This window comes from Lygodium microphyllum, chromosome 29 (genome assembly GCF_053477565.2).
Source record: "Lygodium microphyllum isolate KBCC chromosome 29, Lygodium_microphyllum_v1.1.10, whole genome shotgun sequence".
Lineage (NCBI taxonomy): Eukaryota > Viridiplantae > Streptophyta > Polypodiopsida > Schizaeales > Lygodiaceae > Lygodium > Lygodium microphyllum.
Genome location: NC_141163.1, coordinates 49,459,507 through 49,531,595, shown reverse-complemented (window position 1 = coordinate 49,531,595; position 72,089 = coordinate 49,459,507). Strand labels below are relative to the sequence as shown.

Sequence of the window (72,089 nt, the reverse complement as noted above, 5' to 3'; positions counted from 1 at the left end):
TTCTGCTAGCCTGCTAGTCGACTATTCTAGGAGTCCTTGCTAGTGTGAGGCAGTTAGAGAAGCCTACCAAACTATAAAGAAGAGAAAAATATGAATATCCTTGAAAAATAAAACAACACAGAGGTGTGTAAAAAGGGTTCTAATCCCTTAAAAAGAAAAGAAAATTAAAAAAAATTTAAGAGCAATTGATTATCACCTTATGAAGGGCTTGGTAGGTTCTTGGTCATGAACCTTGGGGCCGATGCCTTGTCTTCCTTGGGGTAGCAGCTAGCCAAAATAAAGTGATAAGGAAGGTTGGAGCAAAAATAAAAGTGAGCAAAAAAAAAAGGATTAAGTGCCGCCTCGCGAGAGCTTGGTAGATTCTTGGGTATTGAGTCGCGACTTGAGGCCGATGCCCTCTTCCCCTTGGGTCACTCTACGTTCAACTCCCTCCTTTTTATATACCTGAGTATGGAAGCCTTGAAAATAAAATGTGTCAAAAGAAAATACATGATGACTAGGCTATAAGAGCCCTTGTCTAGTAGAAATTCCTAGTCTAGTTGTCCTAAGTTAGGTAGGTAGTTCAGGCCAGCACTAGGATGACCTCTTTGATCGTTTTTTTTTCCAGTCTATGTTGGAGCAGTTGGCTAGCGACTTGCTTTGGATCTCTGTTACATCATCCTGGGCCTATCCCTTGTGGATTTTCATGCCTTGATTTTGTCAGGGGGTAGGGTGAGAGTTGTTCTTGTGCTTTCTTGAGTATATTTTTTGTGGCAGCTCGATGCTTTTTATGGTTGTTGTTTGTGCAAATCAATTCATGGGATTTGAGGGCCTAGTCACTCTATCCTGTGGTCGCCAATGAGAGAAAATTTTTAGAGTTCGTTTTGAAGTGAAAAAGAGTTTGGGAGGCCATAGAATACCAAATTTGCATGCAAAATGAAATGGTTGCAGATCGATGAGCTGGAGTTTTTCTAGATCGAGTTTGATGCCAGGAACCCAATGCAAGTCTCAATCTCTTATTTGACCCCCCATTTAATTCCCGCAAGGTTTGGCATTATGAAGTAGCTATGTGATCCAAGAGCCAAAAAGTGCATGACGGAGGCTAGGTTTATATATTTTGATGTTGTATGAAGCTAGCCGGCTAGACAGATCTCTAATCCGAGCTCATTTGCCCCACCAAATCGGAAAAAGTCACTTTGCCAAAGTGTGAACACAAGGACGTGAACTAGGTTTTTTGTGTTTAAAGTCTAATGAGCTTGGTTTAGTGGAAAATTGAAAAGCCACCATTTTTCATGAAAAGTGGGGGGAACCATTTTTTTGGCGCCCCCAAAATGATTTAAAAATCCCATTTTCAGCCCAATAGAGATGCAAGGAATGCACTCATGGCAGCAACTTCCTCAATTTCCTCACTCTCCATCGTGAAAAATGGATCAAAAATTGAAACATTCTATGAACAGATCTATTCATCCTTAGTTCAGTGCTATCTCTATGTTAAAGTGGATTTTTATTGCCTTTCAAAAAAGAAAAATATATGGAAAATACAGCTTAAACCTAGCAAACGAATGCATAACTCTAAAAAATGGTAGGGAGAAGGGGGTTGATGAGTGTTTAAAATATGCTAAATTTTGATGTTTTATGATGCATGTCATATAGGGTACATTGTTTTCTAAAATTAAAAGGGGTCTAGTAGCACGAGAAGGCTCAGTACTAACCCTAAGCAACGAAGCAATCACGTATTAGAAGAAAAGCATGAAAAGAATTGTGTTTGGACTTTCATGATGATGATTGCTAATGAATAAACTTGTTTGAGCATGGTAGTCATACACAATTGCATTGCACACACCATGTAGTATCATATCATGGATGCATAGCACATGTTTGTATGAGCAATGACTTGCGTTGAGATTGCGAGGTACCCCAAGTTGTAGGGTTAGAGATTCAGTTCTTTGGGAAATACTCGATGAGGATTATGCATTATCTCCTGGATCAATTTATTAAAAGAGTGGAGCTTGTTTTTAATGTGTTTTATGTGTTCACGATGCATCTTGGGGCCAATCCCCGAGGTGTAGGAGAGCCGTAGTGGTGTATAACACCAATATGTTTAGGGACTCTCTTTGAGAGGAGTGGTGGGAAGAATTATTTGTTGGACTACAAAATCATACAAATACAAAGTTCTTAGACGCTCCTGGCCGTAGGCCATGTGGGGTGGTTTGATGTGAGTAGTAGAGGCCCGATTAGTGCCATAGAGCCAATTTCAGGCCTGTTTTAGGTCTCGACCTAGGGAAACAATAATAAGTAGTTTAATAAACAAGTACAGCACTGAACGGCACCACCATGACCACAGTACATCAAATTGTGGCATTGTCAACTCCCACATCTAGTGCAATTATAGCTCATAGTTAGTGCAAAAGGTAGACTGTACTATATCCAACCTCTAAAAACCATTCCAACTCAACAATGAACCTTAATTTCATCAATATAGCAATTCATGGCCATTATTACTAAATAATTAACATCAGCTTAGTCAACTGTATTATTGATAGCCATAACTATTTCAATGCATTTTAAAGCAAAGCATCAGTCCACTCATCCTAGTGAGATCATCTCAAAAACAATTCATGACATCAAGGCATCTACTGCTCATGATGGACTCAACATTCAATGATAATCAAACTTGTGAGATCTAGCTCATAAGGTGGCCATTACATCATCAGTAAATGTTGCATCATCTCAACACAAAAGCTTACAAAGCTTATGCCCTATCAATTGATTTGCAAGGCCAACCTCTCCACGATAATCACATTGTGACGTTATCTACCCCTTTTCACTCTTCACAATATTAAGGTCTCGAAACTTGATACCACCTACCCTTTTGTGGCCCACACACCTACTATCCATTAAAGCTATCTACCACCATAAATTCTCACTAACCCTATCCTAAGATTCATTTTTCTAACCAACATTTCCTATGGAGTTTCTTCCCTAATTCTAAGGCTTATCATTAATATCATATGTTTCCACCTTCCTTTTGAGCCTTATATGCATCTATACACAAACCTTATCTCCCATCGTATGCTCACACTTAATGCTTATCCACCTCTCCACACATATGTTGTTGCTTCTTTCCAATATGCATGCTTGTCATATCTTAATATCCCCTTTCCCTTGCCACATACATCTAGCTCCCCACCCTTGCCACATACATCTAGCTCCCCACCTTTCTCAAACAACATACAATAGCCAACCAAAAATCCAATCTCTATTGATCACATTGTTGTTTCTCATCTCATAGCTCTCATTGCCACATGTTTACTCTCTCCTCTTTTATTCAACTCTGAATATTCTCCCTTATCTTAAGTCTTTCTCTCATTTCATCCTTATATATCATCACTAGAAATTTCTATCACATCATGAACACATATGTTCCATCCTTGCTATTAAGAAACACAGATCTTGAGCAAGGTTAGCTATGGAGGTCAAAAATCATAGACAAGAAGCATGATAAATAAGACTAGATAAGACTCTTAGTCAAGTGAATTAGGTTCTAAGATTAATTAACTCTGACTTATATTCTCCCTTATCTAAAGTCTTTCTCTCATTTTATCCTTATATATCATCACTAGAAATTTCTATCACATCATGAACACATATCTTCCATCCTTGCTATTAAGAAACACAGATCTTGAGCAAGGTTAGCTATGGAGGTCAAATATCATAGACAAGAAGCATGATAAATAAGACTAGATAAGACTCTTAGTCAAGTGAATTAGGTTCTAAGATTAATTAACACTTATAAACACAATCTTGAGTAGACAAATACATAGGCTAAAAGTACATAGTACAATAGCATTGCATTCAAATGATTGTTGTACACTCTTTTACAATTGCAATATGGTACCACTTTTCCCTCATTGTGCCTATGGGATACAAAGGCAGATCTTCTAGACTATTGCATGTTCCTTGCCTTATTGCTCTATACAAAGAAGCTATCATAGGAGCATGATTACATATTTCTCAATACTTGTATCCTTGTTAAGTCCATTGTTCACTCTCTCCTATCACAAGTAATGGACTACATAGAAATTCTTTGATGGACAACCCTAATCCTCTATTAGATAAAGGCCCCTCATACCATCCTCTCTCTCATGACTCTTCCGTTTTGTGTTCTCATGCTCTCAACTCATCCAACCAAGCATGTCCTTGCTCTCTCGATCACTTTCAATACTACAATGATTGTCATCCGTGTGAGTCTCTCCTTTTGAATCTTGAAATAGAAGGCTCTATCATAATCTCAATTAGAACAACAATTGAAGAAAGGGATGCCCTTCGTACCATACATCTCAAGCTTGGCCCACGAGGCATTGTCTTTGGCCTCTCTATTCGGATCATGTAATTCAAGACATTTGGATGGTAATTTAGTGGCAAAATGATAGCAAAACCTTGTCACTCTCTTAGTTTGACAATGTTGATACTCCTACTATTCCTCATCAACTCTTATTGGATATTTCTATTAAAAGTCAATGTCACACTCTCATTAGGTATATCACTTTCACTTCTCTTACATGTCTGAGTATTGTCTTATTTCCTTACATTTGTCACTCCACGTCTACTCACAATCTAACTCTACTTTAATCTCAATTTCATATCTTTGTCCTTATTTTCCACTCTCTCTATATGCTCAATGGGCCTCATCTTCTTATTTCACACACACACACTCCACTTCAACTATGTGCCATGATCTCTTAACCAAACACAATTACAAACACTCCTAGCTTCCCCCTACATGTTCAAGATTCTCACAATGTTTCCAAGTTCATATCAAAATCCTATCTCCTTGGGTTCCTCATTATCACATTACTACTCAATGTGCAATCCTAAATCTGTACACATGACCTTATCTTACTGTCACATTCCATCCACATTATGTTTATTTATCTCTTGTCACCCTAAATCTATCAAATCATCATTTGTTTCTATCCTACCTTGTCCAACCATCCACATAGTTACCTTCCTCCTACAATCATATTGCTCTAATTGTATATCAAAATCTCAATCATCATTATGCCTCACATGGTAACAACCTCATTAACAATCACAAGTACTCTATCTTCCAATGTTTTCTCATTCTCATTATGAAATGGTCTACCAATTGACTTACCCAAATCATCATCTACAAATTGTGTCTTTCTCAAATCGGCCAACTATCTTGGCCTTCCAAAGGAGGGGATAGAAATGAATAAACTACAAAGAAACACATGAGCACATTTGCACAAACTACTTTGTATGGAAAAAAGAGCATATTGACAGTGAGTGTGCTATTACTAAAGATGTTATGCCCAACTCTTATATTCCTCTCAAAGATAATATGCTTGAAATTCCTCATCAATCACTTGCTATTTATTAGCAACCTTTCAAATATCAAGTCACAAGAACCTTATCAATCTCTCTCTTACTATGGTATCTAGTCACATTGGGATCGTCTCTCCATCTGCAAACATGCTATCACTCCTATCACAATATGATTGGATTTGTCCATTTGGGTAATAGCCTATCATTAGAGATAGTTGGTATTGGCAATGCCAGCTATAGTTTTGGCTTAGGTATCACATTCACTCTTCATGATATACATCATGTATCGGCTCTCACAAAAAGCCTTATCTCTACCGGCACTTTGGATTATGCAAGTTATGTTGTTTCTTTTGGTGATTCCTTATGGAAGATTATCCATAGGAATCTTATCATTACATGTGGTGCTAAGTCCAATACTCTCTATCGCTTCTTGTATCTAGGTCATTTGACCATGTTTTGGGAATGGTGGATGTAGTTCCATATTTATCTCTTTGCTATTATCACCTTGGGCACATGTCCTTGAAAGGAATGTAAATGCTTACCCATTTGCAATATCTTCCATCCCTCAACTATAAGTGTTTTTAGTCTTGTGATCATTGTTCATATTGTACATAGACGTGGAATATGCATAAAAGAGTTTGATATGACACACATGGGTGAGCCTTTAGCTCTTATTCATTTAGATGTATGTGATCCCATGCCATGAAGGTGTTAGGTGGTGCTGCGAAGTATTTTGTTATCTTAATTGATGACTATACACATAAGGTCTGGGTATATCCTACTAAGTAGAAATCAAAAGCCTTGGCTACATTTCAGCATTGGCTTACTTTGATTGAGAACCAGATATAGGTTGAAATGCCTAACGTCAAATAATGGGGTGAGTATGTCTCTAAAGCCTTGAGGATTTTTGTGATGAAAGGGGTATCACGCATTAGATGAATACCTCGTGCATCCCACCCCAAAATGGTATGGGCTGAGCATATGAATAGGACAATTCAGAGCGAGCTCATAATATGCTTAGCTAGGTAGGCTACCATAGCATTTTTGGACTGAGTAAATTATTACTTTCATACACTTAATTGATCAGTCCCCGTGTACTGCTCTTGACTATCAAGTTGTAGAAGAGGTATGGTCTAGAAAACCTCCTTCATATGCTCATTTGTGCATCTTTGGCTAAGATGTTTCCAAGGACAAGTGCAATAAACTAGACCCTAAGTCTGGGAAAGGTATCTCTCTTGGTTATGGAGATGAAGTGAGATGGGCTATTGTCTATGGGATCTGCAGTCTCAAAAGGTTATCCACATCCATGATGTTGTTTTCCATGAGAAGAAAATGCATACACAACATGAACATGTCATTGAGGTATACATAGTGATCTTTCAAGAGGAGCCTCTTGTTATGGTACAGCCAGCTTGATAGCCTTTGTAGTAGTTGTTGATGCTACAATGGCCCAAGTTCCTGATGCTCCACAAGATGTATAGGCCCCACAACCTGTCTGTTTTGAGACTATCTACTAGAGATAGCATGAGTAGTTTGGGCACTCTATGGATTATGTTATGGTGACACATGCTAGTGAGCCTCTTACTTATGATCAAGCCATGCGCAGAGGTGATAGTCACTCTTGGGAGAGGCCCATGCAGTCTGAATAAGACTCACAACAAAAAAAAAAACATACATGGGATCTGGTTCATTTGCCTAGTGGAAAGCATGCTTTGCCATGCAAGTGGGTGTACAAGTTGAAAAGTACCCTCGGATGCCCCAAGCCAGCATATAAGGCTAGATTGGTTACTAAGGGTTTCAAGCAAGAGCATGGTGTGGACTTTGATGAAGTCTTTGAAGTATTTCTCATGTTATAAAGATGACTACCCTATGCTTGGTACTAGCTTTAGTTGCTCAGTTTGACTTGGATCTTTATCAGATGGTTGTCAAGATGGCTTTTCTTCATGGGGACTTACATGATGAGATTTACATGGAGCAGCCTAAGGGCTTTGCAGAACCTGGTAGGGTCCACCTAATGTGTAGATTGAGAAAGATTCTTTATGACCCTAAGCAAGTACCTAGGAAATGGTACTTGATATTTTTATGCATTCACATGGATATTCCTATAGTAGTGATATAGATTGGTGTTCATACAGAAGAGGGCTTGTGGTGGTAGCCTTATGATTTTTATACTCTACATGAATGATATGTTGATTGCTGGGAGTGCTCATGATGAGCTGGATATCTTGAAAGGTCAGCTCAAGAAGAGCTTAGAGATGAAGCATATGGGATTGGGTCTCATATTCTTGGGATGCACATAACGCATGATTACTCTAAGGGGCTCCTTTACTTATCACAAAAGGAGTACATCCAAAAGGTCCTTGACTGGTTTTATCTACAAGATATTAAGCATGTTGGATGTCCTTTGCCTTCTCATGTAAAGGTTAGTCAGGCCAATTGTCTATAGCTTGTTGTCTATAGTCTAATTAGCAAAAGGCTGAGATGTCCAAGATCCCTCATGTATCTACAATGGATAGTTTGATGTATGCTATGATAGCCACTTGCCCTGACATAGCATTTGCAATGGGAGTTGTGGCATGCTATATGACTACACCTAGCAGATGGAATTGGGATGCCATCAAGGTTATTATGAGGTACCTGAAGGGCACAATAGTTATATGCATCTGTTATGGTAGCTAGGATATAGGATTCATGGGATACACTAACTCTGGTTATGCAAGACATGTGGATACAAAGTCCACCTCTAGCTATGTCTTCACCTTTGCTGGAGAAGTTGTGTCTTGGATGTCTAGGGCACAAACCTATACACTGCAAGTGGTGGACACCCATGACTGCTGTCACTTCATTTGTTATTATTTTAGTAACATTTTAATAAAAGGAATGTCGGTCACACATTGTGATTATTGGAGTTTCCATATCCTCTCTCTCTCTCTCTCTCTCTCTCTCTCTCTCTCTCTCTCTCTCTCTCTCTCTCTCTCTCTCTCTCTCTCTCTCTCTCTCTCTCTCTCTCTCTCTCTCTCTCTCTCTCTCTCTCTCTCTCTCTCTCTCTCTCCACTTCCACCATAGCTCTTGCTTTTGCTCCATGCTTCCACTTCAAGGCTCATTCCCTTCATTTACCCACTCGTGGTGATCTATTCTTGCACTTGTGAAAAACACCTTCCTCTCTAGAAATTCATTAACCAAGGATGCACATATCTACTTTCAATGCACACCCTTCTCATCATTCACTTGAGAATGTATCAAACTAGCCTTATGGTAGTGATGAGCATGCTAAGCTCAACGTCTACTACATTTTGGAAGGTCCTCCACCTAGACATGTGCAGATTCTTTCAAATAATCATCAATAAGCGGAATATTGGAGTGTCCATTAGTATATAAGGAGAAGAAGCATCTTTCCACTCAGTTTGACTTGTGTGCAATCTAGTATCCCTACATCACTAATACCTTTCAACCCATCACCTTACTTAGGTTGCAATAGCACAACTTTCTATACAAAAAGCCACTATCTTCACAACATATACAGAAATCCCAAAAGCTAGTGGATCCATGTTACTAAGCACACAATAAATTATCTTCCCGATTTGCAGTCGTTACTACTCCACAATCATCTACCTTCCTTGAAGCGCATAGACTTTCACCTTCATCTACAAATACTGCCTCCTCAAATCTACTGGTGCAAACCCTAGAACCCAACTCCTCTAGTCATAGTTTCCAACTGCCATATACATAGCATGACCTCTGTAGAAGCATGAGCCATATATCTATAGTTGTCTCTCCTTCATGTATTTGAGGGTGTTAGCTTGCTAGCCTTCTAGGCTTCCCTATATGTATAAGTGTTAGCATATGCTAAACACAACAGGCTTCTCATGACGATTGTGTCTCCCAATATCATAGGTTAGTTTATCATTAGTTTCCTTGCATCTGTGTTTGCTCCAATCATTGGTTTCCTGTTAGCATTGCAAGGTCTTCTTCTATTTCAAGCAATCATTCATCTCATGCAATCTCCTCATAACCATGAGAAATATCAAAGTTGATTTTCCCTCTACTATCAATTACTTCTTCATTATTAATATCCATGAATCCCTATAAGGAGAACACTACCCTTCCCTTCTTTAATTTTAGCCTCCATAATCATGCTACAACCACCCCCTCTATTAGTAAAATAGTGTTTCCATTTCTTGTTAGCACCATGCACAAAAGCTTCCCTCAAAACCATGAAACATCTAACTTAATGTGAGGATGATAGCACTCCTCCACAATATGTCATTCCCCTCCTAGACACACTTTCACCACCACACAAAGGCATAGCTTGACCATAAATATGGTAATGATTTTTTTCTCTTCCCCATCCAAAATTCCCTCAAATTCAAGGCAACCCAAAAACATATTTTTGTTTCACCCCTCCCATAATAGCCACCTTTACTTAGCTTTCTTTTCTCCCCAAAAGCATGGGGCTTATTCCCCCAATTATTCAGATCCTTCGTTAATAATCCATTATCATGATGGATATAAAAACTTCAAGTTTATGACTTGACAAAGTTTGAGTGAGAACAACAGAGTTCATCTAGTGTCCTCACAATTATTAGACATGGCAACCATCCCAACATCACCAAATACCTTTACTCTGCTTGTAACCCAATGTTTCTTTTTATATGAAAGTTGATGCATTTAAGAACATGAGCACTCCTCTCAAGTCTTTAGTGTGCTATAGTTGCGATCACATGTAGCAAAATTCATTGCGGTTGCATTTCTCCATGTGCTACCATCTCAATATTCATATTGTCTATCTCTGTAATGTCAATGCCTCCATGCATTAATGATGAATGCAATGGGTTTGACTTCAAATTGATTATCATCTTTAGCTTCTAATTAACTACTCATGAAAAACATATTTACAAGCTACTAGACATAGCAAATCAAAACATATGACTAATGATGGTGACTTTGGCTTCACAAAAAGTTGACGCATGAGCATTCTCTTAGGTTTTCCACAAGTAGATGTGTAGCATCACGACACCACTAGTGAGTAGCAGGAAGTAGGGAGATCTACTAAGAAGTAGTTTGAGAGCCCTATGGTACCTCAAGAAGAAAGAGTGGAGGTTGAAATTTCAATTTGAAATGAATTCCATTATGAAGAATTTGATTTTGAAGTTAGTTTCTTTGCCAAAGGAAAAAAATATTTTGCCATCCAAGTGCATCTATAAGTTGAAGGTTATAAATGATGTTAAACCAAATTACAATGCAAGATTAGTGGCCAAATGCAAAAGATGTGAAATTGTTGCAATATCAAAGTGAGAGCAAGAGAAAGTGTGCACAGGAGGGAGAGAGAGCTCAAGTATAAGAAGAAGATCTTGCTTAATGATTTGTTTACAAGTACATAGGAGGAAGAAGAAAGTGTGCACAGGAGGGAGAGAGAGCTCAAGCATAAGAAGAAGATCTTGCTTAATGATTTGTTTACAAGTACAATTGGTACACTCTCCTATGTTTTGGAGACAAAGTTGGCCTCTAATTCTTTTAGTACTTCATGGATGGTAGGACATTTACTAGTAATATGCCTTATCTTCTTACATTTGTTGAACATCATTTTTTCAGTATATTTTTTCTAACAATTGCTAGCAAGATGTCTCTTTTTGTTGCAAAAGGAGCATTTAGTGGATACAGTATGAACCAAGAGTTGGTCACGAGCTGTTGAAGTGGATGCTTGATTATTGCTACCTTCTTTTTTATTTCTTTTCTCCTCATCTAAACAAGATTGGATAGTGTTTTCCAAGGTTGGATTAGGGATATTTGTAAAAGTAGTTACAAGGGTTGGGAATACCTTCTTTATAGCTTTCAAGAGAATTGCAATGACTATGGATAATCTTTCTATCTTCTAGATCCCAAAGGAAATAACCCATCTTGCCATTCTATTCATAGCCATAAAATATTCATTTAGTGGATTTTGGCCTTAACTTGTTATGATTGTCCTTTGGTACATGCATATAAGCTTCGCGGGAGCTAAATATTGATAATCATAAGAGAGCTTCTTACCCAACCATGCCCCTTCAAGAATGCTACCATCCAAAGTAGTATTAGGTGACCTACTTATTAAATGTACAAAAATTACCATAGCCTCAAACCCAAAATTATTGGAGTAAGACCCCAGCATTAGATAGCATACTCAGTATCCTTTCATTTATAATCCTATTCATATGCTCTACAATATCATTTTTTATAGGATTACTAGGTGCAATGAGTTCCTTTTTAATTCCTTGTGCTTTATAAAAATGTATGGCATATTCTCTGCCATTACTAGTTCTTAGACACTTGTCTCTTGCCAAACTACTTTTTTATAAGTGGTGAAAATTGTTGAAAACAAGACAAAGTGTCATTTTTCCTACCCATACCAAAAGTCCACAACTTTTTAGTTGCATCCTCAATGAATGTGATAAATTAGGATGCCTCAACTATAGACTTTATAGGCATAGGCCCACATATATTGTTGTGCACTAAGTCAACTTGTGTCTCAATCTTTTTTCTATTCAAATGATTCTTATGAGATGAATATGTATGCTTTCCATATATACAATGCTCACAAACAAAAAGATTAGGAAAATCAAGAGAAAAAAGTAATCCAAATGAGATAGCATTTCCATTTCTTTTCTAGATATGTGTCCTAAAGTGATGATGCCACAAAGATACATTTGGTTGCTTGATTACTACAATTATAGGATTTTTGACAAAAGATATATGAAGGGGATACAAAGTGCTACATTTGGCTCCTTTAGCAAAACAAATGATCCCTTGTGGACTTTCCATGACTCACTTGCAAAAGGAGTAAAGCATCCCAAGTCGCCCAACTAACCAATAGATATCAAGCTCTTAGTAAGTAAAGTACATGGTGCACATTCCAAAGAGTAAAGTGTTGAAACATGGATCTAGAACATGGCGATGCGAAAGCTATGGAGGTTGAAAGATAAAGACCAAATTCATGAAGACATAGACAAAGACAAGACCAACTATCACACAAGTGAATTAGGTTCCAAGATTGAGACTTGGACTCATAAACACAATCTTGTGTGTGGACAATGACACAAACACTTTACTAGAAAGAAAAGAGTACTATCATTACTTTAAAAAAAGAAAGCAAGTACAATGATTTATAGGAAAGTCTAGGCAGCACATCCTCCTACTGTACTTATGGGATTCTTGTCATGAGCCCTCACTGCTCTATCCAAAGAGACTGAAGTAGGTGTGATTACAAACATCTCAACACCCCTCCTCAATCACAATCAAAAGTGCAAAATGTGTAGAGGCTTTAGTGAGCACCACCTGCAAAGTGTGGGCATACCACGGACATGGTAAACACCAGAGGTTGTCGTAGAAAAGGCTAAGTGTGGGTACCATAAACATGGTGGACATCCAGAGGCTGTAATAAGGGTCGCACAAAGTGTACAAAGGCTATAGTACAAGGCTACATGAGGAGTTTACAAGCTTATGTCAGAAGCATTTAGGGCTAGGCTATACAAGGCTAAAAAAGTCTATCAGAATAGGAGTAGAAGGATTGATTAGGCTTGTCCTTCTCCTAGTGGTCTTCTTCTTCTTCTTCTTCTTCTTCTTCTTCTTCCTTTGTTCCATGGTCTTCTTCTTCTTTAACACCAACAAGATAGGCCTTTTGAGACCTCTTCCTAGCATGACAGAATTTCTCCGTGTGCTCAACCTTTTGTAGAAGTCAAATACCAACTGCTCTTTCTTGCCCTTGTACCTATTGCCAACATACAACATTTGTTCATCTTTAGATATGCTTGGTTCTTCCTTTGACTTTATCTTCTTTTCCTCCTCTAGCAAAGAAGCTTTAATGTCAACCAATTTAGGATTTGGCATGTTGATTAAAGTGGTTGAAACATTGTCATAATCAAGATGCAAACTTTTTAGCAAGACACCAATACAAATATATTCATCCATTTTCAGATTTATTCCTACAAGCTAGGTTAGGGGACTTTCCATGTAATTCAAATGGGATACCGTCGATGTATGAGACTTCATATCAAATCGAAAAATTCAATCAGTAAACCATACTTAGACGACTTTGACTGTGCACAAAACAAAGTATCCAATCTGTCCCAAGTGTCATGGGATGTGTCATAAGCATCCACATGATGGATGTAGCTGACATCCAACTCCAATTTGATGATGGCATGTGCTTTTTCATCAAATTTCTACCAGGTAGTTGCTAGGGTAGCATCCCGACGCTTCTTCTCTTGTCCATTAGTGATGGCCCAAAGGCCCTTCTTCATTAGGATGAGCTTGATGCCGGTTTGCCAAGTGTGAAACCCAACTCCTTTGAAGCGAGCTATTGGAGTGTATTTTCCCAAGTTGGATGGCTAGAGCAATAACAAATCAGCTCCAAAAATCTCAACTTTTGAGCAGCAAAAGAGTTGGTTGTCACAAGACACAAGTGTTAAGAGCACTAGATGAGTGTCAATGGACACTATGTCTGTATCTTCTTCCTTGAGTCTTTCAAATCTATAAAATCCTTCAAGATCTTCCAAATCTCAAATCTTCCTCTCCTTGCTTTGATGTTGGGACTTCAAATCAGAGTGGCCTTGGCCTGGTTTAAGTGGCAAGAGAGAGAAAATGAAGAAATACTTGAGCTTTAGCTCAATAGGCTATGGAATCTCTACAATTAGGATTCTGACCTGACTGGTTTTTGATTCAGTGCAGCTCGTATATGCAACTATAGCATGAATGGTTTGGTGGAGAGTAAGCTTACAAGGTAGGCTTCAATTTCCCTAAGACCACAAGGTAGATCTCTGTGTCGTGTGGTGTTGGTCGCGTCGACTGTACAACCACGACATGGAGCAAGTCTGACAACGATGTCAAATTTTCAAAATGCTAGACATGAAGATCAGTAATTTCATACTATAATGTGGTACAGGGAAGCATCTAAGCAGGGGAACAGATCCTTAGAAGAAGGCAAGTTAAGATATGGCTTCTGGAGAGAGATCCAAGTACTCCAAGTGAGCAGGGTCCTGTCTGGCTATGGCAGCCATTAAAGCTTCACTGAAGAGGTAGAGTGAGAATGGAGCTGGAAGTGAAGTCATGAGTTGACCAGAAGTGAAGATGAGCTAAGCTAAGCTAGGCCACTTAGCTTTGATAACATGTTGAAACATGGATCTAGAATATGGCAATGCAAAAGCTATGGAGGTTGAAAGATGAAGACCAAACTCATGAAGACATAGACAAAGACAAGACCAACTATCACACAAGTGAATTAGGTTCCAAGATTGAGACTTGGACTCATAAGCATAATCTTATGTGTGGACAATGACATAGACACTTTACTGGAAAGAAAAGAGTACTATTATTACTTTAAAAAAGGAAGCAAGTACAATGCTTTATAGGAAAGTCTAGGCAACACATCCTTCTACTGTGCTTATGGGATTCTTGTCCTGAGCCCTCACTGCTCCATCCAAAGAGACAAAAGTAGGTGTGATTGCAAACATCTCAACATAAAGGTAGATCCATTTTAAAAAACAAGCTACATATCACTTGTACCAACTATGTTACATATAGTCCTTACCAAGATAAAATAATCCACATCTGTTGTTACTGTCATATGAACAAAACCACGCCTTATGAGGAGTCATATAAAAGGATGAAATGTTAACCTCGGTACAAAGAAAGAAAAAAAGAAATTAAAAAGATCCAGGGTGAAGTGGAAAAAGGCAACTCAATCAAAGAAATAGGAGGAAAAAAGGCCAAGTGCAAGGGCAACCTTAAAAGTTCAAGGCAAGCGCAAAAGAGGAAAGGTGCATTTTAAATATAAAAGCACACTCTAAATCTTTGTAAAAGAGTGCCATGCTCCCTTCTGTGCAATTTGTAAATGTAGATGGGCATGGGTGAAGGAAAATGTAAATAAGAAGGGAATAGGGAAAGAGGACCTAGGCTAAAATGTAGATGGGCATGGGTGAAGGAAAATGTAAATAAGAAAGGAATAGGGAAAGAGGACGTAGGCTAAAATGGATGGTCATGTAAAAAAGGAATGGGTGCCCAAAAGGGATTAGGGCTTGTATTAAGAAAAAAAGTGAATGGAGAAGCTCATTCTTGTGTGTGGCCAAAACTAGCTCCCCCTCCTCCTCTTCTTCTTGCTTGCTTGAGCTTGTGCTTGAGAGAGGGAGTGTGAGGAAGCAAGGGAGTGAGTGTGTGAGGGTGGGGTACCGTGGTGGAGAAGCTCTCCATATTCTCCTCTCTTCTTCTTCTCTTCTCTTGTCTCACATGTGGCAATGGAGCATGGAGATTGGAGCTTGGAGCTTGAGGATGGAGCTTGCACCTTGGATTGTGGAGCTACCGAATGGGAGGAGGCAACTCAATTGAGCAGCATAAAGTTAAGCTCACTACACTCGTAGGTGTGAGAACACTTACGTCTATGTGTGTGTGAGGTAGCCACTACACTTGTCCAATGTATCAAACACCTTGATCAGAGTTCTCTACAGGAAGTTATCTCAAATTTACTACAACAAGGTCATGTAGTAGACAACATTTTATCCATTGTTGCTTGTAGCCTTCATTTTCTTAGAGAATATGGGTCAAGATTTAAATTTTATCATTCCCCAATCATACCCATATATCATACATGATCAATGACCCTTTATACATCGATAATTACCCCTTATTCCATTAGATAACCCTTGTAATACCTGCAGCAGAGTAATACTCTAGTCTACCCCCACCCTATGTTTTGTAATAAGTGCCCAACTTGTTTTTTAGGACAAAAACCTTTGGGTGTGGATAGAATGTAAGAGAGGGAAAAATAAAATAATGAGGATAAAATACCAGCTACACTGGCCAGTATAAAAGGTGTAAGGGACTTGATTTTTGGATCATCATTATTATAATACAAGTCTCCTTCATCTTCTCTCTTTCTTAGCTTTCATGGTTGCCTTCTCTCTCTTTCTATCTTTCTCTCTCCTCGTCACTCTCTTTCTCTCTTTTCTACACCTCATCTTCTCTCTCTCTTCTATAGTCTCTCTCTTCTCTTTCTCCCTCTCTAATCCACTCCTTCACAATTAGTCAAGCCAATTGTCTACAGTCTAATGAGCAGAAGGCCGAGATGGCCAAGATCCCTTATGCATCCACAGTAGTGGGCTATTTGATGTATGCCATGATAGCCACTTGTCCTAATATAGCATTTGTCATGGGAGTTGTGGCACATTATATGGCTATACCTGGTAGATGGCATTAAAATGTTGTCAAGGGTATCATGAGGTACTTGAAGAGCATAATAGTTATGTGCATGTGTTATGGTGGCCAAGATATAGGAGTCATGGGATACATTGACTCTAATTATGTAGGACATGTATATAGTAGGAAGTCCACCTCTGATTATGTCTTTACCTTTGCTAGAGGTGTTGTTTCTTAGATGTCTAGGGTGCAAAAATGTATGGCCCTATCTACTACAAAATCAAAGTATTTGCAGCCCCACTGAGGCTTACAAGGAGGCTTTCTAGTTAGGCCATGACCTTGGTATTACTGATGTGGCCCCTACACTACATTCAAATTCTATGAGTTCTATGTAGTTGACCAAGAATATGGTCTTCCATGTGAAGACGAAGCACATTGAGATGTGTTACCACTTTATTTAAGAGGTCATTGAGGACAAGTCCATCGAGGTTGTCAAGATCTCAATTGATCAAAATTCTGCAAATTTTCTCAGAAAGTTGATGGGGTGTTGGATGAGATGGTGTCTTTCCTCATCCTATTATACTTATGTACATTTGTACTTTGTCTCTTTTTTTCCTTATTCTCTCCTCACTAGGGGCACATGTGCCTTTAAGTGGGAGATTATTAGGGGTAAAGGTGCCTATGCCTAGCCACCCGTGTATTAGTTACACTGGCAATACCCATACACCTGTACACTACAAGTGACAAGTGCCCATCATTATCACTTCATTCTTTATTCTTTCAGTGACATTTTAATAAAGGGAAGGCTGGTCACACATTGCAACTGTTGGAGTTTCCACATCTCCTCTCTCTCTCTCTCTCTCTCTCTCTCTCTCTCTCCCCTTCCACCATAGCTCTTGCTTTCACTCCATGCTTCCACTTCAAGGCTCACCTCCCTTCACTCCTAGGTGCCTAGGTTATTAGCTTTTGGCTTTTGTCTACTCAATTAATCCCTAGATTATTTTTCTCATGCAATCAAAATCAATTGCTTTGTATGTAGATTAGTAGGATTTAAATATATGTCAAGGTAACTAACCTTGTCCACATGCACCTTATCCTCATTGTCTCGATCTTATTTTATCTTATCTATCTAATTCTTGTCTATTCTTATCATCTTCACCTACTCTTATATTCTTCAGCATCACCTCTCCTTAAGAGAGAGAGAGATATTCGTCCTCTATCATTATTGCTATCTTTGTATCATCTTATCTCCTCTCTCTACCTACATATCCCTTTGGTCCTTTGCCATATTAAGGTCTAAACCCTTTCTCTCTCACCCTCATTTGTGGCCCACCCATCCATTACCCATTAAAGTGATCTTCCATACACAATCCATTTAATTCTAACTTAACCTTATCCTCAAATAATCTTTTTCCTAGCCACACATACTTTTCATCCTCAAACCAACCTCAGTTTCTTTGCCTTCAGATATTGAGCTATCCATACCACATATTGTAGGAGCTTCTTGCTCAATCGGCAAGACCCACGGACCGCTTATTGTTTCAAGCATTTCAAGCAAATTGCAATGGCTACCTCTCACACAGATAGCCATAAATGCTCTCACACCTACGAGTGTAGTGAGCTTAACTTCATGCTCGATAGAGTTGCCTCCTCCCAAAAGCTCTCTGATAGCTCCACAATCTAAGGTGCAAGCTCAAGCAAGCTCCATCCTCAAGCTCCAAGCTCCAATCTCCATGCTCCATTGCCACATGTGAGACAAGAGCAGAGAAGAGAAGAGAAGAAGAAGAGAGGAGAATATGGAGAGCTTCTCCACCATGGTTCCTCACCCTCACACACTCACTCCCTCACGCTTCCTCACTCTCCCTCTCTCAAGTACAAGCTAAAGCAAGCAAGAGGAGGAGGAGGAAAGGTAGTTTTGGCCATACATAAGAATGAGCTTCTCCATTCACTTTTTATCTTTTATACAAGCCCTAATCCCTTTTGGGCACCCATCCCTTTTTTACATGACCGGCCATTTTAGCCTAGGTCCTCTTTCCCTATTCCCTTCCTATTTACATTTTTCTTACCCATGCCCGTCTACATTTATAAATTGCACAAAATGGAGCCTGGTGCTCTTTTACAAAGATTTAGAGTGTACTTTTATATTTAAAATATGCCTTTCCTCTTTTGCACTTGCCTTGAACTTTTAAGGTTGCCCTTGCACTTATCCTTTTTTCCTCCTATTTCTTCGATTGAATTGCATTTTTCCACTTCGCCTTGCATCTTTTTAATTTTCTTTTTGCTTTCTTTGTACTAAGGTTAACATTGCCCCCCTTCCAGCCTAGTGCCATGGCACTTGCGAGCACTTGTTGATGACGGCTCAGTTGGTTGAAGGGTTGCCATGTGGGTCAGTGATGGGGCTTCATGGAGATTGGATGGGGAGGATAAGTATCATGAAATAGATGTGAGATTGTGGAGGCTGAGAGTAGATTGAGTAGGTATGGCGAGGCCTCCGAAATAGATGGTTGATTCGGATTGTCGAATGTACCTGAAAAGAAAAAGAAAGTGCACTACCTGGGGGATGTGCCTACCTCACCATGTAGTGCGGGGTGTATGTGCCTATGAAATTGGGAGATGGGTCCGAACCTTAGAGAAGCCTGTGGTATTTTTCCATACTTGAGGACCCAATTTGTGTATAAGGGGAGGTGATGTGGGTGTGACTTAGGGAGACAAGTCTAACCGTACGTGAGTGCAAAAGTCCCTAGGTGTGTCTTTCCATTAATGTGCCCTAAGTGTGAAGTGGAGGGATAGGGAGGGCTAGGGGTTTAGGCATAGAGCTGGCCACCGGACCGAGGCCACCGGATGCACCTAACTTGAGAACCCCTAAGTGCTATGTTTGTGGCACTTTGATGTAACATGAGAATCTCTTTGTCCCTTTCTTTTTGCTTTGTGTGGGTCTTTTCTTTGTTTTTTCTTCTTATTTTTTGAGATACATTGGGAGGGAAGACACTAGACATCATCTTGATGCTCTTCAATAGTTACATTTCGAGGGGGCCTAAGAGATTTGCGAAGGGAATACATGGCTTTGCATGTAGCCCTTTTTGTTAATCCTTACATTGAGAGGGGTAATAGAGAGGAAAGGATGATTACATTTTGAGAACCTGCTATCACTCATATCTTCGAAAAGGCTCATGCAAAAAGCTGGCAAGAGAGCAACCTTTAACATTAGGTGGGTCATTGCACAGTTGTCTATCCCTACATTGATATCAAAATAGAGGGGTGACAGGCACTCTTCTTGGGCTACTGGTTTTTGTTTTAGTAGAATTCGCAAGAGGCGGAGGTAATTACAAGTGGTTAAAAAAGTGGGGTCGGGGCACGCCGTGAACTCATCTAAAAAGCGGGTAACGGAAGGTCGGAGGTCTTGTTCTCCAAAAGTTATGCATTCTTCAAGAGTGGTGGCATTAACATTGTAGATCGAAGGGAAGTCATACCTTTGCAACTCCAAGCTTCGGAACTTTTGAAGCTTCTCTGCACCCAATCCCTTTGTGAAAATGTCAGCTATCTGATCCTGTGTGCTGACATATAACAAGTCAATCTCTCCTGCAAGTACCTTCTCTCTCACAAAGTGGTAGTGCACCTCAATGTGTTTTGCCCTAGCATGGAACACTGGATTCCTAGCTAATTGTATGCTGCTCATGTTGTCACAATGAATGACAACTGGACCATCTCCCTACACATTCGAATTTGCAGTCATACCACCTCACATACTGCCATAGCAGCACCTCTATACTCACCCTCTCTACTAGATAAAGCAACTGTAGGTTGCTTTTTGCTACTCCATGTAACTGATGCACTACCAAGGGAAAACATGAATCCACTAGTAGATCTTCTGTCTGACATGCTACTAGCCAAATCTGCATCTGTATATCCAAAGACCTGTACGTCCTTACCTACCTCATAAAAAATTCCATAATGTAAAGTGGACTTCACATATCTCAATATATGTCTAACTGCATCCAAATGAGGCTTTATAGACATCTGCATAAATTGATTGACAAGGCCAACAACATAGCTCAAGTCTGGCCTTGTGATATTCATGTAAATCAAACTCCCTACTATCCTCCTGAACATAGTAGGGTCTTCTATCTCATCCCCAAAGTCGGCACTCAACTTCACATTTTGCTCCAATGGTACTGAAAGAGGCTTACATGCTATCATACCATACTTGGATAACATATCCAAGCCATACTGCCTTTGGGATTGCCATATACCATCATCACATCTGATCACCTCAATATCAAGAAAGTATCTCAGCTCACCCAAATCTTTCATCTCAAACTTCTTCTTCGAAAAGTCCTTAACTTCAGCAATCCCATTGTCACTGTCACCTATAATAATCAAGTCATCCACATAGATGACTATGATGACCAAACCTACATCTCCCTTTCTCACATAAAGTGAGTGATCATCATCAGAAATACAAAATCCAATATTGACAAGATACTCTCCAATCTTGTCAGACCATGCTCTAGGTGCTTGCTTCAGCCCATAGAGTGTCTTCTTTAACCTGCACACATATGTGGGATGCTCTAAATCCTCACAACCTGTTGGCTGCTCCATATACACTTCTTCTTGCAATTCACCATGCAAGAAGGCATTCTTAACATCCATTTGCTGCAAAATCTAACCTTTGACTACTGCCAAGGCAATCACACATCTAATAGTTGCCATCCTAGCAACTGGACTGAATGTCTCTTCATAATCTATGCCATATGTTTGAGCATAGCCTTTTGCAACCAACCTAGCTTTATACCTGCTAACTGAACCATCTGCATTATGCTTGACTTTGTAAACCCACTTACAGCCAATAGCTTTCTTATCCTTAGGTAAGGGTACCAAATCCCAAGTCTTATTGGCTTCTAATGCAGCCATCTCCTCATCCATTGCTGCATCCCAATGAGCATGACCAACAGCATCCTCAAAACAAGTGGGCTCAATATCCTCAACTAGTTTCACCATATAAGCATAATAGTGAGCTACATAACCTTCAAAACCAAATCTTTTAACAAGGTATCTAACCCTGCTAGATCTGCGTACCACCGGATCACTCACTGGAGCCTTTACATTACTATGAGCTCTCTATACTCCTAGTGTCCTGACTGAAGGAATACCAAGCTCGTCATCCAAACTCTCTGAACCACTAGAATCTCCGTCAAATCCCAAATGATTGGTAGATGCATCATTACCATCTAGCACTTTCTTCTTTCCTTTGTCCTTCCCTACAACACTTGTAGATCCACCTGAAGATGTGGGGCTACTCCTTAGTCTCCCAGACCAAGGGCTCACCGTAGGTATAGTACGAGATGATGTTTCTAGTCCATTAAGACTCTGTGATTCTTGTTTTTCTTTCTACACATAGCTGTCTTGATCATTATCATCATTTAATACATCACCATCAGGTGCATACTAGCTGCCCATCTCATCAAAGATAACATCCCTACTCACTTTGAACTCACCTGTGTGACAGGGTTATAACAGCAATACCCTTTCTGCTCTAAAGAGTATCCAATAAAAATACATTTTTCTACCTTTGGATCAAGCTTCTTCCGTAGCTCATCTGGTACATGAACATATGCAACACATCCAAATACCTTCAAGTGCGATACATCGGGCTTCTTGCCAGTAAAGCATTCTTCAGGAGTCATCCCATGAACTGTAGCTGTGGGGGTTCTATTCATAATATAGATAGCAGTATGGACAGCCTCAGACCAAAAATATTTGGGCATATTCTTTTCAGCCATTAATTCCCGTGCGACTTCTGCAATATGCCTATTTTTTCTTTCTGCAACCCCATTTTGCTGTGGGGTATACATGCAAGTAAATTGCCTCTTTATCCCATGAGTCCTCAAGAAGCCACTAAACTCATTAGAGAGGTACTCTCCCCCTCCATCTGATCTCAAGCACTTCACTTTTAAGCATGTTTCTGTTTTAATAGCTACCTTAAAAGATTTGAAGTGCTCAAACACATCACTCTTTTCCTTCATGAAGTATACCCATAACTTCCTTGAGCAGTCATCAATAAATGTGACAAAGTGTTTGTTGCCACCAAGAGATACATTCTGTGTAGGCCCCCAAACATCTGTATGCACTACATCAAGTATTTTTCTACTCACTTATTTGTCATGCTAGAAGGGTTGTCTTGCATGCTTACCAAACTAGCATGCTTTACAAACTTTATGCAATTCTGCAACTCTAAAAGAAGGCAACCTTGTAACTAATCCTCTGGATTGCATCAATTTCAACCTTTGCACATTTGCATGTCCAATACGTTTATGCCATATTTCAATGTCTGCAACTACTCCTTTTCCTTTAGCATACATAGCAGCATCCATTGCAGGAATTCTAGCATTTTAAGTGAACATTCGGCCAACTCTACTTTTTTTTGCGACCAACCTGCACTTATCATTAAAGTCTTCTACAAAACAACCTTTTGTATTGAAACGGACCTGCAACCCCTGCTCTACCATTTGGCCAACAAACACTAGATTCTTTGTGATTGATGGCACATGTAATACATCTATCAGCCTCTTTGTCTAGCCATCATACAAGGACAAGGGAACCTTTCCAATGTGTGAAATTGGGTGGCATGAAGCATCACCATCTGCACATAACCTGGATTTTGTAAGTCCTACATCTCTCCAAACCATTCAACATGACTGGTCATATGATTAGATGCACCTAAATCGGCATACCATACATCGTCATGTGTCCCCTTTCTTATAACTGCATTCATCATATGCTGCATAATAAACAGGTGCTCATTTTTGTCTTCATTCTGTCATGAAGACGATGCATAGTTTCCTTGCTGCAATTTACACTGCGAATATCATCCTTCTTAGCATAATAATTGGCTACAATATGACCTATTTTGTGACAATAATGGCAAATGATAGCAAAATTTTCAAAACCTCTATTCTGCCATCCACCTCGTCCTCTAGAGCTCCCCCTGCCTCTAAAGTTTCCTCGGCCTCCTAAAACCTGTATTTCACCAAATTGTTGATTGAACCTATTTTGTTGGTTATCGCCAGCACGTCCCATACCACAGCCTCTCAAAGAGGATCTACCACGTCCCCTTCCTGAACTTGAGTAAAATGCTTGAACTTGTTTACCATTTTTTTCAAATGAGTCACCCTGCATATTGATCTCTTCAGTAATCATGAGAGAGATTAGCTCATCAAAATCTAGAAATGGCTTACGTACGTATACTAAAGTAACAAATGATTTCTATGCCTTCTCATTATTAAGGCCACTCAAAGTGGAAACATACATTTTCCCTTTCTTCAAGGCATTCAACTCTTGCTTGAGTTGAATCTTTCGCGCCTTTGTATTTACTGAAAACATGTTCTCAAAAATTGTCCAAGCTGCATGTGAAGTTTCTGCATTCCTGATATGTCCCAACATCGTATTATCAATGATTACAGATAACCAGTACATCACCTTTTTGTCTTTCGCATTCCATGCTTTTAATTCATCTGTAGTCGAAGGGATGCCCAGCTTTGGCTCCTTTTCTTCACCTGAAACAAACTCATAAAGGCCCTTTCCAATGAGGAAGTTCATCACACGGAACTTCCATGAAGGTTAGTTGTTCTTGTTAAGCTTCTCAATAATGGGATTTCCACTGTTCTCTGCCATTATCACAAACAAGGATACAACACAGCAAGCTAGTCTTTTGCAATCTTTCACAACACGTGCACAATAATATACCAAGTAACCTTTTTCACTAATTGCTCAATAGTGCATGTAATCTGCAACCTATTTGCAAACAACCCTTATGTTTGCTTCCTGAAAATACCTCAAAAATTACAGATTCAAAATCTGTAACCTGTGCACCCACTTTCGGTCAATACAGCCGAAATCACAATGTACCCTGAAATTGTTGTTCGCAACCTTGCGGCTCTAAAATGGGGCCTGAAATGGCCTCAGACACCCAAAACAACCACGAGAAAGCCCTAAATGGCTAATCTGCAAAATACACAATGCTCTGCTTGCACACCAAATCTCACAGCAATCTGAGATTTTCACTCTACCCTGCTTCCGGTGCCTCCACAGGAACTAACCAAGAGAGATAGTGGAAGAATGGGAGAGCTTCTTACCCGTTGCTTGCTTGCTCGAACCTTGCTTCTTCTCCTTCACTTCAACCTTCAAAATCAACCTCTCTCAGTGGCGCGTCTCTGATACCATGTCAAGAATTGTGTGGTGAGGGACTTTGCTTGAGCTGTTATGCCAAACACACACTATATACACAAGAGGAAGCTCACTCAAGAACACAAGAAGAGAGATCGAGGCCAAAATGTTTTCTTGCTAATTTTTTCTTCTTCTTCCATACACACTATACAATGTACACAAAGTATAGATAAGATACAACATAAAGGAAAGTGGCATTCTAGGTCAAACAGTGCATCACCGACTACACTAATCGACTAGTGTTATATCTTTGCCAGCTATAGGTAGGTGTAACAAACTAAATATAATAAGTGATAAGTTAGTGACCATGTGAGTGTCATAATGACCATCAACATGCTACGTGTAGACATGCGGACCCATCTAGCCAGACGGTCCATCATCAATGTCCGCACGTGTTGAGCTTGCCATCTCAACAAAGCTTGGGTTCTTGGGGCGTGCTGTTGGAGCCCATATTTTAGGGCTCTCCTTAAGACCTCCAGCTTCTTCTATAGCCCTTCCATAGGATCATCATCCTCGGCTTGAGTTACATGAAGTATTGTATTGAGGAAGGTGTGTTGTTGGACCTCTAGCCTTGCCTTCCCTACTTTGGCCCTTGCTTCTACCATGATTCTCCTACTTTTTGCTAGGGCAAGGTGTTCAGTTAGGTCCTTAACTCTTCCAAGGTTCCTCTCTTCCTAAGCCTCAACCTTCTCCTCCATCTTGCCTTGACTCAGCTGTAGCTCTTGTGATAGTGTTGTCACCACCTCTTCTTGTTCTTTCCATATTGACAGCATATTTTCCTTGTCATGTTTGTGGCAATTCAACTCTTCTTTTAGTCGTTCATACTCTTGGATGATCCCAATGAGCTAGTTCTCTACCTCCAACAACTTTTTAGTTGACTCCATGTCCCTCTGGGACTTAACCTCTTTTGCAGTTCCTTCAGTAATCATTCATTTTTCCTCCTCTCCTTCTAGAACTCTGCATGGGCTTGTGTCTTTATCCTCTTCAGCTCCTTGGTGAGCTCCTCTCCTAGGTTTTCTAATTGTTCAAATTGCTCCTCCATATCCTTTCCCCCCTATATGAGGGTTGAGAAGTTTGTTTCTAACCCCATTTCTCCCTTTATCTTTTCCATTTGTAGCTCTTTTGCACTTTCATCTTCCTTCTCCACCTCCATTTTCTTCCTTGCTTCTAATTCCTTCTTTAGGTCATTCACTTGCCTCTGATAGATGGTTATCTGCTTTCTCTTCTCTAGTTGATAGGCAACCAATGCATCCTTTTCCACCTCCAATTATGCCACTGTGGCCTTCATGTCTTCCTTCATCTTTTGAAGTTGGCCTAGGAGCTCCTGCACCACATACAGCTTGAGTTTTCCTTTTGCACCTTGGCTCGATGTGACTAAGCCCTCATTCCCTTCCCCACTAATGGTTCTCTCACTCAAGGCCTCTTGTTGTTGCTGGACTTGGGGTGGAGCTTCCCTCTTTTTGAATGATTGCACATGCGATCTATGGGCTAGTGAACACTCAAGGGTTTCTTCTACCACTTCATGTCTTTTCAAGTCCCCAACGGCCTCCTGGATGATGGCGGTGAGCACACCTCCAAAACCTATGTTGGAGGCTTTAGCTACTAGCAGGTTGGAGGTTTTGGATTGAGGGGCACACGTGCCGCTCGTAGTCTTGGGCAACCAAATATAGTTGTTGCCTTCGTAGTAGTCTTGAGCACGCAATAAGTCTTTGGGTATCTATCACGACTTAACCATTTGTCTGCTTTGATAGCGCCAGCTTTGCCTCCTAGGAATAGGACATGAGGTTCCATGGTTATGGGTTCATGTGGTTTGGCTTTTAGGCAGCTGTGGTTGTCATTTGGGCACCCATTTGAGCTACTACTCAGTGGTCTTGGATTTGTCTCCTTTTAGGTTACAAGCGGTTTGTCTTGGTAGGGCGAGACAAGTCACGACCCCCCTTCTTAGACCTTACACTAGGTTCCTCTATTAATGGCATTGCAAGCTTTGATGGAGCTGCACTGCCCTTGCTGAAAGCTATCACTATCCAAACATTGCAATGGCAAGGTGAATGAGCTATGAGTCATAGTCGACATTGTAGTGTGCTTGTTTTTTGATTGCGCATTCTAGCAGTGATTCCTTACCAACGGCCTTGGTGTTAGGCATCACATAGAAGATCATAAGTAGGGTTTCAATCTCAATAGAGACCATTATTTTGCATTTTCCCAACAGTGAGTAGGACTGTCCCCCAAATGGATTGAGTTTATCATTAGTAGGCTATAGTTGGGGCTCACCAATGAGGGTCCAATGAGCATGGGTAAGAATTTTAAAGTCAGATCCCTCATCAATAAGTGCCTCAAAGACATGTGTCTTTTGGGCAGTCACTAATATGCGTAGGTAGGTAGGTTATGCCATTTCTTCATCCTCATTCTCTATCTTAGTGATGGTGGCTACTCTTATGATTACAGGGGGTTTGAGCATTGGAGGCTCATGCAATGGATGCATTGGAGGGTAGCACTTCTTAAGGTGACTGCCATTGAAGAAGCTTATGCCCCCTCCTTCTAGGGTCTCGAGCTCTATGTTGCCAGCTCAACTAATTTTGCAGATCCTGAAAGGCCCCAATCCTCTGAACTTCATCTTCTGCTTATGGCCCTATACCTTTGTACAATAGCACTAGGTCACCTTGCTCAAAGTCATGTTGTTTGACATGTTTGTTAAACCAGCTCTTACATCTTTCCTTTTCGCAAATTAGTGCATGGGTAGCCAGGAGTCCCATCTCTGAAAGGCATTCTAGCTCTACAAGCATTCTGTCCATGCCTCCTTTCCATCCCATCTCTCTTGTACTACCACTCTCAAGCTTGGAATGAAACACTCCACTGGCAAGATCACTTTGGTCCCATAGGTAAGCTTGAATGTTGTTTTCCATACACGGCCATCTTGTAGGTTGTTTTATAGGCCCATAGTGCTTCCATGAGTTTATTGTCTCAGCTGGGCTACATTACACTACTCAAAGACTACACGAAGTTTATCTAGTTGTTCCCTCCAATTTGAGTGAACACATAGATTGTCAACAAACACCTCTGATTCTTGCCTGAGCATGCTTTGAAGATGGTATACATGAGGAGGCATTGAAAGGTACCTGGTACATTCGTCAGCCCAAATGGATGACTATATAGCAAAGATACCCCATTCCATTGTGAAAACTACTTATGCCTATCGTCAAGGTGCACATGCACCTAATTATAACCTAAGAAGCCATCTAGGAAACTGTAGGCCTCTCTTTCTACTACTCTCTTGAGCATGTGCTCAGTATAGGGTAGTGGATAGTTATCTCTCTCTGTCATAGCATTGACTCTTTTATAAATTACGCACACTCGATTTTTTTTGTTCTTCTTCAAGACAATCATTATGGGTGATACCTAGTCTATGTGCTCAATTTTGTAGATCAATCTAGCCTTTAACAGCTTATCTATCTCCTCCTTGACAACGTGTGTGTGCTTTGGATTCATCGGGTATGGCTGATGCTTAACGGGTGTTGCATCAGGAGTCATCAAGATGTTATGGGTTACGACCCTCAAATTGACTCCTTTTGAGTTCATTTAAGGACCAAGTGAATACATCTATGTACTCTCACAGGAGACTAATGAGATCAGCCTCCTCTTGCTCAATCAAGTCATTAGCTATGAACATGGGTCGAGGCTTTTTCCCTTCCCCTACCAAGTTGGCTTCCTTAACCTTAGCAAGCCCTTCAATAAGTTCATTTGCTTGTCCTTGCCTCTTAGCTCCTAACAAGATCATAACCTTGTCGCCCTTTTTGAACTTCGTGAAGCACTTAGGTAGGTCTTAGGACTTCCGTTTTTCTTTGACTTCCAATCCCCTTGGCTGCATGTTAGGTAGACTAGGAGATCCCCTTTGGTGTGTTTAGCCTAGGTGGTCAAGGAATTTTCAAGTCACTCTCAAAGCTCACTTTCAACTCGGAGTCAAACTCACAACCTTCACTAGAAGAAGGAGTTTTCCCTAGTGGTTGCAACTCTGAGGCCGATTTTGTTCTAATGATTGGTGCGGCACTTGGTTGAACTAATCCAACTTGCTCGTAATCTATCACCCCTAGGTGGTCCGTTGCATTTTGTTCTGAAGTCTCCTCTTTCGATCCTAAAAACTTTGGCTTTCCATGGCTTGGAGTCTACTCGTATCTATTCAATCACTTAGCCATCCACGTCATACTCTATTGTGTCAGCTTCTTCCTCACTTTTCTCATTTGTGGAGTAGTAATCTTCATACTCATCATCCAAATCGTTATCTTCTAACTGCTCATCGTCTCCTGGTCTTTTAGCCTCAACCCTCTTCTCATCCCCATGATCAATGCCCAATTGTACATCAGGTTCAAGTTGTGCACTTTGGTCCACTACCACTTTGCCTTGTCCATGAGATCCTTGAGAGGTTTGAGATTAGCAGCAGGGTTACCTACGAGCCCTCTCATCAAGTATTCAAGGGTCCTCCAGAGTTTGAGTATGTAAGATGGAATGTGGAAAGGCACAAGTGTTGGTTGTCTACTAGGGCTCTTAGCCATCATGCAAAGTGGTACCGATGGTGAGGTCTTATCCTTTGGCAGTTGTGATGTTGTGGCTTTATGGGACTCGTTGGCTATCCTTGCAACTTGCTTATAATCCTCTTCTCTGAGAATGACAAGTCGATGGTGGCTAGCACATGCATCCAATCCCGCTCGTCCTCATGAGATATACTTCATTAGTGGCCTATAAGAATTCCTAATATGTGATTCTCCTTTCAAGATAGCGGAGATGGCTTCTAGATTGACCGGCGTGGTTTTCTAGGTATCCATCTCAACTCTTACCGCCTTCACTTTGTTGCCCAAGAACATGAGACTGTTGCCCTAATCTTCTATCACTCATATGTTTCTCATCCAAGGTCGGCCTAACAGGATGTCATAGTACACTCCCTTCATGACTATGAAGTTTACTAAGAACTAGACTTCCGCTATCTTCAAGGTCCAATCTTTCAGCACCGCAAATGGCCTAACTTTCATTCCATTGGAAGCATGATGTTAAACCTCATGTTCTCCATAAGTGGGTTACCCCAAGCCAACAAGACTGCATGGCTGAGTACACTAACTCCTACTCCCATATCTACAATTCCCTTCCTTGTAGCATCTCCTAATGCATGTATAGGCAAGACTACGTGCATCTCTGTGCCTTTCCAAAAAAGGCATTTATGTGCAAAGACTTAGGCACTGAGTTCAAGGTTAATCTTGGTATGTGTGTTACTACATCGTGGTCAGGCAAGTCGGTCACTCCAAGCTCGTCATGTTGTTCTACTCACTGCTTCAACCCTTGCCATAGCATCGGGTTCTGCCAGCAACTCTCCCAGAGGTAGGGTCACAAGGGGCGATGATATCAATGTTGTGAGAAAGTTGTCAACTGCATGCTTTTCGTTAGTCTCTATATTGTTTTGTCAATGATCTTGGGTAGTCTACCTACGTGTGGCGTCTAGGCTCTATCTATGCGGTGCTACGTGGGGTGCGGGTGCATCTCTTGATCTTAACTGAGTTGGCAAAACTAGCATGCTCATGCTAGAGAGTTCATAGATCTTGTCTTCAATAATGGGTTCTGCCTCCTTTAGGTACGCTTGGGCTTCTCTCACCCACTCCTTGACCTTATCAACCATTTCTAATTGATGCCTCACATCGGGATATTCTCTAATCTTGGCACTTCCCTTTTCTACTGTCTAAGGAGAAGTTGTCTCTTCTTCTATATTCGTGACTTGCTTCCCCTTTGATAACATGGTAGCATTGTCCGTCTTAAGCATAATCTTCGTCTCTCTCGTACTTTACGTAAGTGCCTTAACTCGTTTAACAAAAATAAGTGCTTCAACATAAACATTTCTTTGGTTCTTGAATCTCATTTTTAACTATGAATAGTTGTTTGTATTTATGTATGTTTGATTTTATATTTTAAAAATAAAAAATAGTTAAAATGCTTTAAAATTATTTAAAAATGATATAGATAAATTTTTATAAAATATTTGGTTGAACAATTATGAAATCTAGTATTTTTATAATGAAGTATATACTCTTGAAAGTATTTGTAGTTTTTTTAGAAATTTTGAAAGATGTTTAATATATCTTAAAAATTAAAAATAGTTATTTTCGATGAAAATTATAGTATTTATTGATAAAGCTAAAAAAATTAAGATATTTTATGAAAAAATTGAGAATATAGTTTTGGATGTTTTATGAAATTTTCTTGGGGTTAGAAAAAAATAAAATTAATTTGATATTATTACGTTGAAACATTATTAATATAAAATATGGTGTTTTTAATTGTATGCAAATTAAGAGTATTGACAAAGTATTAAGTTATACCATATGGAACAAGAGAAATATTTTTTAAAGAAAAGGACATTAGAGTTTATGGGTTTGTGGAATGTTAGTTGATTTGTTTTGAATGTTTATCGATTAATAAATAATAAAGAAATGTATTATATAAAAGAAGAGACGATATAATTTAAAAGGAATTTAAATGGAGATGTGTAGATAGATCCATTGGATCTATGTTGCTTTGAGACAAATTCCCCAAGGGATAAACACCCTAGGTTTAGTATTTTAGTGTCCAGTGTGTAGAGACATAGCCGTGAAGATTTAAGAGATGAAGTGTAAGATTAAGCAAGCTTACTGAGTTCTAGATATTAAATTAGTTGGACTACTATGAATGAGTGTCATAACTATTGAGGAAGGCTACATAAATCATAATAATTAGTTACCTATATCACCTATTCAGTGTAACAACTCGCAGGAGTTGGCTTGAAAACTCGATTAAAAGTGGCTTGGTCTTTGGCCAGTCGTTTTTTGGTGCATTTGCCAAGAGCCAAGTGCACTCGAATGGGTGATTGATCTCATTAGGATATTTAAATCCTATGTATTTATGAGTGAACATGAGGTCTCTTTCCTAAGGGACTATTTTTCAAATTTGCCCCAAGATTGCCAAAGGAAAATATTAGATTGGGCAAGAGACACAGACTTAGTAGAGGGGACAATTAACTATAGACATAGAACAATTATCTTCCTGGAGTTGGGGCTATAACGATTGCACGCAAACCATAGTTTTATTAGTAGCACATTTTGGGCTAATAGATGCAATAGAAATAAATACAATCAGTGTATCGTACCACTTCAATTGGTATTATCGTAACACTTATCAAACTTTTAGAAGGGTGGTATGGGATGATGTGTTGCCTTGGATACGTGTATCCAGAGGTTTAAAAGGTACTTATGACACAAAAGACGTTAGAGAGGTCGCTGAAATTTTAGGCCTAATCCCTGAGCAAGAAGAAAAGTTGCCTTATGGAGAAATAGACCCAAAGTTACCAACCATTCTAAACCTTCTAAGCGCGCATGTAAGCAAAAACCTAACTTTATAACTTCAAACAAAACGTGTGAAATTTTGGAGTATGAAAGTAATAGCTTCAAACAAAACGTGTGAAATTTTGGAGTATGACAATAATAGCTATTTCACTAATAGTGGATGAATTTAGAGGAGAGACAAAGACTGCAAAATGAATCTAGAGATTAACAAGCTAGAGAACGAGAGGTGTGATAAGAGGCTTGGCTACTAGAAAGGCTTGAGAGGGTGAATGCATTATTGAATCAGGGGATAGACATTGTGTCTAACTCAAGCGTAGAACCTTTTAGGCCTAGTATATCATTCGATAGAACACCATCAAAGGGAAGTGAAGTAAACGCATATCAATGGGATCAAGTCGCCTCAAGCATGAGTAGTGCCACTGGGGAAAGGAGTAGACAAAATAGGGGAAGTAGGGGGAGTGAAGCTAATGCTACAGTAGGGAGTATGGAATTGTCCTTTGATTGAGATTTAGAGGCAAATTTTGGATTGTGCCAACTATTTATAGGAGCCTAAGGCACGTGCGTGGTTGGATATTACCAAAGATTTAGGGTTAGAGATATTATTTAGAGAAACAATGGCTTGTAACCTAGTTAAATTAGCTGACTTTATGCAATTTTGGGGGACTATGGGACAAGGATTCCGATGCGCATTTGCAAAGATTTGAGGTGACCTGTGTCACCAATGAGATAGTAGACGATGACCAAAAGCTTCATATTTTCCTTGCAACATTAAAAGAAGAAGCAGTAAGGTGATACGGGAACCTAGATGCCCAACATTAAGTGACTTATGCGGCCTTATCAAGAGGGTTCCTAGAAAAATTTCGATGGCAAGGTTCCAAGATACACTAGCCCTTCTATTGGATTATTTGTCCCAAGGAACAACCGAAAGTGTTGAACATTACATTGAACGTATGGAAACAATTATTCAAAAGATGAATCTAGCTCTTGATGAGCCCACACAAAAGCATAAATTTAGTGATGGGCTTAATCTTGAAGCTCATCAGCATGTTAGCCTACAATGGCCAGCTACACTAACCGATGCTAAAACACATGCTAGATGGTGGGAAGAAGTGCAACTTAGCCAACAATGATGAAGAGGCTTATTTAAAGAACCTCATATGGAATATCCAAGCACTTCAAGTGGGACATCTAAGAACGTGTCTTATGTGACCGTTCCTTTAAATCTATCAGTAAGTGTGAGTCCAAATGTATCAAGTGTACCTTTAAATCCATACACTTCTATTTTCCAATCTATATGATGCAAACATGAATGCCTTCTATGCTTCAATCTCAATCCCCTCTTAATGAAGCGAAAGTAGCTGATATTATTGCAAAATCCCTAGGAAAGTTGAAAGAGGAAATCATGGGTGCAATGCAAGTACCTTTGAAAGAAAATTATTCGATAACAACACAGTCTTCTAGTGCACAACAATCCTCAAACAACTCAACTTCAAACCCACCTAGATCCAATATCTGGTGTGGTGAGTGTCACAGGCATGGCCATGTGGCTATAGAGTGTCTGACGCCTTCAAGGCTGATGCTTGACCATCTGCCGTTTCTGCAATTTTTGCCTTAAGATAAGGCATCTAGATACAAATTGTTGGCATAAGATAGGTCAAGAGCAACAACAAGCTCATTCAATGCAAACGAATTACAATTACATGGATCGTAATAATACAACTTATGCGATCGGACCACCTAATCAACCTTTTAGGCCGAGAAGATTGCCAACCCAAGGTAGACCCCCAGTACCCCAAAATAATTACAATAGTGATGGAAGCAGAGGAAGAAATTCTCCTTTTAGGAGAAAGAATGGTACTTTTCGTACTCCAATGGGAAAAAATGGACAACAAAGGCCTAGGGGACCGATAATTTGTTATCGATGCCAATAGGAAGGTCACATAGCTACATATCGTCCAATTACACGTAAAAATCAGGACTATACTCCTCTATGCAGGAGGTGTAGTGGCAAAGGATATCACGAAGAGAATTTTCCTAAGTGAGAAGATAACAAAACTAATAATAGGGGTAAGTAAGTCCCTAATGAACCCTCAACCTCATCTGCAAATTTAGTTGAAGTAGAAACAGCAAGGCAAGTGAATAGAGTTAGGTCTAAATTCATACCCCGTAGGGTGACCTTTAAGGCTAACCCCATGATTGGTGTGGTTACTAGAGCACAAAAGCAGCAACGAGAGGAGCAAGGCTTGGAGGAAGAAAGTCTACAATCAAAGGGAGCAATGAAGAATAAATCTAAGGATATAGATCCTAATGAAGAGTTACCTGAGTCAGATTCTCCACAACATTCCTCTAACCATCCATTATTACCTGTGCCTTTAGCAAATCCTAAGATTTAAGTAGGAGTAGCTCCTTTTCTTGAAAGACTAATACCTCCTAAAGAAGGAAGTAAAGAGCAGGCAGAATCTGTGAACAAGACTTATGATCTTTGGGTTGCATTAGAACAAGTATCGTTGACTATTAACCTTTGACAATTGCTAGAAATAGCACCTACATGTTGAAAGCAGCTTTATCATAAATTTGTTCAGCATCAAGGGAAGAGGATTGAGACTAACACTTCTAAAGCAAGCACAAATTCTTCCAAAAGAAAAGTAACTAAGGATGTAAAATAGTAGATTTGTTTGTGGATCCAGGAGCTTCGATTATAAATACTACTATTAATGGCCACTTGTTGAATGAAGTGTAGTTAGATGGTGGCTCAGCTATCAATTTGGGGACAGAACAAACGATGCAAGAATTAGGGTTGAAGAATCTAGAACCTACCCATATTGTTTTACAGGTGTCTGATCAAAGGAAAGTGATTCCTTTGGGGTTACTTCAAAATGTGAAATCTATAATTGCTGGCCTAGAATTTCATGTGAATTACTTAGTAGTTCGCTCATTGTCAAATATCTCTTCATATTCTATGTTGTTGGGTCGACCTTGGCTATACCAAGCCATGCACTCAAGATTGGTACAAGGGTTCAATTGTGATTGGTCCTAGAAATGATAGGGTCAAAATACAAGTTATTTCAAAAGGATTTTTGAAAGAGTCAAGAGATGAGATGGTTAGTGAAATGGATGAGAAATCCAACAGTGAGTTTTATGATTTGAAAATGGAGAGGATCGATAATGAAGGGTCTTATGCATGGTTATTTAAAACACAATGGCCAGCAAGAGCAGAAAAAGTAGAGGCAAATATAGTACATCAGCCTCAAGAACAGATGGGTATTGGTGAATATGCTGTAACATTTTCATTAGACAATGATTCGGATAGTGATATTACTCACTGGTTGTCTACGTTTGAAGATACAACCCTAGACTACTTAATGCTCTCTGCAAGGGAAGCGGAATACTTTGATGATTCACTTGAAACATATTCTCGATTATCTGTGGATCGGGAAGAAAATAATCAAGAAGATGTGTTTTTTTACGTATAGTAGGGTAGAAGCGAAATCTATGGATGAATTAGAAGGGGAAGAGATGCCTGAGTTAGTGACATTTAATGTCGATGACATCTTAACAATCTCTTTGGAAAATATGGACAAATTTGACGTATGGCATGCCGAAGAGTAGGGTTTTTACTGCTTTCCCTTATGACGAAAATGCTCTACCCTTTGGATTTGAACAATTGCCAGATATCGCTAAAAGAACTTATTGTCACCAGTTTGAAAGAAAGGAAAGAGAAAGGAGTAGGAATAGGTGCAAACCGTTACAAAGATCAATATCGCATGAAGATGAGGATGACTCAGCTTCGGCTTTACAAAGGTTTGCACAAACACCTAGCGAGCATCATGCTAATTATGTTAGGATCATTAGAGAATTAAACAGGGCATTTGGAAGTAGAATGTGCGGCAGCAATGACTGCTGTAAATGAAGCAATGAAGAAAATTACTGAGTTACAAAATGAAAAGGCAGAATTTCAATTTAAAGAAAGGTGATATCTAGATGAAATTTTACTTCTAGAGTTGTATCTAGAAGAACAGAGGTAGAAATTTAGCATTGGGGAGTTACAGATGGAACAAGCCTTACCTATAGATAGGAACTATGGGGACGAATATGAAAAGACTAATCGATTTTGGGAAAAAGATAAATCTAAGTGTACTTTTGAACCAGAAACTCGAGTGAAAAACCCTACTAGTGTTCCTCAGTTGTATCATCCCTTTAAGCATTTCAATGGAATTACACGAAAGATGTATCATTATTCTAAGGGATCACTAGTTGGTTATCAACAAGTCCAATCTAAACCCGCTAAGATCAATCTGCAAAAAATGCCAGAGGTTGTATTACCTCATCCCAAAGAAAGGGTGATGGATTTTACTATCTATGGGGATGGAAAGGAACCACAACTTAGATGGTTTGAACCTGCGACACCTAGGGATTTTGTAGAACTTAAACAAGTCATACATTATCTGGGGTATCAAATTCAAGGTGAGGAAAATGAGGATCTGCGTTCATTAATTCTTAATCTTAAGGGTAACCAATGGTCTTGGATCTTAGATGATCAATAATGTTTAGAAAAGAACAATAAAATCTTACATCAATATCGTCATAAGTTACACACTCAATATCCATGTGATTCAAAGCAGATACCAAGCCTTAATTGATTTTATCAAATCCTCATTTATAATGAAGTCTAATACGGATTTAAATGCCACTAATGGCTGCTTGGGTAAAAATTGGGAAAGATATATTGCAAAATCCTTTTCTGAGATAGCAAATGTCTATGGAATAGAGGTTGATGGTGCTACTCAAGATAATCTCGCTATTATTCCCTATAGGGCTTTACCCTTGGTACATTCTGTGAATGCGAGGGAAGAAGAACCAGCATCAAGTGCCACGAATAGTTTGCTTGAAAATGTATCAATGGGGATATCTGAGAATGTACCTACAATCAAGCCTCCAAAAATAGCCTCTTTATTTCTTGAAGAGCCCGAAGTGGAAGTAGTTAAAATAGAAATGGCAGAAGGGAAATATTTAAATCTAGGAGCTCAATTGGAATCCCAAGATCGGGGCAGGTTTGAGGAAGTAATAGAGCACATTTTAGGGAATTTTCTTGGTCTTATACTAACCTTAAAGGTATTAAAGCTGAATTTTTTTAGCATTATATTGATCTAGAACCAGGTACAAAACCCGTATGTCAATGCCAATGATCAAGTGTAATACATCCTGAAGATCAATCCAAAACTACCTTTACTGCTCAATGGGGTACATTTTCTTATAAAGTAATACCTTTTGGTTTATGAAATGCACCTGCGACATTTCAAAGAGTTATGATTACTGCTTATCAAGATTTTCTACGACAATGGATGGAAGTTTTTCTAGATGATTTTTGTATCTATGAGACGGCAAAAGAAATGCCTGATCAATTGGCACAGGTGTTTGAATGTAATGACGAAGTAGGTATCTCCTTGAACCTTGATAAATGTGTTTTTGGAGTGCCAAAAGGAACGTTGTTGGGGCATATCGTTTCTAAAGAAGGCATTGTTATGGATCCGACTAAAATTTCTAAGATTTCTGCACTTCCATCTCCAACAAACCTTAAGCAATTGTGTGGATTTTTGGGGCATATAAATTATTGTCGACGATTCATTTCTGATTTCGCAAAAGTAGCCTCACCTTTGACTAATTTTCTAGAAAGGATACTCCTTTCCATTGGGATGGTGTCTGCTAGAAAGCATTTGAATTTCTTAAGCAAAAGTTAATTGAAGGACCACTATTGGCACCCGCGGATTGGACAAAAGAATTTCATATTCATGCCGATGCATCTATGTATGCTGTAGAAGCCATTTTATGCCCAGTAGATGACAATAAGGTGGATCATCCAATTTATTATGCAAGCCGTAATTTAAGTGATGCGGAAAGAAAGTATACTACCACTGAGAAAGAATGCCTATTAATGGTATTTGCGGTGAAAAAATTTCGTCATTATTTATTAGGGAATAAATTTACCATTTATGTGGATCATGAGGCGCTTAAGTATTTGCTTAATAAAGCAAAACTTTTGGGACATGTAATTCGTTGGATGTTGTTATTTCAAGAGTTTGATTTTCAAATAGTTACTCGTCCTGGTAGAGCTCATGTTCTAGCAGATCATCTTTCATGATTATTAACATTTGATAAGGAAGAAGGTGTGGAATATGATTTACTAGATGCATCACTTTTTACTGTGGAGACGCTAGTTCCATGGTATACCAATATTGCAAATTTTCTTAGTATAGCTCGATATCCACCTAGTGCTGATAAACGACGAAAGTGACAAATTTTAATGCAAGCATGCTCCTGTGGATTATTAGGGGGTTACCTTTATAAATTCTTTCCACGCGAGGGTATCTATCGACGATATGTAAGGGAAGATGAAGTCCTTGTGGTTCTTAATGCATTGCATGATGAGCCGTGTGGTGGCCATTTTGCTGGTGAATTAACCACATGAAAAGTTCTATTAGCTAGTTATTGGTGGTCTACCCTATTTAAATATGCTTATTATTATTGCCGAAAATGTAATTTTTGGCTGGTAGTCCTTCCAAGAGTTTTGCTACAACTTTAACACGTATATTGGCATTAGCACCTTTTGAGAAGTGGGGAATTGACTTTGTGGGCCCAATTGATCCACTTACTAGATATAGATCTAATTGTTATATCTTGGTTTGTACTGATTATATTACAAAGTGGGTCGAAGTGAAAGCGCTTAAGACAAATAAAGCCATTAATGTGGCTAAGTTTATGTATGAGAATATCATTATACTTTTGGTTGCCCACTGGAATTAATAAGTGATAGAGGTTCCCATTTCTTGAATGGTCTTATTAGCAAGCTAACATAACTATATCAAATTAAGCATCGTAAATCAATGCCTTATTATCCCTGAGATAATGGTCAGGTTGAAGCAACTAATCGCATTATTTGCGAGATTTTAACTTAAATGGTTGCTTCTCACTAGAGAGATTGGGATGAATGTCTATATGAGGCATTATGGGCCTATAGAACTACTTATAAAGTGACAGTGCAAAATACACCCTTCAATTTAATTTATGGAACTAATGTTATTTTTCCAATTGAGCAAGAGTTGCCTACTTTACGAATCGCCCTCTCGTTACGATTAGGTGAGGCTAAATCGTTGAAGCAAAGGATTTTACAGTTGGTGACGTTAGATGAGGAAAGATTGGTAGCCTTACAAAGTTTAGACGCAATGCAGAAATGCCATAAAGCGTAGCATGATCAGAACATTAAAATACGAGAGTTTAAAGAAGATGATTTAGTTTTATTATATGCTAGTCACTATTACAAATTTCCTAGGAAGCTCAAAATTCATTGGTCACCCAGGACCTTTTAAGGTTGTTAAAGTTTATGATAATGGTTCTCTAGATGTATAAGATATTAATACTGAAAATGAGATATTTAGAGTTAATGGCCTCCGCCTTAAACATTTTGTGACTTAGTTTAGTTAGGTATAGTTAGGCTAGTGGTTAGAATAATCATTTAACTAATCTATATTTGGATTTCTTTTCTTTTTTGGGGGTTTTTAATGGAATGCAGGTATGGCTTTTCTGTGGATGGATGCGCTTTACCCTCATCTTGATGCTAATAGTTCTAATCCTATTCATGTTGGACCTTATAGTATTCTGCATTTTCAGATGCATGACAGGTTCTTATGTGCACTGAGAGCAAAGGCCTATTGCGGTTCTTCTTTTGTGATCATTTTTTATTTGCAATACCATCCACCATTTGGTTGTAGACAGTGTCAGTGGCATCTTTTCGTGCATGCTCAGCTTTTGTGTTGGCAGTGTCGTACATACTTTCGACGCTATGGAACCACTGTCATGCAGGATGCTATAGGTTACACTTATCAGCGCCACAATCATGATAGTGTATTCTCACCTGAGCATGGTGTTGCTTAGTCTAGGGTGGGTAAAGAGCAGCAAGAATTTTCCCGATATCAAGTTGTTGTTTACTATTTTACTCCATCATATTCCGATGATCAAGTAAATGTCAATTGTCCCTGTTGGTATTATATATGTTGGTATATGGATGCAACTGAGGGTTACTCTTTAGAATGTTTACTAGTGGCACCTATGCCCTATTACGATGATGCAGTTGTGGTTTCACTCCATGATGTGATGGATGTTTTTAGCAATGCACCTGATAGTCGGTCTATGACATCTGACGTGTCTACACTGGAGGCTATTCATGAGCATCCTATATCTGATGGTTTAGTTGATAGGCTTGACTTAGATAGTGTGGATGATTTTGGATTAGGGTTATTGTTTGTAGTAGAAGATCTTAGAGAGTTTGAAGATTTTAGTTTAGCTCTTTTGTTTTCTTAAGAGCCTTTTGGGGTTTTTACTTTATTCTACATATTTAAAAAATAACATACAAAACAAATAATATTTATTTAAAAAACTTTTGGTTTGTTGATGCCTTTAGATTTTAGGTTTTAGCGCACTTTAGTTTAGTTAGTCTTCACATGGTTAGGTAGTTACTTGCACGCACGGTTGGGATACTTCTTCAATGCTAGAAGCTTATTACAAGGAATTTTGACTAGATGGTTGGTTTCTAAAGGAGTTTCACTCTTTATTGATCTAACATATTAATGGTATAGTGGTTAGTAGTCGGGTTCTATGCAGGTTTGATGATTGTTGCAATTTGCGAACCACTACGTGTTTATCTTCGCATTCTTTTGGAGTTGCAATTTCCACGTATAACATGTTGTTTCATATCTAATCTCTCTATTTATATTCATTTGAAATAAGGGAAAGTTAGAATTATAAATTGATTGAAATCATTTAGAGTTTTCCAAACCTAAATCCCTACAGAAGAAACACAAAACTTAATTTTTCAAACAAAAATACACCAAAAGATATATAACCAATTTAGTCTATATGAGAGTCCACCCACATGGGATGGGACTTAGCACTAGGGAGTGATTGAAGGGGGGGGTGATGTGTGTGCATGACATAGTGAATTTCATTTTATGGGAGTCTGATTAGGAATCCAATAGAGTTTTTCCTCTCTTCTTGTTGTTTTTTTAAACGATGTGGGGGTAGCTAAATAACAAGGTTCTCTCCACAAAATTTTGACTAGGAGTAGCGTGGACGAGAGATGCTAAGCTGATGAGTATCTTTGCTTATCATTTGCCCAGTCAGGGTGACCAATATTATGTGCTAGATTAGATTCCTCGAGTGAAGCTGTTGAGCTGAAATGTTTGAGCGTTCAATTAAGTGATGCATTCTTAGCCTTCTAGTTGATCCTTTATAAAAACAATTTAAAATCCAATCCAAATAATAAAAGTTCGGAGGAGTCTATATATTTATTCTTCAGAAGGCAAGAGAAAAAAAACGCCCTATGACTGCATGCTTAACAAAAGAAAAAAAAAACACCAAAATACGATAACCATTGCCTCTGAGGTCCTGGTAGGCTGTAGGGATTTCCTTGACGGGTGCCGTATGTCCAATGCCTTGTATCTCTTTGGGGTGGGACCTTTTGGGAAGAAGAATAAATGTATATACTCTTTTGGCATTGAAAGAAAGCCACTACTACTACTACTTTTTTTTAAAACACTATGGACAGTTGGAAGTTAGGGACCATTAACTGGTTGTTCTAGTAGAGCATGGAGGGTTAGCAACTAAACCATAGGAGTCCTATTTGGTGTCGTAATATTAGCTTGCTTTGTTTGGGTTCTTTGTTAAAAATGGATCTTATCAATGAGGCCATTTCAGAAGCAATATTCCTAGTGGGATAGTAGTGTGGTATTTCCTTGCCTAGAGGGATTATTGTTATTTAGCGGCTCTAGAAAGCTTCCTAGTTGGTATATTCTATGCACTGGATGAAGCTATATTATGTACTTAATTAGGGAGAGTGAGTTAGGGGAATGTTAGTATGCACAAGTTTTATATAACTTAATTGAAAAATTTGTCTTGCTTGCTTAATAATATTACACCAATAAATATTTTCTTATCTTTTCAGTGTCTACTAGTTTTCTATGTGTGGTTTTGTAGTTCTTGTAGTTGTGCTCGCGAGGATGCTTCACAAATAAGTGAGGGAGAGTATATTTTTCCTTTGAGGTTGTGTAGCACTGCTCGTGGTAGCTGTGTTTGGGATGTTGGATGTTCGTGATGTAGTTGTGCTTGTGAGGACACTTCGCAATTAAGTGGGGGAGAATGACAACACTTAGAAATAATGCCTAATATTGCAAAACTTTTTAGCAAAATTGTACACAATTGGCACATTGTTACCAACTTTTTACATTAATCTAATGTAGATGTGGTGCTCGTTGTTGTTGTTTTTGGAGGACGTGTCTCTACAATCTGTGGCTAGGAGATGTCAATACAAGGAAGCTTTTATGGGAGAAAGGTGGTGCTATAGACGAAATTTGATAGATTTCCTTAGTGAATCCCAACCATGTCCAATCTAAAATTCTCCCATAAGGAATTATTATTATCTAGAGAAGATAAGATATTGTCTTATTTCCCTTGATTCCCCTCTTTCCAACACCAAATTTGGTTTTATTTTAGTGAAAAGAGGCAGGTCTAGGAGCTTTGTGGTGGTTCGGCACATCACCTAAGTAACATTTGTATGCCCCTCGTAACCCACAATGCAAAGCATAGTTCATTTGGTGGCAGTTTTAATGTCGGTAGATTGGTTGGGTGACATCGAGTTCTTTAGCAATGTGCTCACAATTTTTGAAGCTCTCCAGAGAAGTATGGAGCCACTTGAAGATGTGATGTTACTTGCACTTGTTATACTATTTTTCTATTCACTGATTGGACTTCAGTTCTTTGGGTCAGATCTTGCATATGTGTGTATAAGGCAAATAGATGGCCAAATGTCCTACCCTATAATATACTATTCACATTTCTCAGATAGAGGACTTAAGTGTCCAAGCAATTTAGTATGCAAGAAAGCTATCAAAATGGTGGTTTGCAAAACAGTTTCTACATCCTAATGTAGTGGCCCCGTATGAGTACATTTTTATATGGGATGAAGACCTTGATGTCAACAACTTTGATGCTGAAATGTGTATAGAACTTGTTAAAAAGTATGGCCTTGGCCCCTGGCCTTGGCCGATGCAAAGATCCAAATAAGACTCCATGTAGGGGGTTTGTCGAGATAATGGCTCCTATGTTTTCAAGAAATGCATGGAAATGTGTTTGGCATCTGATTCGGAATGATTTGATTCATGGATGGGGTCTTGACTTCACCTTAGGGAGGTGTGTGAAGCCTACGCATGAGAAAGTGGGAGTTGTGGATACTCAATGGATAGTCCACAAGCTTCTCTCATCTTTGGGTTCCCAGGGAGAATCAATCAATGGAAAGGCTCCATGGGAAGGGTTCAGGGAAAGATGCTAGTATGAGTGGAACTTGTTCCACAAGCATGTGTAAGAGGCTTACCAAGAGGCTCTCAAGGAATCAAAGGGTCACTAGAACCATGACCTAGGGATATTAGTATGATACTCACTTTGGCAGCTCACTGAAGTCTTGACCTGAGTTTGCAGGCATCCTTCATTATATGTTTGAAGTAAACATGGAGATTGTAGGAAAAATGAGGTATAAGAAACATGATTGGTAGAGATAAAAGTCCAACTATCATTAAGGAGTTGGAAGGGAAGAAATGAATTAAAAGAAAAATTAAAAATTAGTGAGAGAAGAGGTCATTGGAGGTCGTTGGAGATAGGAGGAGTTGTGAAGAAGAAGGGGTGCCATCTTGGCCAAATTGGAATGTTGGGGGGAAAGAAGAAGTTGCGGAAGAGTCAGCATTGCACTTTGGTGATCCCCTGATTTATGACATGAAACATAGAAAAACCGAAACAAGAATTTGCACAAGAGGAGGGTATATCAATCCTGTGGATAATGAACCTGCCAATGATTCCTTTGGAGCATGAAACTCTCTAATGGAAAGCCAAATGATCCACCATAGCTGCTGCAATTTAGAAGGTACATTGATAGGATGATCATGATTACGATCGTGATTGTGCCATGATTTTGACAAATCAAACGATGAAAGGTAGGAGGTAGAGGGTAGAGGGAGAGAGAGAAGAGATGCCCTCATCAATCCGAGAGCCTTTATTGACCGATAAAGAGAGTGCTTTGAATTCACCTCAGATGAGAATGCTGATGATTGCACTCCATGATTGTTGCTTCCCCTAAACTAGAGATTTGTTTCATGACTAATATGGCCTTTGCCACCAATGCAAAGACAATTGCATGCTTGACTGTGAATGTGAAGCAAAGTAGGTGGCGAGAGAGAGAGAGAGAGAGAGAGAGAGAGAGAGAGAGAGAGAGAGAGAGAGAGAGAGAGAGAGAGAGAGAGAGAGAGAGAGAGAGAGAACATGATGGAAAAGGCGCCATATTCCTGGGCACCATCATTGAAGAGAGGGAGAGATGAGGAGGCTTTTCAAGCCAACCAAAACTAGGAAATGGACAAAGAAATGTAATTGGAAAGGACAAAGAGGAGAGAATTGAAACTCATGCCTCCTACATGATCATCGCCATGCCTTCCCTTTGAACATGGTACAGTTTGGTAGAGAGATGAGCAAGATATGGAATTAGTTATCTTCTCCTCATTTGGTCGTCGACTATGAAGAAGCCATAGCCATTAAAGCTAGTCTTAATTAAAACTTAATAACTTTAAAATCTTAAAGGCCATTCCTATCATGATAAGTCAATTAATTAGCTAGGAAGGCAAGGAAGTAAAAAGAATGATGATCTCGTGTGCGAGATGACTAGGCAGAAGGTAGATCTTGGCCAAACTGCAAAGAACACGATTTCCAAAAGGGTAATTGTGACTCTTGTACTTTACGTAAGTGCCTTAACTCGTTTAACAAAAAATAAGTGATTCAGCATAAACATTTCTTTGGTTTATAATTTTTATAAAATGTATTTGAATATTATTTTTAACTATGACTAGTTTTTTGTATTTATGTATGTTTTATTTTATATTTTAAAAATAAAAAACACTTAAAAATGCTTTAAAATGGTTTAAAAATGGTATAGATAATTTTTAATAAAATATTTAATTCAATAATTATGAGATATAATATTTTTTAAATGAATTATATACTCGTGAAAGTATTTTTAATTTTTTACAAAAATTTTGAAAGATGTTTAATATGTCTTAAAAATTAAAAATAGTTATTTTGGATGAAAATTACAGTATTTATTGATAAAGATCATATTTTTAACTCAACAAAAAATTAAGATCTTTCATGAAAAACTGAGAATATAGTTTCAGATGTTTTATGGAATTTTCTTGGGGTTTAAAAAAATTATGTTATTACTTTGAATCAATATTAATATAAAATATGGTGTTTTTAACTGCATGCAAATTAAGAGCGTTGACAAAGTATTAAGTTATACCATATGGGACAAGAGAAATGTTTTTTTTTTAACAATAGAGTTTATGGGTTTGTGGAATGTTGTTGATTTTTTAAATGTTTACTTATTAATAAATAATAAAGAAAATTATTATATAAAAGAAGAGATGATATAATTTAAAAGGAATTTAAATGGAGATGTGTAGATAGATCCATTGGATCTATGTTGCTCTGGGACAAATTCCCCAAGGAATAAACACCCTAGGTTTAGTATTTTAGTGTCCAGTGTAGAGACCTAGCTATGAAGATTTAAGAAATGAAGTGTAAGATTAAGCAAGCTTACTGAGTTCTAGATATGAAATTAGTTGGACTACTATGAATGAGTGTCGCAACTATTGAGGAAGGCTAGATAAATCATAAGAATTAGTTACATATATCACCTATTCAATGCAACAACTCGCAAGAGTTGGTTTGACAACTCGGTTAAAAGTGGCTTGGTCTTTGGCCAGTCAGTGTTTCAACTCCGAACAATCCCAATGGTACGGATGGCATGATAGTTGAACTAGTGAAAGGTTTTCACCTAGGGAGCTCAACGTACAAGTGTGTGATCCCACACTCAGGGCATCTCAGGTCGGCCTTGTCTTGATTGGCTTGCTCCCTTTCAAGGTATCAAGATGAGATGTGTCCTAGGTGGCCGCAAGTTTGATAGGTTCCTAGTTCTATCCTCCTAAACCTCTTCCCCTACCCAATGCCATCACTAGCACTCGTCTGAAATCCATCAAGTTGGGATTACCCTCTTCATCATAGGAGATGTAAAGGTTTACGCATGATTTATCCTCATTTGGCTCCTCTATATAATGTATCTGAGAGTTGCTTGATGGATGGGTCACGATGGGTCTAGGTGGTCTAGGTATCCTTGTGGGATTAACATCCATCCTAAGGGACAACTGGCTTTGAATCATTGGGTTCTGGGAGAGCTAGTGGAGCTCCCCTTTTGAAATATGGCGGTCTACTCCCTAGATAGTAAGGTTGATTATATGGTTGTGAGTATGGCAATTACCTCGGTAGGCAAACCTAGATCTAGACCTTCATGATTATATGGCTGTGAGTATGGCAAACCTACCGCAATTGGCATTGGGTCTAGATCTAGGATCCATGCACTCGGTCGGAAGGTGGTTTGCTCCACAATGCATGCATTACACGTGTGACGTCGTGTAGGCCTTTTTATCATCTCTTGTAGCCTAGCCAACTCTAGCTTCACGTCCACCAACTCCTAATACTCTTTCCCTTATCTTGGGTGCTCTAGATGGATCTTTCACTAACGGTTGTAGCTCTTTCCGAGGTTTTAAAAGTAGTATTGTCTCTGGTTGTGGGTTTTGAGCTCCTCTCCTTGAGTAGGTCATCCACTCATATGGCTTCTTTAAAAACCCTAGCTAGCACATCCCTTTGCAGGGTTGAGTTGCTCACCAAGGCCTTGTAAAGCTCTTCGCTTCAAATTCCACTTAGGAATATAGTGGAGACTGCTCGTTTGCTAGGTCACTCTGGGGATTCTCTTAATAAAGAGACTCCGCACATGGGTGACATAGCCTCAAACATTATTTGTGTCCTTTTAACTGCTGTTCATCAATCTAACGATGAGGTTGTCATAGTATCCTACGTCAGAGAATCTCTTGATGAAGAGACTCTTGAGGTTATTGAAGTCATTGTGTTCAGACTAATGCACCACATCTGTCCTTTGCCTCCTAAGCTTTGCCTCCTAGGCAAAGTCCGAAAGCTTGTGTGCAATGAGCAAGGTCCGAGAGGCCGTTAGCCTTGCATACTTGCTCGAACCGCTCCACAAAGCTATGCGGATCATTGTCGAGCTATGCGAACTGCTCCATAAAGCTATGCGGATCATTGTCGAGTTGATACTTGTCGAGTTGCTTGACAACCACATGTGTCTTGGTTTGGCTCCTATAATTTGGGGTGATTCCTAGTCCTGCTAGCAAACAATGAAGTTGCCAAGGCCACTCCAATCTGCTCTACAGTGAAGTTAGCCTCGCATACTTGCTCGAACTGCTCCACAAAGCTATACGGATCATTGTCAGGCTGATACTTGTCGAGTTGCTTGGCAACCACATGTGTCTTGGTTTGGCTCCTAGAATTTGGGGTGATTCCTAGTCCTGCTTGCAAACAATAAAGTTGCTAGGGCCACTCTGCTCTGCTCTGTACTGGTGTTGTCTAAGAGTTGCTTCATAAGAAGCTTGCTCAGCATAAGGTCGGTATCTAGTGCTCTCTCCCTCTAAGCATTTGGTCCTATCCTATTTTGGTTGGCGAGTGCTAAGACATGTTGGACCTCGCGCATTTCTACGTCTTGCCTCATCTTTTGAGCTCATTTCTCTTGATTGTAGGTAGCTATGCCTTGCAGCGCTCTCCTTGCCAACTTCCACTCTTCCTCAATATTCACTATGATGTCCTTGACTAGTCTATTGTGATGCTCCATTCTAGTTTGTAGGTCACACCGGGTTATCATTTGCTAGATATCGACTAGGAATTCTCCCAAGTCAAGCTCGATATTTTTAGGGTTGGTCTTGGTTCCTAACATGTTGCCTATTTCTTTGGAAACTAGGGTATCAATGAGATTGATCAAGTCGGGTAGTATTGCATCTCTAATCGTGAATATTGTTGTTACTCCTTCCCTGACAGCTCAACGATTCAAGTCTCTCAATGTTCGACGATTGGTATCCTTGGCCACTGTTTGATGTTTGTGGTCTCCTCCTACTAGTGGGTTTGTTCAGCTTATCTTATTTTGTGTGAATTCCTTGTTATTTAAAACAATCCTCAATGTTATGAGCACTTAGATGCTAGTGGTGTGCTCCTCAAAGTTGCACTATGCAAAATCAGGCTTTCAGCTTTTCTGGTGTACGTCAACTGTTCAATTGATGTAGTGTGTGGATTCGATGAAAATAATATAGTGCAGCGTACACTTTCCTGATCCTTTCGTGTGTTTAATGGCCACTCTAGCTAGTTTGTTCTATTCTCTACAGTGTCCTAGATGTGTGGCCTGAGGGGTAGCAAGCTTGGTCAATTAGTCCAGATCTCCATTAGGATACGTGGTGCATGGTTAGTGGGGCCGTGGTCATTCTCTTGGTTGTTAGATTGCAATTCGTGAGCTTGGTGGCCTTATGAGCCATTCTACTCATTTGGAGACCTACGGGGGTGCCATCTAGCTTGGGTTCTGCCTGGCTTGGGATGGGTCCAATTTGCCAGAATCTAGGTTTTGCATGGCTCCATCCAAGTGATAGTGTTTGAGTTACAACATCCAAGTTGCAGACTCAGACGTTTGAGTTGAGTACCCGTCTGAGTCCAACTTGTCCGAGCTTGGGTGATCTAGCACTCGGCCATTCGAGTTTGTGTGGATGGCCGTCCGAATTAGGTCCAAGTTCTGAGTCTAAGTCTCAGACTCATACGGTTTATTTATTGTCCAAGTGGAATTGTGACTCAAACTGTCAGAATCGATCGAGGCCGTCTGAGGCCGTAGACGATGTCCAAGTGCGACGGCTAGGATACAGAACAACAAAAAATCCCTCAAATACTCCCAACACATGTCCTAACAATGCAACTAGGGTCCTGATTAGGATTAATAAGCATTAGTATACTCAGAGCATACTTGTAGGGCTCAGGGATGCGAGAATGCGAATCAATGAATGAATTTGTACTCCTGCCCTATAGCTCTCTCTCTCTCTCTCTCTCTCAAGATCTCTCTTAATTGAACGCACACAAATGAGCTCTCTCGATGCCCTCTTGGCTTCTTAAACCCTTTCTCTCTTGCCCTGTTACTTCCCCCTTCTCTCTCTTTGTTGTCCTAATACCTCGAAGATCTATTTTCCTTGTTTTTCCCCTATTTTGGGCTTGCTATTACATAGTTTCCTAGCTTCTTGCCCTTGCTCACATGTTTACTCTCACCACTTTTGTTAAACTCTAAATATTATCCCTTTTCTAAATTCTTTATCAACATATATTTCTATCACATTATGCAACACATGTTCCATCCTTATATCTTCATTATTTCCATTATTCACTCTCTCCTATCAACCAATGGACTACATAGAAAATTTCCTAATGGACAACCCTAATCATCTACCAGATGAAGGCACCTCATACCCACATTTCTCTCATCACTCTTCCATTTTGTGCTCTCATTCTCTCAACTTATCCATCCAAGCATGTTCTAGCTCTCTCACTCTCAATACTACAATGTTTGTCACCCTTGCCAGTCTCTCCTCTTGCATCCTAAAATAGAGAACTCTATCTCAATTGGAACAACAATTGAAGAAGGGGACGCCCTTCGTACCCTACATCTCAAGGCCCAAGAAGGCATTGTCTGTGGCCCCTTTATTGAATTGTATTCTTCAAGACATTTGGATGGTACTTTAGTGGCAAGAAGATGGCAAAACCTTGTCACTCTCTTTGTTGACAATAGAGATACTCATATAGTTCCTTATCAACTCTTACTAGATATTTCTACCAACCTTCAAGGTCACTCCCTCATCAAGTATATTGCTTCCACTTCTCTTACATCTTTGAGTTTTGTCCTATTTCCTTACATTTGTCGCTCAACATCTAATACAACCTTCCAAAAGATCAAGTCATAAGCATCTTATCAATCTCTCTCTTACTATGATATCTAGTCACATTGGGATCATATCTCCATCTACAAACATGCTCTCACCATTGTTTTACTCCACAAATATCAAGCTCCAATTGAAATAAATCATCTATCTACACGATGAGTCTGTCTCTTATCAAGTCTATCATGAAGCAAACTATGGTGATCAACTCTTCATCAAGGTATCCATCAACCGAAGCCCAAAGTTCTTTGTCATCAACTTACATCCCTTAAATGATTGTAAGAAAAGCTTGATATATATCTTCTACAGCAACAAGGACAAGGTCTCATGCTATAGTCTTCATTGTAATCTTACTTCCCTTGTAGCCAAGATGATTGGTAGGAATTCTTTGTACTGCAAAAGAAAATCCTTGAGGGGGGAGGAAGAATGCTAGAAGATATTGCTAACCTTTTCTAGAAAGGGGGAATGTTAGAATGTATTCATATAAACATGTACTTAGAGAATATCTAGGATGACAATATCTAGATATTTAGAAAAACTAGATAAGATAGATCTAGAATATGTGGAGGATACTTCACTAAGAGAACTTACCATATCCACACCTTTATTGTATATATGTGTGTACTTTTAGCTATTGCAATGCAAGTGCGCATTGCAAATGTGTGGTTCATTCTCCATCTCATTATCTCATTGCCATCATTACTTTCATTACACATTACCATTGAATTTTTCTATTGCTTTAATTTTAGTCATTTTGAGGATGAAGAGGTCTTACTAGTGACTCACACAACAATGAGTTTTTTGGAAAAAAATACAATGAAGGATCCCACATACAAATAGCCCTTTTTTTACAACTTGGTTCAGAATAGGTAGTAATATGAGCAATAATCTCAAAATAACTAATTTGTTGTGATAGGCTAGTGTGAAGTAATATTTCAAAATAATTAATTTTAAAACTTATAATGTGAACAATAATTATCTCAAACCCATTCAAGGATTCAAGTGTAAAAGAGGAGTTTGGGGGGAGAGTTTATTTTAACCTTAGTCTAAGTAATAGAAAAGAACATAAGCCATTCAACAATCGTCACTTTGCTAGATGGCATGAATCAATCCGGGCCTCTTACACGCCCTAACAATGTCGATTATGGTGGATGTAGCCTAGGATACTACTTGATGGTGTTGAGAGCTTTTAGCTCTATTTTCGGTCTTCCTTCTTTCTTTACTCCTTTCTTGTTTGTCAGTGAAGCACCCCTTATGCTTATGTGATAAGCAAACCCTTAGCTTTTAGCCATAAGTAGGCCTTGTGCTAATCTTCCCTCGAGCTTGAGTTTGTGGGGCCATGTTCAAGCAAGCCCTTTGCTTGAGATACAAGCAACCAAGGGTACCAAAGGTTTTGAACTTTGAACCCAACCTTTCAATGGCTACAAACCTTCTTCTTCTTTCACAATATAACCCTTAAAATGATAATGAGGAATGAAGGGAATATACCTCAACATATTCTAAAACAAGAATCTCTTGAACTCAAATGGACTCCACACCTCCAATGTACTCACCCTTCAAACCCAAGCTTTGAACATCTTGAGTAGCACCTCCTTCCTTGTCTCAAATTCCTTTAACCTTGTGTAGCTATGGATGCCTCTCTACCTCATTGATTCGAGAAAAGAGACTTTGACACCATGTTACAAACCATGATTGTGCAAGAAGATAAGATGAACTATGGGGAAAGAAATAAGAACATACATATACATATATATATGTATATATATATATGTATAGAGAGAGAGAGAGAGAGAGAGAGAGAGAGAGAGAGAGAGAGAGAGAGAGAGAGAGAGAGAGAGAGAGAGAGAGAGAGAGAGAGAGAGAGAGAGAGAGAGAGAGAGAGAGAGAGAGAGAGAGAGAGAGGTCTTAAGGTCCTGTTGGGGTGATTGAGGCCAAGGTAGCATGAGTCGAGTGAGCCTATGCGACCTCCTTTCAATGGCTCGTTAGCAATAGAGTTTTCTTGGTAGGATGGGTTTGTAGGGGACAATATACTAGGCCCATGCTAATACTATGAGCATTTGTTACCCAAAATAGGTAATATGGACGATGTAGCATGAGAGAGGTGTAGACGAAGATAATCACAAATAACAGTGATAGAAGAGAAAGAGAGCTAGACATGCATTTTCTACTTTCTCAAGCATGGATATTTATTTTCTTTGGAATAAGTTTTATTTGCCTTGGAATTGTTGCTTGCATGGTATCTAAGTTGCTTATTAGTTGAATTTAATTCTTATTACAAGTCTAAAAAAAAGGCAACTTCACTAGTGGCGTAATTTTTTTGGGATAGGCAACACCTTATTACCACACCATTGAAATAGCATATGTCCTAGCATGCAATGCTAGACAAAACATTTGCAATTTTAAACCTATATGGAGCAATAATAATAAATTGTAAACTTGCAAGAAATGAATGTTGGCCAACTCCTATACATGCATACACACATACATATGTGTGTGTGTATTTATATATACATATATATATATATCTATATATACAAATATAAATAAATAAATACTCCCTAAGGAAGGAAGGGCATTGTGATTCCATGCCTAGTTTTTTATGTATATTATTGGTACTAAGTATGGCGCGTTCTCCTACCAACTTATGATCAATGAAGTTTGTGAGAGACGCGCGACTTAGACTTTGTAGAAGTGCCATTCTTCTCTCTCTCCCCCCCTCTCTCTCTTCCCTACCATACGCTCTTCTGGTTGCATTATCCAAATGGAGTAGCAGCTCGCCAGCGATAGAGAGGGGCCTCGCCCAACAATCAGGAACAAGACAGGGGCACAGATTGTCATTCCTCCATCTCTCTACCTCCTTCCTTCCCTCCCTCCCTTTGTGTGTCTCTGTGTCTCTCTATCTCTCTCTGACAGCAGCCCAGCTAGAGACATGTCCACTGTGGTGCAGCACATGGGCGCTCTCAAGGAGCCGTTCGGCCTGCTGCGCCCCAATTCCAGCCTCGGCTACAGGAGCAATGGTCTCTCAGGGAAGCGTGTCGGGGGCGGAGGGGTCCTGCCAGGCAACTCAGGCAGGGTGCAGTGTGTTGCAGCCGTGGTGAACCCTAAGAAGAAGGACAACCTCCTTGCACAGGCCGAGGAACGCTGGCTCCGTGCCGTCGAGAACCCCTATGAAGGATTGAGCTTCACCAGAGAAGACCTTGAGCAGGCCCTCTCCAAATTTGATTACCAATTTGAAGTTGGGGACATGGTACTTCCCCAATCTTTTACATTCATATTGGTAATACGATTGTTTGCGTACTGTTACAGTTAGAGAGAATGGAGAAGGGAATATGGTAGCATTGCTGTTCAATTTCTTCAGAGTGGTCATGACAGCTCCCTTTTTCACCCCTTTAAATGTCATTTCTCATTTTTGAGCTGCCTGTTACTTTTCTTGCCCTACTGTTGGTGATATAAGCGTCTGCTGTTGCCTTTGTGTCTGTACAGTTAACACGATCTAGTTAGATTATCCAGACAGAGCCTACTGTCACATTCTCTCTTGTTTGATTGGATTAAAAACCGATGTGTACTTATCACTGGAGTAAAATCACGTTGTGTTTCACTACAAATTTAGCAGAAAGGTGCTTTTATCCTCTTTCTCTATGAATGATCTGATGTACCATTGCCATAGTGTTTATTTCACGATGATTATCAGACAGACATTGTGCCTCATTGACACCTCTATATTTTGCAAAGTTTTTGAAGTCATAGGTGGTGGTTTGCAGCTGTCTTTAATCTTGCCATCAAAAGATTATTATTCAGTTCTGAGTCATTTGTTGCAATAGCTTCATGAATCAATGTTTGGTTGATCTTTCTGTTAGTTGATGACTCAGAAAACAAGTATGGGCCATGCTTGATTGTTTAAAATCGTGGAGCGCTAATTGCCTTGATGGTAGTGGCTTGCAGTCTCATAAAAAGACAATGAATGCGAAAATGCTTTCCTCTACCATCAGTACTGCCAGTAGCTTTGCACCTAATATCCCGCTAACAGTATCCAGTAATATTGGAACAGATAGTGATAATTATGAGGCATTATCCTTTGATAATCAAGGAGAGCAATGGAGCACTAGCTTGCTGGAGGCTTTACTGTTTACTACCATGGGCTTGTCAAAGTTATTCTCTGAAAGTGCTGTTGATCAGTTGGTGGCGAGTGTGTTTGTCTGACACACAGTTGACTGTGGATCACAGGAGATAATTGAGCAGTATGTATGTGTGACAAACCCGTCTGTCATACTACATGATGGCCTTGTGATGGGAAAGAAAAGTTTCAGATATATACCGAATTGTGTCAACAACAAGCATGGGGGGAAGGAAATGTTTTAGATATATAATGAATGCCCTGTTCTTGTCATAAGTGCAAGTAACAACAAGCACAGCCACGTTGAATTTTGTGGAGCTTATTTATATGCAAACTTTGAAGTGATTATTAAGATTGTTGATTTATCAAATGCATGTGCATTTTCTCCCAGGAATCCTCTAGCTACATTTATTTTACCATTCCGAAGATCCCTTGATTGGCTTTCTATGTCAAGGGTTGTTTAGATACATGCATCATTTTTTATTTCTTTTGGCGCCCATACACTGCACGGTGCATAAATGAAATGTTACGTGCCAGTCATCTGTTTCCTTGACAGCCCTGACACTGTTTCCAGGTTTAAATATGTTGCTTTATTTTACTCTTGCAGGTGAAAGGAGTTGTTTTTATGGCTGACAACAATGGAGCTTTGATCGACATAGGTGCCAAAGCACCAGCATTCTTGCCTACAAGTGAAGCTTGCATTCACAAGCCAAAAAATGTTGAAGACATTGGTCTTGTGCCAGGAGTGGAAGACGAGTTTTACATACTTAGAGAGGATGAAGATAAAGCACGCCTTGTTCTGAGTTTGAAAAAAATTCAGATTGATCTTGCTTGGGAACGGTTCAAGCAGCTACAAGCTGAAGACGGCATCGTCAAGGGACTTGTAAGTGTTGTTTCTTGATCATTCCTTCTGTGTTTAGAGAAACTGTTCTTGTTCCCAATTTAGCTTTTAGCTCCAGGTAAAACGACAACCTTAAATTTAACTTCAGTCACTGTAGGCTGTTTTGCCTTTGAAGTATTTGGAAACTAAACATTTGACGTTATACCTTTCTCCACCTTTGTACCTAAGGCTCTTGAGAAGATAATTTTAATTCTTAGTTTTCATAGTGCATGGTTATATTCTGCTGGCTGAAGTAAATTGGTTCCATAGTTTTAAACATCGCCTGAGTTTTGTTTGACAGCAACATAGAACCTTTGTGAAATTTCAGTTGCAAATGGCCTTTATTTACATGGGCGAATGTTCCAATGAAAATTGCTCCACCATGAGTAGGCCAGTCATGCTTAGCACTGAAAATTAAGGTTAGAAGCTTAGAGGATCAAAAAGTTAATCGGAGGTATGTAGTTTGGAGATAGATGACTTGGTGCAAGGTACTTGTGACAATAGTGTCTTATGTGCATAATTGCTGATATTTAACCTATCTGATCTGTACTTGGCCTATGTAGATGCTTCATAACCTGAAGGATTTATTATTGGGTGTCAAAGTGTATCAACAGTTGGTATGGATCAAATAGTTGAGGCTTTAGGTCAACGTTGCCAAATACCATGAATTCTCCAAGTCCTACTGAGCACCAAAGATTCAGTTTAGGGTATAGTGAATGTAAAAGCTAATTTAAGATGTGTAGATTGGAGTAAGACTTGGTTAGTTGGTGCAAGGTGCTTGTTACAACAGGGTCTTGCATGCATAATTGCTGATTTTTAGCCTATTTGGCCTGCACATGGCCTATGTAGATGCTGCATAGCTTGAAGTATTTATAGTTGGTGGTGAAAGGGTGTCAACACTTGGTAATAAAATAGTTGAGGCTTTCAATGAACTTCGGCTGATGAAACAAAGAAGGGACAACCTCCCTTGAGGAAATCATTACAGAATTTTGCCTCAACTTGGCAAAAACGTTACAGAAATCAGCCTTGACTGACTAAAGCTAAGCTGTTGCCAGCTTGTTTTATGAAACAATAACCAGTGCAGGATCCTCCTTGATGATGGTCATGGTGATGGTTGACAATGGCTCAAGATATCTAGGTTGTGGAAGCTGAGAAGAGTAACAAGATGATGTTGTCTGGTGTTGGGATGAATTGCAACTGGTGCATGATGTACTTGAAATCAGCCTATTGGATTTTGCTTTCTAGCATTTGAAATTTTTCAAGATAGTTCTCTTTTTTTTCTGTTGATTCTACAACTATTAGTTGAAAGTGAGGCTCCAGCAATGTTGGTTTTGAATAGCAATTACATATCTAGGGTTCTATAAGGATTTTTGTCTAAAACTCATATTGCGCATCCTTCTGATGCTTTTTTGCAAGAAACTACTTGAAAGCTTAACATACTGGCTCTCCTTTACATTTTAGTCATTCTATCAGGATTTATTCAAAACTGATATCACATATCCTTCTAATGCCTATCTGCAGCCTTCTTTCACTTGATTTGAGACCTTTCAGTGGTAGTTTTGACCTACCCAATTTGAGCATACAACTCTAGAACAAAGTCATCAATTGCAAAATTTTTATCTTGGTTCTGATTATGGGCAGCCACAGGGGCTTCCCATAAATAATCTCAAATGGAGTTTTACTCTTCTTTCGTGCAGTTTTTGGTCTCATGACAAAAACATTTCTAACAGACCAAGCATTCAAAGATTTGTTCTACATCCATCCTTCATTGTCCTACAGGGACGGAAAACTAAGTTGTCCTGAACTGTCAAATAGTGCTTTTAGGTCTTGCATCTTTGTTCCCAATCATCGACTTGGAAGTCTTTATAGCTTCAAGATTTGTACCATGAAAAAGTTTTGCGATATCTTTGGTCGTCTTTCTCAGCCAAATGAAATGAGCTCCATATAGTTTTGTTCCCATTATGTGACTTTGGAAACTCCATAGCAAAGTTCATAGCAGTACTCTTCCTCTTGTGTTTTCTTGGCAGAGGTGATTGCCAAGGTCCTAACGGCATGGGTTGTTACAACAAGCCTTTAGTGTTATTTGCCAAATTTCGCCATTTGACAAATTATATATTTTTGCCCAAGGTTCAAGTATCAAGACTAGGGTAGAGCTTATTTGACTAAAACATATCTAGGAACAATGTCTCTCTACGGTTTGCACAAGGATTTGCATATTTTCATCTGAAAACATTTTGTAACACATAAGCAGCTTTATAAATAGCAGCTGGGGCTGAGCAGCAGCTGAAGTCCATCGATGCTTACAGTCCAGAATCAAACACTGCCTTCTTTGTTAAAAATGGTGAAGAAATTATGCTTTCAGCTAATCCTCCCTGAGAAAGGCAGGTTGATTTTTGAAGGAAATTGCCTCTAAGTGTTCCTATTCCCTAGGAACACTGAATGGAAGCATTTTGTTTTTCTATTTCAAACCAAAAACTGCCATGGACTATCAGTTGAAGAGAGGCAGATGCTGTGAGCAAGCACACTTGATGGTAATTTTATAGTCTACTGTGATGTTCACAAGTACAAAGAAAACAAAGGATGGAGAGACTGAAGAGGCTTAGCAAGGGCTCATAGTGCGTTTCCTCTCTCTAATTGGAATTTGGCAGATGAGAGAGGAGGCTTAACAAAGGAAGAGTGGAGAGAAGACAGGGTTCAGGAATGAGTATACTACGGAGGGTGGAATCTTTCTTGCTTTCATCTTACAAGGGACTTCCTTACTTGGACAAGACGTACACAATATGTTTGCTTGTCCACAGTTTTCTTCCCCATTTTTACTCTCTTCAAAATGGTTGTTTTCTGAAACAAGAGGTGGTGTAGGAGGTCAACGCTTTAGTCATTTCTTAAGGACTTGTTATACTGATAGTTAAGGCTGAGGGTCAGTGCCAATAGTTGTGATAGCGTATTGCAGTTTCAAGCTCTATAAAGGTCAATTTGAATTTACTTGATGGATCAATGTGCTTGCTTTTGTAAAACTCTTTGTGACCTGCTGGTGGTTTTTGCAGGTTCTCACTGCAAATAGAGGTGGTGTTGTGGTTGATGTAGATGGGATCAGGGGTTTTGTGCCCTTTTCTCACGTGGCTGCTGTGAGAACCTATCACCATCTATTTTAAAATACCTTTTTTGCTTAATCTTCTGGGACTGTGATGAGAAACGTAATTGTAATGGTTTTGCTATGGAATTTTCAGAGATCAGACTTGGAAGCACTAACAGATAAAATCATCCCTCTTAAAATACTAGAACTTGATCAAGAAAAGGGAAGGCTTGTCCTGAGCAACAAAAAGGCATTGGTAGAAAATCAGGCCTCTCTAAGCATAGGTTCAGTCATTGAAGGTGTTGTTCAAAGTGTGAAGCCATACGGAGCCTTTATTGAGTTTGGAGGTGTCAGTGGTTTGCTCCACATCAGTCAAATCAGCCATGATAGAATTACAAACGTTGAGACTGTCTTGCAGCCAGGTGATAAGCTCAAGGTAATTTTCTTGTGAAGGCATTATTATGTATATTCAAACATTGAACACAAAGTAGTCCCATGTTGATTTTATTTGTCATTCCTCTCACTATCTGCATAATACCTTTTTCATGTTGAGTGTAGCTATTGCCAGGCTCATAAAGTAATTCTTCTTGATCTTTTTAGCTGCTGAATCTCTGTTGCTCAAGAATTCAAGCTAACAGCTACAGAGCACTGTACTGTAGAATCACCCTAAGGAAATTTGACCTTTTGCTGCCAATGTTTGTCATCTAGTCAGCCATTAAGCCATTGAATGTCACATAGGAGTTGAGATAATGGGTGCTCTCTGTACATGCATGATGACAATTTGTTGAATCTACACTAATGAAAAATTTCAAACAGGCCATGATCTTAAGTCAAGATCGGGATAGGGGTAGGATCAGCCTATCTACCAAAAAGTTAGAACCCACACCTGGGGACATGCTGCGCAATCCATCACTTGTATATGAATCGGTAAGTGAGCTATATCAGCATTACATTTCATTTCATACTTGGATATGTCTTGTCTGATGATGGTTGTTTTGTGGCTGATTTTGGTATAATCTGTTGTTTCTCAGGCTGAAGAAATGGCCCAAACCTTTCGGCAAAGGATAGCTCAGGCGGAAGCAGCTGCGCGGGCAGAAGAACTACGAATGAGTCAGGAGGTGGGTACAGTAGTTTACACACTCTAGATGTGGTATGATGCTTAATCAACTGGCTCCTTGTTAAGTAACCATAGTTGTGTGTTGCTTTATGATTCAGGGTGGTAGCTTCAATTTCAGTTCTGAAGCAGGTCTGTCAAATTTGGGATTAGGACTTGAGGAATTGGATTTGAGCTCAGTACCTACTGCCATAGAATCTTAGGCAAGAGGATGGCTCATTGAACAGGGTCACGTCATTTTTAGTGCCATGTCAGTTGTCAATCACATCTGGACTGTAACAGGTCTCTGATCTGTGGTGATGCATTATTCCATTTGGTCAAGCAATCGGCCAGAATGCATTGAGATATAACTGTTAATTTTTTCGTTAGTAGTGTAGGTTTGGCTAACTGGGCTGAAATGTACATGTTTCTCAGCTTCAGCTTGTAAGATCCACCGGTTTATCAGCTCTACCTTTCAGCGGAAAGATCTTTTTGTAAAGTCAGTTTCAGTGTGGTGATTGTGATGTGAAAACTATACATCTACCAGAGAAGCTCTATGAGCATCCTGGGATGCCAAGTTGAAGGAAAAATGTATACAAGAATCTGCCATGTTGCTGGGATATCAAAGTAGTGCAATTTGCTGAAAATACAATGTTGTTTTGTTTCGATGGAGTGATGTCGATATACTTACACCAACTTTGATTACAGGTCCCAAAATTGTTTTGTTTGTGTGCATTCCTTGATATTCTTATGAACTTGGGCACTCATTATCTGCCTATAAGACAAAGGAATATCTCATCGATGTTATGGTTTTGCACAGGCTTCCCTCTCTCTCTCTCTCTCTCTCTCTCTCTCTCTCTCTCTCTCTCTCACACGTGCATGTGCAGATTTAGTCACCACCTAAATTGGGGTGCAGGAATTATGATATTGTGGCTACCATTACATATACGTGCACAAGAGCAAACTGCAGGAATGTTATGTCTGATCTCCCTTTGAAAAACCTGCAGCTATGTTCATTCAATTCAACGAGTGCTAAATTCATGAATGTTTAAAATCTTTGAAGCGATTCCCAATGTTGGTGAAACTAGTGTAGACATTGAGATGTAGCTCTGGCTTGTGTCTAAATTAGTTGGAAGACCTGGTGGTGAGTTTAGAGTCCAGAGGAGGAAAACCATTTCATTAGTGCTAGTTGAAAATATGGGTGTGCAATGCATTTCGATTTCTATTTGTTTGACTCATGCTGTGGATGCTCGCATGGGTGGATGATAATTAAATATGCTACAATGATTTTGTGCAGTACATTAAACTCCAGGTGCTAACCTTAAACCATCAAGTAGTACAACAATTTTTTTCTTTCAAGTAAAATGTGCCTGATTATATTACTCAAAAAACTAATTACAATGATTATATTACTCAAAAAACTAATTACAAGAGTGCTCATGCTCAATAGACTAGCTGGAGCTGATGAAGGTCACAAATACATCATGTATACAAGCCTCTCAAGGCGGTTTGGGGGGGATGGGGGCAAGAAGCCATGGGGGGGGGGGTATATCACCATCTGGGGCTGCTTGCATGCATCACGAAAAACAGGTCTTGGCCGTCCCAAGTGTGCATGAAATGACATCGGAGCTCGACACGCCTTGGACTTGTCATGCACTTGATCCCATTGGCCGCTAAGGGAGTGGATGATGGAAGTCCAGACCTTTGCTAAGGTCGCCTGCGTAGAAAGTCTTTTCTCCACCGAAAGCCTCTTAACACCACGCCTTCTAGATATGCCAGCTAGTAAGACTCCCTATGATCTCCTATACCTCAGAGCGATCTATTGTGGGCTCTAGTACTTGGCAGATGGGTAGAGTCTTCAAACAGACCACTGTGCACAACCTTGCCTCGATAATGAATATTGTGTCTTACATCCCGGCCTTATACAGAAGGTGACAGCCCTAGCTGACCGCTTGTCAGTAGAAAGCTTCCCATGAGATACTTCCTAGGTTGGGAGCTATATGACGAAGGATGCGGCATACTTCTCTCCATACAAGTTGCGTTGCCTTACACGATCAAAGGTAATGCTTTGGGACTTCCAGAGGATGCTATGTGTAGCGCTTACAACCTCCCTTTTGTATCTGGGTAAGCCAACATCCCACCGTTAAGCCTCCATGTGCCACTAGTCCATAAAAAATACGATACCCTCATTGGTCTTCAACTATCCCATGGGTGGTGCCCGAAGGTCCGTTGGAAAGGCTCTGTAATGTTGTGCTTCGCCTAGTATTTGCTGCGTGGCGATGCCCAATCCATATCCTCTTGCATTAGTACGTGTTTGCCAATCCTAGGGATGTACTCTAGGAACCTTGGTGACTTCTTGGCGACAGCAGAGGCCCCCCATAGCTACTCTCTCAGATGCCACTCCAGCTCATCAAGTGGCCTGCCCTCCTAGATCCAAAGGCGCCACTTCCTAAGCTCCTGCCAGAAGACAAAAGGGTCAAGTTGCCATGTCTTCCCTTGAAGGCCAATCACTCGGATCCTCTTCCATGAAAGGACGGTGATTTCCTCATCTTGCTGTCCTATGTTTAGAGCCAGACATCCCCCCCTCTTGTATAGTGAAATGTCCTAGGTGGAGCGCCGCCCATTGCACCTCCTGGGGATGTGTGCAGGATGAGAAGCACCAACACGAGGCTATGTACTAGGCCGTCGCTAGGAGGACCTGGTTAACCACCAGGGCTTGGCCGACTAGTGAGGCGCGAGCCGTGCTTCAGTATATCAGCTTCCTCCGAATAGAATCAAGGACAGGAAGAAACTGTTGGGCAGGAGTGATGTCGAGTTCCACCTGGAACCTTGGGTACTGGACTCACCCATCTAAATTCTAGGTGGATGCCCCACTCCGTGCTAGAGTCCGGGTATGTGAGGAACCGACTTTTGCCTATTGATTTTTGTTTCCACTGCATAACATAACACCTTAAGAGCCAACCTCACTCTCTCCAACATCAACTCATCGTACTCTATGTAGAGTGCTGTATCATCTGCATACTGTAAGTCTAACAACTTAGTCTCCTCTCTCACTAGAAGTCGGAGGCCGCATAATCTGTTCATACGTGACCTGAGGAAGTGAGACCATCTCTGCAAAGAGTAGAAATAGGTACGGGGCGAGGGGGTTGCCCTGTCAGACTGATCTCTCCAGTCGAAACTCCTCCCCTCGCCTTCCACTTATGAGAACCCTCTGCTGATGGCCGATCTGTAAAGTGCGGAGACCCCGCGAATCCAAGCTTGGGGGAACCCAACCTCACCATGGTGTCCTCTAGGAAATCCTAGTCCACCTTGTCATAAGCTTTCTCGTAATCTAAGAGTAATATAACCAATCTCTACCCACTATGCTAAGCCCACTCTGTCGTCTCAAAGAAGGTAAATACATTCTCTAGGATGCTCCTATTTTGGACAAAGCATGTCTGTGTGTCATGGATGATGTCTTATAGGCCTTATAGGCCAATGACAATAAGGTGATCAGTCTCCAGAAGGGAAGCTCCAACCGGTCTTCCCCTTTGTGGAGAAGATTGATAAGGCCTGTCGAGAGACTCCCTAGCATCTGCCCTGAAGTGAAAATCTCCTAAAAGGCCATCAGTAGGGGATTCTTCACCACTTCCCAGTAGGTAGTGAAGAAGGCCTTAGAGAGGCCATCCTCTCTCGGGCATTTTTGCCCATCCTGTGTATGGAAAGCCTCCTCTAGTTCCTTCTCTGTGAAGGGGGCTAGGAGGGAGCGTCCCATCTCTATGACGAGGGATAGGATGTGATCCCAGACCTACTGTCTACATCACTGTCCTCTAGCTGAGGCTGTCTCTTACTAGAAAAGGCGTCTGTAGTAGTCGGTGGCAATCTCCATCACCTTGTTTGGGCTAGAACGAGTCCTCCCATATTGATCTCGAAGGTTGCGTATCTGCTCTCCTGAGGTGCGAGGCTGGTGCACTTGGAAAAACTCCCTGCACATCGTGTCCCCCTTCCATGCCCAAAAGACTGCTGAGGTGCGGAAAGAGAACTTCGAGTGCCTGTCCTCTAAGCTAGCAATGACTGCTCGCGCGCGCATCTCCTGTGCGTGGAGGGTGTGATCCCTTGGTGCCTCTATAATAATCTCTGCGTGGCTGCAAGGCCATGTTGGAGTGCTCTCTCCTCCTCCCAGCTCTGGTGCTTGGCTTGTATGGCTGGTTCTTGTTGGCAGATACTGCTCGACTTGGCTAGGACCTCTGCAACCTCCTCTGCGATTCGGTCCCTCCTGCCCCTCCCTAGTTCAAATCTGATCTATCTATCTTGTCACCTTTTCCCTGATCGGACTGTGTGGTGCCCGCCAACTACTCAATCTGGCCTCCACCTAGCCAACCACTCTAGCAGGACTCCACCTAGCCGCATGTATCCCCAAGAGAAGTCCAACGACCTCTTCCTCTTGTGGAAGGCAAGGTCTCTCCAAGCATCGCGTGCTCCTACTGTTAGTAGAAAGACCTCCCATGCCTCTTGCTCCTCCCCAGCCATGCCCTGGTAGTTTCTGCCTCTGCCCTGTAAACCACGTGCCCCACTATAGTGGAGACTATTTACATTCCAGGATGCAAGGTATAAGCTCATGGGGAAACCTATGAACATGCATCTGTTTGGTGTGGAGGTTGCTGATGAGGAAAAACTATGGGTTATATAAGTATGCTTTGCTGCAGGTCTGGACGACGAACTCTAGTCCCCCATGGTGGTGGCCCTCGGTTGGACCATAGGAGTGATAGATGCTCCAAGTGGTACTTAGATGCTCCAAGTGGTACTATCAATGTATCTATCAGCCATGCTGAGAGTCGTGACTTTGTACACTGATAGAAACGGGCCGCCTGTGCCAGGGGCCACTCGATCACATCCCGCGGAGCTCTCCACTGTGGAGGGGCTCGAAAGATAATACTCAAGTGTGGGACCTTGGCACCAACTGACCAATTAATGTCCATTATGCAACCAGGCCACCGTTGTTGTGCAAACAATGCTAGTCCTTCTTCTCCCATCCGCTGGGAGATGTGGTCCGCCACCTGACTCTTCAACTCCTCTATCTGTGTCATCGTCCAATCCTCTGAGTGAGAGGATTGAAGGAAAAAAGCATAGTTTGGTTCAATCGGTGGTGCTGGTAGATGGACCTTGCCCCTCCTTGACTTACGAACCATGAAGATCCCCACCTCAAGAGGTCGTGGTAACTCTCTGTGCTCCACAAATCTTAGGTAGGACCATGGGCAAATGCGAAAGAACTCCTGTGGCAACAGTTGTACTTATCTTGGGAAAGAACGGGCAGTAGGGGCAGATGAGCTAGTGGCTGTGTGGGAGGGGGAGCACTGCTGGCGCGAGGAGGATGTAGACGTGTGTGGCTCATCACCTCCTGTGGGAGGGGGGATCACCTGAACCGAGTGCGGATTGGGGGGGTGCTCGGTAGGGGAGGTGGTGGGGGGGAAGAGGGTTGGGGGATGGTCGGAGGTACGTGGCAGGTGTGGGGGGGGGGCTGGTGGCCCTAGAGGGGGGGGGGGGGGGGGGGCTGTGGGCTAGGGTCAGTGGGAGGGGCATGGGAGGTGGGGGGGATGTGGGTGTGGGGGCTGTGGGATTTCAAACAAGGGAGTCTGTGGTGCGAGTGGTGAATGTGGGGAACTGCGGTTCTATCGAGTGGGGCGAGCAAGAGGGGGCTACGGAGTGCTTTGCGAGGGGCGTTGCTCGCTCGCCTGCTCCCTGTTGTCGAGGTTGGGTTTGAGAAGTTGGATGCGGGCCCCCTTGCCGCCTCTCTTTGTCATCTCTGGACGTGTGTGAAGCCGTCACAACGTCCACTTGCGGGCCTATCGGCGGAGTTGCCTTGGCTGCGAAATGCGTACAATCTGCTGCCTGATGCCCAAAGTTGTGGCAGTGTAGGCACTGCCCTGGTTGCCTAGTCACAACGAACGATTGCCTAAAGGAGTGACCTCTTGCCTCAATCTCCAGGAATTTGATATACTCTTTGTGTCTTTCGAGGCCACTCGTACCTTTGGGACCTTGCCCCTCCTTGACTTACGAACCATGAAGATCCCCACCTCAAGAGGTTGTGGGAACTCTCTGCGCTTCGCAACTCTTAGGTAGGACTGTGGGCAAATGCGAAAGAACTCCTGTGGCAATAGTTCTACTTGTCTCGGGAAAGTGTGATGGGCGGTAGGGGCAGATGAGCTGGTGGTTGCGTGGGAGGGGGAGCACTGCTGGCACGAGGAGGATGTAGGTGTGTGTGGCTCATCACCTCTTGTGGGAGGGGGGGATCACCTGAACCGAGTGCGGATCAGGGGGGGTGCTCGGCAGGGGAGGTGGTGGGGGGGAAGAGGGTCGGAGGATGTTTGGAGGTACATGGCAGGTGGGGGGGGGGCTAGTGGCCCTGGAAGGGGGGGGATGTGGGCCAGGGTTAGTGGGGGGGCATGGGAGGTGGGGGGGGGGGTGTGGGGACTGTGGGATTTCAGGCAAGGTAGTCTATGGTGCAGGTGGTGAATGTGGGGAATTGCGGTCCTGTCGGGTGGGGTGAGCAGGAGGGGGCTGCGGAGTGCTCTGTTGAGGGGGCGTTGCTAACCCGCCTGCTCCCTACTGTCAAGGTTGGGTTTGAGGAGTTGGTTGCAGCCCCCCTGCTGTCTCCCTCTTTGTTGTCTCTGGACGCGTGTGAAGCTGTCAACGTCCACTTGCGGGCCTGTCGACAAGGCCGCCTTGGCTCCAAAACTACAATATTCCAACATGGCTTTCTACCAAGAAAGGACACTTAAATCTTAGCTTCTTGTGCATGGATGCTATAAGGCCAAGAATATATATTTTTGTCTTTATTCATGATTGATGAGCTTAAGAGGTTGTGGGAGGGAATTACAATGGATGATGTGAGTGGCATGCTAGTAACCAATATAAGGCCTATTCTCATGTAAACGATGCATGAGTTTCTAGGGTATGTAGAGTACTAAGGTAAATGTGGCTCCATTTTATATAATTCTCCAACATTTTCTTTCATGATCAATTTGGTTGCACACAATGGTTGTTGCAAGGCTACTCACATTAGAATACTATATGTATGTCCTATGTGTACAAGTCAAGCATGACAAAGAAGATAATTTATCAAGGACATGTGACATTCTTGCTACATGCCATGAGGTGAGAGAAGGATTCCCTAAGTGATCTCCTATATAGATGAATATATGAAGCTAGTATGAGTGGAAGATGTTCTCTATCTTCTATGAGTTGCCATATTGGACTTGGCTATGCAAATCAATTATATTTTCAATCCCATGCACATGTTCAAGAATGTTGGTATCTTCTTGTATGTAGGACCACATCACAAGAAATAGAGACACTCTAGGGGAAAGGATGGATATTAGCTGTCACAAACCATCTCAGATGGTTGTCTACAACTACCTCACATTGCTTGGGTTTTGTCTAGCAAAGAGGAGCACAAGGTGAAGTAAATCATTGAGTCCATTGACATCCCTACATAAGTGATGCAATCTCTTGGGACCACATTTTCCAAGGACAACAAACTAACAAGGCTCAAATCTTAGAACTAGCACAAGACGTATTAGGTATGTGTGAGACAAGATCACGAGTTTCCTCACTTCAAAGATGAGTTCAGCCTTTTGGACTTGGTGTAATGGATCTCACCAAAGTAGATAAGGATTTCCTCAATTCAATTAGTAAGGTAGAGGGTAGTGGAGACTGTTTGTCTTTTTAGAAAGCACTTATCCAAAAACATGCTCATGATAGAAACTCACCTCATAATTCATATTGTGGACAAAGTGAAGGTTGTAGGATCGATGCATAGCCAATGGATGTTCTTTTCAAAGCATTTCATGAAGACCTTGAAGGGCTTTGTGTGAAAACCACCTATTATGTTGAACCTCAAAGGACCTCTAAGCATGGGGATAATGCATGACACTTATAGGTAGCTTTTTTGGCATTAATAGAGATTGTCAAGTATGGACTACTTATCCTTGAACTAGTTCCAATCAAGATCTTAGCCTTAGAGATTGTCCAAAGGATCTTGGTAGAAGTTGGGAATTAGAATACCTTAATGGAATTAGAATACCACTTGATCATCCTTTGGAGACCAAGATCCTTGCACAATCATACAATACAACTTGTTGGGCACCACAAGAGAGTACCATCGTAGGTTGGATTGTGTTTCTCTAAAAAGCCTAATGAGAGAGGGAACCACTCCCACTTGGGTATACCATTAGGCACAAGGTTGTGTGTCTACAAAGTAAGAAGGGACACACACCCTACCTCATCATTTAACTCTTATCTTGGTGAAGCATTTAAAACTTCCTATTGACCATAGAAGAGATTGGCACACTAGGAGATTGGGGCTTGTGACTCTATTCGATGACCACAAGCATCTCAAGTGGAGTCAATTGTACCCTCACCTTATGCTCAATCCTACCTTTGTTTAACCAACCAACTTCAAGCTTCTAATGAACGTGATGCTTGAAGAAATATTCAAGCCAAGGATCTTAAAGAAGCCCTTTGGCTAACTTTGCTACATCCCTAAATGACTTAGAGTCACCTATACTAAAGTAACCACTTGGCTTAACATTAGTATTAGGCACTAGGAGAATCTAGGTGTGGAGTGCCTAGTTAGATTAATAAAAAAGCATCAAGTCTCAAACCTTCAAGAAGAGATCAATTCAAATTGAATTATTGATGCTTTTTGAAGACTTTGTCAAATAGAATTCAAGTGCTTAATAAGGAAACCATTAGAATTGAGGATGACTAGATTGAAAGCATTCCAAACAAATCATTTGAAGGCCATTCCAAATAAATCACAAGAAGCCAATCAAATCGTTGGAAATCCCAATTGAATCCTAACAAAGCCATTAAGACATTCAAATCGAATTGACAATTTAGCAAAAACATTAAAGTGCTTAGAGAGGAAGACCACACAAAATTGGATCACCAATTTGATCGTGTGATAGCTTTTGAAAATTGACATGCTTGGAAAACATGATATTTGGAATGATATGCTTTACTACACTTCATGAATTGATACACTATTCTAGTATACTCAAATTCAAGCATGGTCAAAATTTCCATTCAAAATTGAAGCTTGTTTTGACCTGACATAATATATTTTGGACATGGCATTGCTTTTTTTTGGATAGTGTGTTGAGGCTAGTATAAACTTAGCCAATCTATGGGGTAGTAGTCTCTATTTCAAGACGTTCACTCATTTGAGTTAGCATCATGCCATAGGGTGTAGCTTTTTTGCCATAGAATGAATCATGGTGGATTCAACTTGAATTGATAGGACACTCAAATTGATGATTTGATACTTATGAAAATAAATTGAACTGATGAATTGACACTTGACAATTTGAATGAAGCATTCCTTGAGTCAAATTTGTTATGCATTCAATTCAAAGTGTCATGCATTGAATGAAAATTGACATAGGCTTGAATCAAAATTGGCATGCATTCAAATGAAGTGATGGATTAACAAAATCGAGAAGACTTGACACTCTTCTCAATTGACCTTGCACAATATTCACATCTTCTCATTGACCTTGCACAATCTTGAGTGTAGGTAGAAGGCATAGTAGCATATCAAAGTCTTTCTTTTTAATTATTGCTTACTTCTCTCATCCAGGTGCCTATTATGTGGGTTGATTGATCATCGCAAGACACCCTTCTGATCAATTCAATTTGACAATTATCACCATGGTAGGCTCACCATTACTCGACTCCCATATCAACAATTCATTTCCCATCATCAATGACTAACTAGATCACCATCATCTGAGCAATGTGGACTAGAGTCTTCAGTAGCACAACATCATCCTGTCCCTTAACAAGTACATATCTTGACTTAACTTTCTTTGATTTGTAATAATAAAATAACTACTAGCACTTCACACTAGTACCTGTGCAAGCGTGGGTGTTATTATCCTAACGCTTCAAGCTAGGACATGCGCATGAGTGGGTTTGAAGGGAGCTTGTAGCAAGTTGATTTATCTCCCCTCCCCTCCCCTCCCCTCCCCTCCTCTCCTTCTCACAATAACACAATGCATGTTAGAGAGCAACCAAAATACTGAAAGCTCATGTCAGATCAGCCACATGTAAAACCAACAAAAGACAAACAATCAAACCACCATCTAGTCATTGTGAGAATTACTAAAATGCTAAGTATATTGACCATTTGCAGACATAATTAAAACATTGTGTATACTTGCATTCTATCCAAAATCATAAAATTGTTTCAAATCCCTAGCACCATTTTGTGTGCATATTTCAAAAATGCACTTTTGTAAGAGCAAAAAGAAATCAATGACATTTGTAAGACACTTGCACATCCAAAAGTATACCATCTACTCTTCAAATAATATTCTTTTGCAAGTGTTCCCATCAAAGAGCAGATGGGCTGAGGACATGCAGGCACTGCAGGAATCCCATAGGCATAGAGAGAAAGACAGGCACCTACCCATCTCTATATAACATTGTACTTGGTTGTCACTTTCATATGAGATGAGTTCAATGGTATTGTCACTTTGTTATTCAACATAGTGTACTTGTTTCTTTTCTTCTGTAATTTAGTCAAGTCCCTTGGTCTCTATCATGTCACTGTCTTCATGTGTCTAGTCAAGGTCTATGAGCCACCATAGCTGCCATGCTCTAGATCCCATGTTTGTACATGGTATTAGAGTGCAGCTAAGCATGCATTAGCATGTTTTAGGTCCTCTCTCAGATCTCTCAGCTCTCCTCCATCATTGGCCAGCTCAAGGCTAACTAATGACCTCGTTTCTCAACTCTACCTTCACCAAGCTGGCATGGCAGCCATAGCCACATAGTACCTACCTCTGTTGAAGCTTCTTGATCTCCTCATCTAGGCCATAACTCTTGAAGCCTTCTTCTAGAGTCATCTCATCCATGTCAGGTTGCAACCATTCATCACATCAAAGCTTGACATTACTCATCGTAGGCTCCAATATTGTGTGTTTTCCTAGTCACTGCTTGTTTGTGCCTGCAGTCCGTTTGTACACCCTGTGTAGTTCGTACGTGCAAAAATCTTGTCCAAGATCAGAGGACTTTGAAAGCCCATTATCCAAGCTTCATTTCTATATAAAATTTTCTAGAAATGGTTGAGTATACACTGCACACAGAGTGAAAACCAGGTTGCTCTAAAAAACCCTAATCCTTCCTCCATAGCCAAATATTCTTCAAGCTCAAAACCACCTCATTTTCTCTCTCCTACCACTCAAGCCAAGGCATTAACATCTAAATCCAATTACTCTATGAAGATTCAAGCAAGTTCACACATCAAATCATTGAAAAGGGGAGATCATGGTGACTTCTTGCAAGATTGAAGCATAGTATCATAGTGTCTCTTGACACTTATTCAGTGACTCTTGCCACTTGTATCAGCTTTGCCTCACATCAGGTCTGATATTTTTGGGCTACTCCAACATCAAATCAAGGAGAGGAATACAACCTTGAATATCCTAGAAGTTCTTGAAGACCTATTGAAGACTTTCCAAGCATATCTGGCTCCACAAGTATTTCTTGATACTAGTCACTTACTGCTTTTTGGGCACTTGTGCTTGTTAGCACATTCAAGATCATTTCTTCTGCTTTTACTAAAATCTAAGAATTTTGGAGTTGTTTTGCTATTGTTCCTGCAACTCCAACATGGGCAAGGACTCTCCAACAGTTTGCTTTAAGGGGGTTGGGTCTCACACCTAGCAGATTCGCATCAAACTTATCCTAATGAAGAAGGGTCTCTGGGGGGCCATCAAAAGTGGCAAAGAAAAGAAGCCTCATGATGCAGAACTGGAAGTCACTTGGCAAAAGAATGATGATAAGATAAGGCTCAGTCCATTATCAAATTGGAGCTACATGACAACTATATCCACCATGTGGATAGCTGTGATACGTCACATGATACATGGAATAGACTTGACATTTTGTTTGGTGCACAGCCTAAGTCATCAAAGTATGGCCTCTTGATTGAATTTTTCAAGCCTGACATGAAGTCCAACACATCACTTGGCACACATCTGAATTACATGGAAGGAATTCTAACCCATCTTACAAGAATCAACATTAAAATGGAAGAAGATGTTTGCATTGGTATTCTGCTTAAAAGTTTGCCTCCTGAATACAATAATGTATCAACAACCTTAATCAATATGCCAAACCCTAAGCTTGTTGATATCCAAGCATCATTGTTAGAGGAGGAAAAGAAGATAAAAACTAAGGAAGAACCAAGCACCTCTAGAGATGAACAAGTGTTATATATTGGCAATAGGTACAAAGGCAAGAAGGACCAGCTTTTCTATGATTTTTGCAAAAGGATCGGACACATCGAGAAGTTCTACCACACCAAAAAAAAGTCCCAAAAGGCCTATCTTGCTGCAGTTAAAGAATAAGAAGACCATGGAGCAAAGGAAGAAGAAGAAGAAGAAGAAGAAGAAAAAGTCCACTAGGAGAAGGACAAGCCTCATCAATCCTTCTACGCCTACTCTGATAGATTGTTTTGGTCTTGTAATGTCTAAAGCCCAAATGCCTTTATCATAAGCTTGTAAACTCCTCATGTAGCCTTGGACTATAGCCTCTGTACACTTTTTGAGGCCCCTGTTATAGCCTCTAGATGTCCACCATGTTTGTGGTACCCACACTTAGGCCTTTTTGCGACAGCCTCTGGTGTTTTGCCGTGTTTATGGTGTGCCCACACTTTGCAGGTGTTGCTTTCACTAAAGCCTCTACACACTTTGTACTTCTGGTTGTGATTGAGGAGGGGTGTTGAGATTTTCAATCACATCCATGCTACCTCTTTGTAAGAGTAGATGGGTTGAAGACATGCACGCTGCATGAATCCCATAGGCATAGAGAGAAAGACCTGGAACCTACTCATGCACCTACCCATCTCTATATAACATTTTA

General features: G+C 40.3%; 1 protein-coding gene and 1 pseudogene across 1 annotated transcript; both read left to right on the top strand.

The window, feature by feature from the left end:
• Nucleotides 1-42,724: 42,724 nt before the first annotated feature.
• On the top strand, nt 42,725-43,638 carry LOC148010604 (uncharacterized; annotated as a pseudogene).
• Nucleotides 43,639-52,700: 9,062 nt separating this feature from the next.
• RPS1 (ribosomal protein S1) lies at nt 52,701-59,846 on the top strand. The gene is made up of 7 exons (XM_087671328.1): nt 52,701-53,267; nt 54,742-55,017; nt 58,059-58,139; nt 58,242-58,523; nt 58,904-59,014; nt 59,119-59,205; nt 59,303-59,846. Exons 1-7 carry the CDS (start codon nt 52,950-52,952, stop codon nt 59,402-59,404), a joined length of 1,257 nt encoding a protein of 418 aa, XP_087527454.1. The 5' UTR covers nt 52,701-52,949; the 3' UTR covers nt 59,405-59,846.
• Nucleotides 59,847-72,089: the final 12,243 nt, after the last annotated feature.

Excerpts from the sequence above, each read along its gene's own strand:
- RPS1 (XM_087671328.1), top strand. The coding sequence starts at position 52,950 with ATGTCCACTGTGGTGCAGCACATGGGCGCTCTCAAGGAGCCGTTCGGC. Across the intron at positions 58,524-58,903 it reads AGCCAGGTGATAAGCTCAAG|GCCATGATCTTAAGTCAAGA; the intron begins GTAATTTTCTTG and ends AATTTCAAACAG. Across the intron at positions 59,206-59,302 it reads AACTACGAATGAGTCAGGAG|GGTGGTAGCTTCAATTTCAG; the intron begins GTGGGTACAGTA and ends TTTATGATTCAG.